At 39.4% G+C, this 72089-nt stretch overlaps 1 protein-coding gene across 1 annotated transcript; it reads left to right on the top strand.

Annotated features, from left to right (window-relative positions):
- Positions 1–43446: 43446 nt before the first annotated feature.
- LOC147636066 (guanylate kinase 2, chloroplastic/mitochondrial-like) lies at positions 43447–64278 on the top strand. Its single transcript, XM_086801498.1, has 4 exons — positions 43447–43843; positions 63162–63293; positions 63411–63602; positions 63680–64278. The coding sequence occupies exons 1-4, from the start codon at positions 43532–43534 to the stop codon at positions 64016–64018; spliced, it is 975 nt and encodes a 324-aa protein (XP_086657624.1). The 5' UTR covers positions 43447–43531; the 3' UTR covers positions 64019–64278.
- Positions 64279–72089: the final 7811 nt, after the last annotated feature.

The following is a 72089-nucleotide window of genomic DNA, read 5'->3' as shown; positions in this document are numbered from 1 at the left end:
TTGAGCTCTTGTTATTACTAGAGGATGTGATAGGTGGAGGTTTTGATGACATAGCCAATAAATTCGACTCACTAGTGAGTGTTGACATCGAAAGTATTAGTGGGGAATTTGTAAAGGCATGGGACGGTGAGTGTTAATGTTTGAAGTACCAAGGGGAGCTATAAAAGCATGGGACGGTGAGTGTTGATGTTGGAAGTACTAGGGGGGAGCTATAAAAGCATGGGGCAATTCCGATGGAATAAGATGGTCCATGAGTAGCATCCTTGAGGGAAAGATCGATCGAAGAAAATGTGGTGGAGGTTGGGACGAAGAAGGAGTTGGTTATGGATTTAGGAAAGGTTGTGAGATCCCTCTGCCCCCCTCCACGCACCGGGGACTCCCGATAGTAGCTGATAGCGGAAGCAACCCCCCTCCGGCGTGGGGCAGGGTTTCTCACTCGGGGCCTCGCCCTCGAATGTCTGACACGAGACTAGGCTGGTGGTCACTCCAAAAACCGAAGCCGGGAAAATTTCCCATGCCCGGAAAGCGGGGACGATTCCACCTTTTTGAATTTTCTTAACGATTTTTTTTTCTAACAAGATTAATCTAAACTATCCTTCACCTGAATAAACCAGATAGAAGGAAACTATCACTGATATAATTTGATCATTTGAGTAATTTCAACGCTTTTTCCTAATCAAGATCAGGCACAGCCGTTGATCCACTCAATTGAGAAATTTATCAGGGAATTAACTAGCTACTCGAATCCTAGCGTAATCCTAAGATTTTTCAGTTTGATTATTAAAACTCCACTGATTCCAGCCTAACCCCATCCGGCCCATGGGTTAGCCACCACCCTGCCACCACTGGAATTGGTAGATCCAAAAACAAGTACTCACCCACCCATAATTGAAATGCCTTTCTTAACTTTAGCTTTAGAAAACAGATACACACACACTCCTCTTTAAAACTTTAATATAAAAATAATCAGTTGACAAAACAGATATGATCACAGATTTCATAATTCAAAATTTCCATTCAATCCCTTGTTTCACAAAAACAGTATCGATTTGGACTCTCCGTTGGGACCAGCTGGTCAACAACAAGATCCAGTAACAGATTACAATAATCATTTCGTCAACATACATATATATATCTTCCTCGATATACGAATGGGTGTCCTAAGCACCGCAAGCCCGTGCATCGCCTGGTCAGAACCCTCCAGGATCCTCCTTAGGTGTCCTGGTACTTCACTCAGGGACCGCTTGGTCGGGCCCTCGCCCATCGTACCAGAAGCACACCATTTTTCACCATACCCAGGCTGGTCAAGACCTGGGCAGGTTTTTGCCGCGTGAGCTGTCCCTCAAACACTCCCCGCCAGCTATTGCAACCGAACTTCCCTTAGATAAACATATATGTCAAATGCTCCCTCCAGCATTCTGGCATAAGACAATCCTCTATGCAAGTTTTCCGTTTTGATTTTGTTTGAAAACCATGAATAATATTAAATACGTATCTCAATACTCCTAGATCCAGGTCTGAATTCCAAACATTCCTCGAATTCTGTTAACTTGATCCTCAGATCAAAATCAAAAGTCTTAACTTAGTTTTAAATTTCAGTGGGTGTTTTGAGTGCATTTTCCTGAACTGAGCTCATCGTCATTGACGAAGGAATTAGGTCTTGGTCAATAGTCTGAATCAGAGTTTGGGTCTGGAAAGGTTCTTCCTAAACTATCTTTCTCGAAAGGTACTATTTCAATTTCTCTTTTTCTAAATTTCGTTCGATGAATTTTTGCTTACAGAAACATGAATTTCTTATGAGGGATAAAATAATCATTTATCTCGATCTCCGACTTCGATAGTTTAATTGAATTTTCTCATTACCATCTTAGCAAGAATATGAAATGGTAGCATTTCTTCTCACAGATTATCTACTTATTCATTTTTCCAATTTTTGTAGAAATTAAACAGAGGATTAAGGAGAACCCTTATTTAATTATAAAGAATCTATATGCATCTAATTATGCATAAAATCCGATTCTGATGAAAGTCACACTTTTATCATCATAAAAATCATTTATGATGAAAATCACTCTTTTAACATGAAAGAATTTCTTTTATGCATATGTTTATGCATACAAATCATTTATGATGAAAATCACTCTTTTAATATTAAAAAATATCTTTTATGAATGTGTTTATGCATAAAAATCATTTATGATGAAAATCACACTTTTGATATAAAAAAATATCTTTTATGCATAAAAATCATTTATGATGAAAATGTGAATGAATGATGTGGGATGTGAATGGATAAGATGTGATGTGATGTGAATCAGGATGTGAATGAATGAGATGTGATGTGAAATGGATGTGATGTAAAGTGGGATAGATGTGAATGGATGATATGTGATGTGAATGTGATGTGATGTGGTGTAAATTGGGATAGATGTGAATGGATGATATGTGATGTGAATGTGATGTGATGTGAAACGGGATAGATGTGAATGAATGAGATGTGACGTGAATGGATGAGATGTGAATGAATGTGATGTGATGAGATGTGGATATGGGTAGATGCGAGTGGACGAGATCTGATGAGGATAAATGAGGAAAGATGTGATGAGATGAAAATGATGTGATTGGATGAGAGTGGGAATACATATGAAATGGATGTGGATTAAATAATGTGGATTGTTTCTATGCATAGAATTTAAATTTTAATGGAAATAACACTTTTATAATAAAAATATTTCTACTATGCATTTTTCTATGCCTAGACTGAAAATAACACTTTTAGAATACACAAATGGTGGGGATTACTCTTTTTGAATAATAAAAGATAAAACTTATTTCACAAAATTTATGAAAATTTTGCCATAACCGCCTTTGTATGGCTGACCATTTTTCAAATTTTTCTATCCTCAAGTTACTTAAAAATTATCCCAAATGGTTTAAAGCATTCTAAACTAATCAAATTTCACTTTTAAAAGAGAAACAATATGAAAAGTTCAATTCTAATAATTTGATTACTTATCTAGGATAAAGAAAGGCTGAATTTAAGAATGAAGAGAGGGGGAAAGCCTTTCCAGCAAGGCATAATATCATTTTTTATTTTAAAGAAAACAAAAATTAGAAAACCATTAAAAGGAATAAAGAAAAAGTAGGATTTCTAGCTTACTTGAATTTTTGTGAGCTTTCCTTTGGCTTGATGGTTTGAGGGATCTACTCTTGTTTGCAAGAAGAGTGGCCACCAATTCTTTTGAAGAGAGAAAGGTCAAAAACTAATGAATTATCAATAAATTCACTATTTTTGGCTCTGGGGTGGAGTAGAGTAATAGTGCATAAAACACTATTAAGCTTCTACAAAGAGGGAGGCTTCTATTTATAGGAAAAAGTTAGCTTCTAACCAAGCAACCTGATTCTAGAATTTTCCAGATCAGTTTGGTCAAATTTTGACCATTTTTGGGTCAGTTTAGCTTACTTTTTGGAACTAGACTTGAATTAGGAGAGAGGAGAGATGAAATATCTCAATATTTGAGAATTTAAAACTCCACCACACATGTGAAATAGGTGCCTCCTTCATGAGGGGGAATCCCCAAGTGAGGTGTCAAAATTTCATTTTTTAAGTATTTCCTTTGGTCCTTAGTCCACCACTCTTCATCTTATGTGAGTATTTACTCATTTTTGGGGGGATATTCTTTATTTCTTCAATTTATCTCCTCCATACATTTGGATGAATCTGATTGGCCCCTTAGACCCTTAATTTAAAATTTTCAGAAAATCTGGACCCTTAGGATAAGGCCTTTTGAACAGATTATAATTTATTTCTAATGCACCTTCTGAAAATCTTTTTGAACTTCTGTTTCGGAGGAATTTATTTTAATAAGAAGAGATATTTTTTCATCCAAAAATATCTAAAATCTGAATAATCTCTCTCTAGAATATTTTCTCTCTCTAAGCCAAAATAGAGGTAGAAACAAGATCTTTAATTATTCTGAAGAGGGAATTGATTTTACAAGGGGAAGATACATGACATCTTGAGGGGTTGGGGAGGAATCTTACATTCTCTCCCACTTGAAAAACGCGAGATGTCCTCATCTCGCAAACTGGGGGTAATCCCAACAGTTCGGATTCTTTCTCCCAGGTGGCATCTTCAAAAGGATAAAACTTCCATTTAACCAATAATTCTCTCAGAATTCTATTCCTGAGAACCTTTTCTCGAACATCAAGGATTTCTTCAGGTTGGAGTTCCATTTGCCCTTGGGTTGAAGAAGTTAAGATTTCATCATCAAGCACATGATTCGGACTTGGTATATACTTTTTAAGAAGGCTGACATAAAATACATTATGTACTTTGAGATGAGGAGGCAGAAGAAGCTCGTAGGCTAAGTCACTACTTTCTTTGAAATCAGATATGACCCACAATATCTGGGGGATAACCTCTTGTACTTCCCAAGAGATAGAGAACTTCTTTTGGGGCGTACTCGAATGAAGACCATATCTACTTCTTCGAATTTTCTATCTGACCTCTTCTTATCTGCATACTGCTTCTGTCTATCTGACCTCTTCTTATCTGCATACTGCTTCTGTCTATCCTGGGTAGCTTTTATATCTTTGCGAATTGACTGCATTTGCTGCTCCATGTCGTCAAGCATCTGTCTGGACATCTCGACCCTAATCAATGGGTCGGACCAAGTTAAGGGAGTTCAACAATCTTTTCCATACAGAGCTTTGAAAGGGCTCATCCCAATACTTCGGTGATAAGAAGCATTGTAGGCAAACTCGACTAGGTGCAGATAACTTAGCCACTTCTTAGGTTCCCTACCACCACAGCATGACCGAAGTATATCTTCGATTACTTGGTTTACCCTTTCTGATTGACCATCGGTCTCGGGGTGGTAAGCTGTGTTGAGATCCAAGAAAGTTCCTACTGCTTCAAAAAATGCAGTCCAGAATCTTGACTTGAACTTGGGATCTCGATCACTTACTATTCTTCTGGGTAGGCCATACAATCTGAAGATTTCCTTAAGGAACACTCTAGCCACATCCACCACTGCAGTGTAGGTTTCTTTTACTGGAATCAGATGGGCAACTTTGGTTAGTCTATCAATTACCACGAAGATGGAGTTATAACCTGATTGCATTGAAGGTAGTCCAGTATTAAAATTCATACTGATACATTCCCACTTCATCTGGGGGATGTCTCTAATGGATGTAGCTTCCCAGGCATTTTTACTCTCTCGGCCTTGACTTTTTGACAGGTCAGACATTGATGTACATGATTAAGCACATCCTTTTTTAGACCATGCCAAAAAAAGCTTTTTTTCACAGACATGTAGGTTTTGATGAAACCTGGATGTCCTGCAATAAAGCTGTTTCATGGGCTTCATTCAGAATTTGACCCTTTGTTCCCTCATCATTTTGGAAATGCATAGCCTGCAATTATAATACATAATTCCATCATCCAGGCTGTACCCTTGAACTCGGTTCAACTCCTATGGAGTTTTTCTTTCCTGCATAAGTAGGGTAGCAATAGGGCCAAAGAATCTATCCTGCATGATCTTCTCTCTTGCTTCAATAATCAAAGGATTTGACACTACAGTAATTGCAAGCAAGGAGGCTTTTCTGCTAAGGGCATCTGCTACCACATTTTCTTTGCCTGGGCAGTACTTGATTTCAAAATCAAATTCTTGCAGGGTCTGCATCCACCTTCTTTGCCGCATGTTGAGATCATTCTGAGTGAAGATCCACTTTAAGCTATCCACTTTAAGTTCTGATGATCTATCATCAAAGTGAATCTTTGACCCAGTAGGTAATGTCTCCACAACTTTAGGGCATAGACTACTGAAAGTAGTTCTAGGTTGTGGAGAGCATAATTTCTCTCATGCGTTCTGAGTTTTCAGGATTCATAGGCCACTACATGACCTTCTTGCATGAGTGCACCTCCTAGGGCAAAACCACTAGCTATTTTTTTAATTATAAAAGTGTTACTTTTATCATTATTATTGATTTCTATGCATAAAAGAATATTTTTTTTATTATAAAAGTGTTACTTTTATCATTATTCAATTCTATGCATAAAAGTATGCATAAAAGAATATTTTTTTATTATAAAAGTGTTACTTTTATCATTATTGATATCTATGCATAAAAGAATATTTTTTTATATTAAAAGTGTGATTTTCATCATAAATTATTTTTATGCATAAAAGATATTTTTTTATATTAAAAGTGTGATTTTCATCATAAATGATTTTTATGCATAAAAGATATGAGAAAGTGGTTGAGCCCTTGGTATGCCTGATATTTCTATAGGGCATTCTCTTGTTGATGGAGAGTCTAGTGGCTTGGAGATGAGCTGTGAGACCCCTCTGCCCCTCCAGCATTCTGGCGTAAGACAGTCCTTTAAGCAAAACATGGTTTCTATGCAAGTTTTCAGTTTGATTTTCTTTTGAATACAAGGAGTATTTCTTTAATCAGCATCCCCAAACTTCTTGATCAAAATTCTGAATTTCATACCAGAATTCCTCGAATTCTATAACCTTGATCCACAGATCAATTTGAAGGGTCTCAAACTTAGTTTCAGATTTTGCAAAGTTTTAAGTGTATTTTTCTAAACTGGTCACACCTTCTTTCCTTGAAACTGACGAAAGAGTTTGTGGTCTTGGTCATAGTCTGATTCAAGGTTCGAGTCGAATAAGATATTTCTTGAACTATCTTTCTCGAAAAGGTTTGATAATTCAGTTACTATTTTACTGAATTTCTTTCTTTGAATATTCACTTAACTAATTTCTAAATTAGTTACGAATTCCAATGAGGAATAAATTAATCATTTATCTGAATATTTCGATCTTGATAGATTTTCTGAATTTTCTTTCTACAATCCGTGTGAATATAACACGATAGAAATTTCTCTCTTAGAGTATTTAATTATTCATTTATCAAATACTCATAGAATTTAAGAGATGGCTGACCATTTCTCATTTTTATCTTTCTACAATTTACTTAATTAACCTAATTTAGAATTATAGAACTCTAATCTATACAATTTACTTATCTTTCTACAATTTACTTAATTAACCTAATTTAGAATTATAGAACTCTAATCTATACAATTTTTTAAATTCAAGAGAGTAAACAATAAGAAGAGTTTAACTAATTACTTAGTTAATCTTTCTAGGATTAAGAAGGGTTGGAATGTAAAGAAGAGAAGGGGGTGGCCTTTTCATCAAAGGCATAGCATTTGAATTTAATTCAATCATCCGCAATTCATAAAAATCAAGAAAACCATAGATTTTTCATTAAAATTTGTAAACAAAGTAAGAAAATTAGCTTACATGGAGGTTGTAAGCTCTCCTTTGGCTTGAGGGATTGAGGGTTCTACTATTGTTTGAAGCAATAGTGGCCCCACCAATTCACTTTGGGGAGGCTCACATTCATCCTCGTCGCATTATCAGCACAAAACAACCTACAAATAAACGTGCAGATGACCAACTTTCACTAGATTGAGGACTTTTTGTCTATCCAACCATCCATGAAAAAAGACTACAAACCATTGAGTATCATGTGGTAGCCCATGAGAAGAACACTCCAGAGAATGGCTGAGCAAAATGCTGCTATCCAAACTCTAGCCACTGATGCAGATGGAGCACAAGCACTCTTTGCATTGGCTCCAATGCACCCTGAAGGAAGAAAGAAAATCCAAGAATAATACTACACCAAATATGTATCCATCAGTAGTGCTCGACACCTATGTATGTCTAAACCACCCATGTCCTGTGGAACAAACTCCAAGTAAAACATTCATCAATACACCAAACTCAAAACCCTAGTTGTTGTCAGTGTACAGTCTCTAAGAAATCTGTGTATTGTGTAGATACACTGATTGGCCTATTCTTCCAAGACAAATCTAATGGCATGTCCTCCTATGGTGCCTCCATGACATGAGAATTGGAAGATAATCCAACCAACATAAATGATAGGTGAGAAGAGTCTTTCTCAAGAGAACTACCTACGAGAAATTGAAGTGCCTCCATTGAAGCCAAGGATTCTCCACCATCGAGTACAAACGGCATTGTGAAGAGTCTTCCTCAAGGACCTGGAAAAAAAACTTCCTCTATTTGTACTTGTGGCTTGATGCAATGAAGCACCAGTGTGTACTCGAGTGTGTACTCGAGTTGAGATGAAAAAATATGAGACATATATACTTGCATCTCCTTCACACATCCTTTTGTTTTGAAGAAGCCTCCTCCTTGGACTACTCCCTCGGTTTTGAAGAAACTGCCTTCTCGTACTCCAATGTGTTTGGATAAGTTATCATGACTGGAAACCTAGTGCCTATTGAGCTAATCCCTACACAAATCTTATTGCCAAATGGCAGGAAGAGGAAGTGCAAGAAGTAGAGACCATGATTCGAGCTACTAGAGTGAAAGAGGAAGAAACTCTACGTCAAGCCTAGCAAAGAGATTAGCGGTCTGAACTGCACCAACTACCCAAGCTACCCAAACCGAACATCTATTCCATGTTCCTGATATCTTTGCCTGTAGCATGGTTATCTCCTTCGCTCCATCCATCATACACCTTTAGGTAGTTAAGACTCCCCTGTACCCAGCCTGCTTCAATGCTCCTTCAATGGTTTCCAGAAAAAATACAGGGCAGGGTTTAGAGGGCTCGGCTTGTAGTTGCTCAAGGTGGATGGGTTCTGTGATCACAATCCCCTTCTGTTCTTGTCCGAAGTGTAGGTGTTATATCAAGTAAGGAAAGGGAAGGATACTTACAATGCTAGATCTATTTCCAAATCTTTTTGCAAACAAGTATTCTAAAGTATGGCGAGTTACCTTACTGGAGAACAAGATTAACTTCAAACCCCAAATCTTGCCAGACGTGGTGCATAGCCTAAGGTTGTTTAGGGTAGTACAAGCAGAGGTGCTGAGAGGAAAAGAGGTCACTAACTTGCTTAAAGCTGGGTTGTAGTAGTCACTCTAACAAAAGGAGGAAAATGGCATGTTCATGTGGATTTTTGCCGCTTGAATACATGCACGAAGAGATTACCCTTTACTCTTGAGGGATGAAAATTTGGATCAAGTTGTAGTTCATATTGGTGAAATTGGTTTGATCTTATGGAAGGCTTAGTTCCATGCACATCCCTTGTGGGAGGGACACTTATCAAAAATTGTAGAACACTTACACTTATGTGCCAAGGTTTTCCAGAGAGATAGAAGAAGAGTTCGGAGGAATCATACATACAATACACACAAGAGTCCTAAACTAGTGCTCTATATTATGTACAAGAAAGAAGTAATACAACCAAAATTCAAGTACAAGAAGTGGCTGAGATTGCAGACGTCAACATTCTAGGCATAAGTAACCCAAGAATCACCCTTTCATACAAACCACTTGAAACGAGCATTGGAGGCCCCAACTATACATCAATATACACCAAACATATTAATATTTATAAAGGCATCACCCATGATATTAACATAATTTGGCTTGACGCAAAGATCATCCAAGCATCCCCAAATTATCTAAGAGGGTAGAATAATATTTTTAAGAGGACGTAAAATATATTCCCATAACATTTCCTCTTGCTTGAGTTTGCAACAAATGCCCTCAATTGTGGGTTTATTGAAAAGAATGAAGGATGTCAGGGAAGGCACAAAAATATTTCTCATGCTCCCATCTTGCATCTTCACGAGACGAGGATGATTTTGGAAAGTTACGAAATATTTGATATATCGATTTCCAATACAAGTTGATGTAATCTAATGATCAATGATAGTATCTAGAAGTAAAACTTCTTCCTCACCCTCAATAAGAGGTGGTTCATCCCTTGAAAGGTTTTAACAAACTCACATGAAATGAGTTATGAATCTGCTAAATGAGAAGGTAATGCAACATCATTAATTTTGTAAATAACCTTAAAAGGTCCATCAAATCTTGGGGCAAGCTTAACAGCTAGAAATTTTTCAATACGTCATCGCTTTTCAATTCTCAAAAGTACATAATCTCCAATTTCAAAAGCTATTGCTTTACATTTATGATTTGCTTTCTTAACATATTATTCTTGGGCATAAGTAATAGAATGTTTTACATAATTCAAAATGCTACAGGCCAAAAATAATTGAATTATTAAAAAGTTTAATGTAGATGGCTCAGGATAGGAGTAGAGTAATTGTGTATAAACACCATTAACCTTTAACAAAGGAGGAGGGTTCTATTTATAGGAAAAAGTGAGCCTCTAACCAAGCAAACTGATTTTGGAATTTTCGAGATCAGTTTGGTCAATTTTTGACCATTTTTTGGTCAGTTCAGCTTACTTTTTGGATCTAGTTTTGAAATAGGAGAGAGGAGAGATGAAAATATCTCATTTTATTGATTAAAAATTGGGGGTAATGATGAGAAAAAGGTGCCTACTTCATGAGGGGAGATCCCCACACCGAGGTGTCAAAATTCAGTCCACTCTTCATCTTATGTAAGCATTTACTCATTTTTGGGGGGTTTTTCTTTTATTCTTCAATTTATCTCCTCCCTACACTTGGATTGATCCAATTGGCCCATAGGAACCTTAATTGGACCATAATCCGAAAATTTCTAAAAATCTGGACCCTTAGGCTGAGGTCCTTTATACCTATTTTCAATTAATTCCAATTGCACATTGGAAATTTCTTTTTGAATTTCTGTTTCAGGGAAAACCATTTTAGACACTAGGAGGATTTTTATATCCAAAAATATCTCAATTTTGAATTACTTCCCTCTAGACATTTTCTCTCTCCAGGCCAAAACAGGGTAAAACAGGATCTTTCTTTTATTTCAGAGAGGGAAATAATTTTAAGATCAGAAGGGAAGGTTCTTAAACCTGTACACCTCAAAAGCTGGAGGGAGGAATCTTACATCCTACCCCACTTAGAAAACACGAGATGTCCTCTTCTCGCAAACTAGAGGACAACTCTTTCCCTTAAGATCCAATTGATTTTGGGGTTCCTTATAGTTTGGTGAACCCAACAGAATCCTGGGATAAAGATCCCTTATATAGAACTCATCATCAGATAACAATTCTTTCAGATCATATCATTCATATCCTTAACAAAATAATGGTCCATTAGACCAAAATTTCCATCTAAACAGTCCTCCATGGGAATTTCAATTATACATATTTTTAATTTGTCATCCCTTAACTTGATCCACTGGGTCAAGTGTTAATAGTAGCAATGAGCACAATCCACTAATCTCATAGTGATTTGCTGAAGTCGTTATCGTCATTTCAGCTACAAATATCATCACAGGGACTCGTCCCATTCATCCCTCAATGTGGTTTTGCTCAGCTTATCGCTTTTCAACCAAAATTCATGAATCATCATTTTTCAATCAGAATCCAAATCAACTCATCAGTTCTCAACCAGAGTTTTAAAATCATATCAACCACATTTGAATTCATCATCTGGATAGCATTTTGCCTTATAATTTCAAGGTCTTAAATTTACTCATACTACATAGTGCCAGTAAAGAGCTGCAATTATACCCTCGGTATATACTACTAATCATGGTCCTTGGAATTATAAGGTAAATACCATCATGTCTAGACCTCAAGCAAGTCAAGGATTCCATACAATTACGGTACTTCCATCTGAAGACCCAATTACTAATTTATGAATTTCAGTCTGATCATCAATTTGTATGAATTTCATCACACATTTCTAACTTTTTACTGTTACTTCGTAAATTTTTGACATTTTTGGCTTCTCGGTTGATCCACTTTAGCCGATTCGCTCTGATACCCAGTTGAAAGATCCCTGTCCCCTTAGCGCAAAAAATTCAGGGGTGCTAGCAGCGGAAGTAGCACGTCTTACGTGCGAGGCAGGGTCCCTCACTCAGGGCCTCACCCATGTATATCCGGACAAGAGACTAATCCCTCGGTTCTTCTAAAACCGAACCCGGAAAAACTTCCTTCGCCCGGAAAGCACGGGCGATTCCTCTGATATTTTTACTCTAACGTAGTCAAGAGCCTTAACTAACTGAACTGATCGGACCAAACCCGTAAGTCCCATAGTCAGATCAAGGAAAATACTTGCACTTGGATCGTAGAGACCAATGTTTCTTTCCTCATTGAGAGGCACAGCCGTTGATTCTTTTCCATAGAACAATTTTTATCTGGGATTTATTTCATCTGTCGTACCCTAACAAAATTGAGTCTCATTTTAGGGATCCATCAGTCCAGCCTAACCCCATCTAGTCGCGTGGGTTAGCCAACCACCCAACCACTGTAGTGATGGGATCAATTTAAGAATTTGGTTAGGTTTTGTCCCGGGTACTAGGGAAAAGAGTTCCCATTCCCTCTAGCCGGATATTCATGCCCCCTAGCCGGATATTCATGCAAACTTAGAACTAGTCACACCACTTACACACCCAATATGAAATTGCCTTTTTCACAGATTCAGCTATCTTTAAACAATGTTTTAATGAAACTATAGTATCACTGATCATAAACCTCCAAAATATCCGGTTGAATCCTAATTTCTAATTTTTCCTTCATCGGTGTACCTATGGCAACCAGAACGCTCACCACCTATCCACTTAGGGGCCTTTTCAATAGTTCTTAGCTCATAGTACCTGGCAATATATTCACTTAAAAAAATCAAAATGGAATCGCCGTTGAAGATCAGCAAGATCAACCAACAGATCCATATAAAAGAGCCATGGACTCATCCGTTGAGGACCAACAAGGTCAATCAACCAAATCCATGCCCGAATTCAGAAAACAACTCTTACTCCTTGTTCCAATATCTTCCCCGACGCACGTGTGGGTATCTTCGGTGACCCAGAGCCCGAGCACCATATGGTAAGCACGCTCTAGGATCCTTTGCAGGTCACCTAGCGCTTCACTCATAGGCCGCTTCCTTGGTCCCTCATCCACAGTACCGAAAGCTCACCATTTAAATCGAATCGAGGCTAGTCAAGACCTCGATCGACCTTGCTACGCGAGACGTCCTCCATTGACTCTCCGTTAGCTGTTATTATAACTTTATCAGCTAGGTCTCCACGACCTCATTCACAAGACGGTCAAAATGCTTCCCTAGCATTCTTGACATAAAACAGTCATTTAAAAAAAGGTCAGCTAGGTCTCCACGACCTCATTCACAAGATGGTCAAAATGCTTCCCCAGCATTCTTGACATAAAACAGTCATTTAAATACAATTTCTATAACGAACTCTCGTCTTTCCACATTGTTCCACATCAATCCACATTATTTAATCCACATCCATTTCATATGTATTCCCACTCTCATCCAATCACATCATTTTCATCTCATCACATCTTTCCTCATTTATCCTCATCAGATCTCATCCACTCGCATCTACCCATATCCACATCTCATCACATCACATTCATTCACATCTCATCCATTCACGTCACATCTCATTCATTCACATCTATCCCGTTTCACATTCACATCACATATCATCCATTCACATCTATCCCAATTTACATCACATCCATTTCACATCACATCACATATCATCCATTCACATCTATCCCAATTTACATCACATCCATTTCACATCACATCTCATTCATTCACATCACATCACATCTCATCCATTCACATCCCATATCAGTCATTCACACCCCGATTCACATGACATCACATCTCATCCATTCACATCACCATCCCATCACATACATTCTATCCACATAACACCACATCACATCTATCCACATCATATCTCATTCATACACATCTCATCTCATTCATCCACATCCATCCAATCGTTCACATGTACGACTACCCGCATCTATCCATACAATCATATCTATCACTTCACATCCACATATATCCATGTCACATCATATCACATTTTTTCACATACACATCCACATTCATTCTTTCACATACATCCACATCCATTCTTTCACATACATCCACATCCACATCCATTCTTTCACATACATCCACATCCATTCTTTCACATACGCATCCACATCCATTCTTCACATACACATTCACATCCATTTTCATCACATGTCATCCCCATTCATATCCCATATCATTCATTTACATCCTGATTCACATGACATCACATAAAGGTAAAGAGAAAGTGGTTGAGCCCTTTTGGTATGCCTGATATTTCTATAGGGCATTCTCTTGTTGATGGAGAGTCTAGTGGCTTGGAGATGAGCTGTGAGACCCCTCTGCCCCTCCAGCATTCTGGCGTAAGACAGTCCTTTAAGCAAAACAGGGTTTCTATGCAAGTTTTCAGTTTGATTTTCTTTTGAATACAAGGAGTATTTCTTTAATCAGCATCCCCAAACTTCTTGATCAAAATTCTGAATTTCATACCATAATTCCTCGAATTCTATAACCTTGATCCACAGATCAATTTGAAGGGTCTCAAACTTAGTTTCAGATTTTGCAAAGTTTTAAGTGTATTTTTCTAAACTGGTCACACCTTCTTTCCTCGAAACTGACGAAAGAGTTTGGTCTTGGTCATAGTCTGATTCAAGGTTCGAGTCGGATAAGATTTTTCTTGAACTATCTTTCTCGAAAAGGTTTGATAATTTAGTTACTATTTTACTGAATTTCTTTCTTTGAATATTCACTTAACTAATTTCTAAATTAGTTACGAATTCCAATGAGGAATAAATTAATCATTTATCTAAATATTTCGCGATAGAATTCTTGAATTTTCTTTCTACAATCCGTGTGAATATAAAACGATAAAATTCAATCTTTTATGCATCTTCCTATGCATAAATTCAATTTCGATGAGAATTGACATTTTTGAATTAAAAATCCATCTTTTATGCATCTTCCTATGCATAAATTCTATTTGGATGAGAATAACGCTTTTGAATTGAAATCTTATTCTTTTATGCATCTTCCTATGCATAAATTCAATTTAGATGAGAATGACACTTTGAATTAAAAATCAAACTTTTATACATCTTCTTATGCATAAATTCAATTTGATAGGAATTACACTTTTAGAATAAAAGAATTTCTCTTATGCATCTAAGTTATGCATAAAATCCATTTATGATGAAAATCACGCTTTTAGTATAAAAAGAATATCTTTTATGCATACCGCTATATGCATGAAATCCAATATGATAAAAGTAACACTCTTACAATAAAATAATCAACTTTTATGCATACCTCTATGCATGAATTTCAATTATGATAAAAGTCACACTTTTATAATAAAATAATCAACTTTTATGCATACCTTTATGCATGAAATTCAATTATGATAAAAGTCACACTTTTATAATAAAATAATCAACTTTTATGCATACCTTTATGCATGAAATTCAAATATGATAAAAGTAACACTTTTGATATAAAAATTTATCCATTATGCATACTTCTATGCATGAAATAAAAATGATAAAAGTAACACTTTTGATATAAAAATTTATCCTTTATGCATACTTCTATGCATGAAAATAAAAATGATAAAAATAACACTTTTGATATAAAAATTTATCCATTATGCATACTTCTATACATGAAAGTAAAAATGATAAAAGTAACACTTTTGATATAAAAATTTATCCATTATGCATACTTCTATGCATGAAATAAAAATGATAAAAGTAACACTTTTGATATAAAAATTTATCGATTATGCATACTTCTATGCATGAAAATAAAAATGGTAAAAATAACACTTTTGATATAAAAATTTATCCATTATGCATACTTCTATGCATGAAAGTAAAAATGATAAAAGTAACACTTTTGATATAAAAATTTATCAATTATGCATACTTCTATGCATGAAATAAAAATGATAAAAGTAACACTTTTGATATAAAAATTTATCCATTATGCATACTTCTATGCATGAAAATAAAAATGGTAAAAACAACACTTTTGATATAAAAATTTATCCATTATGCATACTTCTATGCATGAAATAAAAATGGTAAAAATAACACTTTTGATATAAAAACTTATCGTTTATGCATAATATTAAAATTCAATTTCTCCATGATTATAATGAAATTCTTTCAATTAATCTAGGATGATAATTCCTAGAATATGGTAGGAAGTCCTCTTTTTATGCTTTGAATGAAATTATTTTATGCATAATTTTTATAAAAATTTTGCCATAGCTCTGCTGCTATGACTGATAAATCTCAAATTTTCTAAGGGATAAAGCTTATCATTAAGAAAATAATTAAAATGATCTCTAATTGGATCATTAATCCATAATGGATTGAATCATCAATATACATAAACTAAAAGCATAGAAAAAAGCCATTAATTTGGTCTCAAGCATAGCTTAATCTTGGGTTAAGGAAAAGCTTTATGAAAAGCTTCATTTGGATTGAGAATGGATCATGAGTATGACCATTTCTTGAGTGAGAGAGAGAAATTACATAAAAACCATTAGAATTTAAACATAAATAGAAATTTATGTAATTCTTTACTATCATTAATTAATTAACTTCAATAGCATTCATCAAATTATGTAACTCTTCACTACTATTCACCAATTAAGTTCAATAGCATTTAGAAAACCATACCAATTAAGCTTCTCAAGCTTGAGAGGGGTTGAGAAGAGAGAAACATTGAGAAATTATAGAAAAGATCAATATTCACTAATTACCTTACAAATTGCTTGATTCTTTGTTCACGGTAGAGGCCCCCAACCAATTAATTAGTTAAGTATGTTGATGGAGCCACCAATGGGGATTGAAGAAAGAGGGAAGCTCCAGAAACTAGTGAATTATTAATGAATTCACAGTTCTTGGCTTAGGTGGAGTAGAGTAACGATGTATAAACACTATATATTTGTTTTCAACAAGGGAGGCTTCTATTTATAGGAAAAATTGAGCTCCTAACCAAACAAACTGATTCTAGAATTTTTCAACTCAGTTTGGTCAATTTTTGACCATTTTTAGGTCAGTTGAGCTATGTTTTTGTAACTAGACTTGAATTAGGAGAGAGGAGAGATGAAATATGTCAATTTTTATGAGTTTAAAACTCATTCAAGCATGTGAAATATGCACCTTCTTTAAAGAACTCCCCTTCCTTACATATGTGTCAAAATAGAATCATTATACCCAAAATATCTCATATTTTTTATATTGCTCATAGTTTTTTACTAATAACCTTGTACATTTTCAACTCTTCATCTTATGTGAAATATGCACCTCCTTTAAAGAACTCCCCTTCCTTACATAGTGTCAATATGAAATCATTATACCCAAAATATCCCATATTTTTAATATTGCTCATAGTTTTTTACTAATAAACCTTGTACATTTTCAACTCTTCATCTTATGTGAGCATTTACTCATTTTTGGGTATCTTCTTTTACAAAATTGGATTTATCTCCTCCCTACACATGGATTGATGCTATTGGTCCCATAGGAACCTTAATTGGACCATAATCCAAAAATTTCTGAAAATCTAGACCCTTAGGCTAAGGTCCTTTATTAATTCCAATTGCACATTGGAAAGTTCTTTTTGAATTTCTGTTTCAGGGAAACTTATTTTAATAAGATGAGATAATTTTCTATCCAAAAATATTAAAAATCTGAATATTCTCTCTCTAGAATATTTTCTCTCTCTAGGTTAAAACAGCAGTTAGAAACAAGTCTTTTATATTTCTGAAGAGGGATTGATTACAGGGGAAGATGCTGGACATTTTGAGAGGCTGGGGAGGAATCTTACATTCTCTCCCACTTGAAAAATGCGAGATGCCCTCATCTCGCAAACTGGGGGTAATTTCGCAAGATGCACAAGTAAGAGACTGAGAGAAAATTTTTAATTAAGATTAACCACCAATTAAAAAAGTCTCAAAGAGAGTAAGGGTCAAGACAAGAACAAGATTTAAACTTTATTCATTCTTGGAACATATACAGTAAAGATAGAAGAACTCTTTACACTTCCATAAGCCCGTCCATCATATGATCACAAAAGCAGCACTCACAAGCTGCGCACGTATAAGGTAACTCATCTATGGGAATAATTCTGTTGGTTATTGCCGCACCTATCTCAGTGGTATGAGGTGATCTAACAAAAGGACCTCTGAGAGGCAAGCCAAAAACGGGGTAAAGGCATATCTTCTGATGAGGAAGAAAACACGCCAGTAAGAAGTCAGAAAACCCAAGATGTCTTGATCTCATGACGCAGTAGTATCGGGGACCCAAACCCAAGGCTTCAATAACCATGGCCAAGCGGACATTGTTACGAAAGTGCTGCTGACCCCAAGGTGTTACCCTAGTTATGTCTTGATAGGTCCGCCATTTGGTCTGAGCTACAGATGTTCCCAAGTGAGGAAACAGTGAGCGCTCATACTGTTCTATAAAATCCTTCTTCACAGACTCACTTGCATCTTGAAGGTGAGAAATCATCATGGATAAAACTAATTCCTGTTGCCAAGCCATGAAGGAGATTAAGAAGAAGGGAGATCGATGGAAGTAAGATTACTGTGAGCGATAAGTAAAAGTTATGACTTATATAAAGGAAGGAGTTAGCGTAACCTAGAAGTCAACGGTATCTTGCCACTCAAGTTTTACCATCTTTCCATGATTTGGGTTTGGCACAAATTTCTATAGAAGGCATTAAGAACTTTGAGACGAGGAGATAAAAGAAGTTCGTAGGCTAAGTCACCTACTTTCTTTGATCCACAATAGCTGGGGGATAACTACTTATACTCCCCTAGAGATAAAGAAATTCTTTTGGTCCGTAATCAAATGAAGACTATAACTGTTTCTTTGAATTCTCTGACTGTCCTCTTCTTATCTGTATATTGTCTCTGTCGATCCTGGGCAGCGTTTATATCTTTATGAATTGCCTGCATCTGTTGCTCTAAGTCGCCAAGCATTTGACTGGTCATCTCGACCCTAATCAATGGGTTGGACCTAGTTTAAGCAATCTTGTCCGAGACGACGAACCCTAATTAGATTGGTATGAAGGAATTGGTCTCTGAATTTGGGTTTGGACCGAGTTTAAGCAATCTTGTCCGAGACGGCGAACCCTAATTAGATTGGTATGAAGGAATTGGTCTCTGAATTTGGGTTCTAGACTTCCCTGTGCCCTTTCCATGGTAGGAGTCAGGCAGTCTTTTAACTAATGACCAAAACCTTGGCATCCAAACACCGGTTCTCACTTCTGAACTCATTGTTCTGAATTCTTAAAACAGGTGGGCTCCTGATAAGGTATTCTGGGGAAAGTGTCTTCCCTTTTTAAACAGAATCTTTCTTTTATTTTAGAGAGGGAATATTTTTAAGATCAGAAAGGGAGATTCTTACTCCTGTATACCTCGAAGGTTGGGGGGAGGAATCTTACAAACTTAAACCTGCTCTGATACCAACTGTGAGATCCCTGCCATGCGATGGATTCGTGGTACTAGCAGCAAAAGTAGCACTTCATGCGCAAGGCAGGGACCCACTCTCGGGGCCTCGCCCACCACGGATATCCGGACAAGAGACTAATCCGTCGGTTTATCCAAAACCGAAACCGAAAAAACTTCCTTTACCCGGAAAGCACGGGCGATTCCACCAGGATAACTCTTTACTCTAACGTAGTCAAGATCATTACTGATCAAAATGATCCGACTGCACCTCTAACGGTACTTGGTCAGATCAAGGAAGAAACTTGCACTTGGATCATTGGGATCAACGCTTTTTTTCCCATCAAGAGGCACAGCCGTTGATTCCTATCCATAGAACAATTACTATCCGGGATTTACTTCATCTATCGTAATAATAGAATTTAAATCTCAATTTATGGATCCATCAGTCCAGCCTAACCCCATCCAGTCCCATGGGTTAGCCAACCACCCAACCACTGTAGTGATGGGATCCAATTAAGAATTTGGTTAGGTTGTGTTCCGGGTACCAAGGAAAAGAGTTCCAAGGCCCCCTAGCCGGAAGTTCATGCAAACATAAAACTAGTAACACCACTTACACACCCAATATGAAATTGCCTTTTTCTTAGCATCAGCTAACTTTAAAACAATCCTTTAATGAAACCATTATGTCACTGATGACAATCCTCAGTCTCTGGTTGAATCCTTATTTCCAGCCATTTATTCATCGGTATACTTATGGCCTCATTGGCAACCAGAACGCTCACCACCTGTTCGCTCAGGGGCCTTTTCCATAGTTCCTAGCTCATAGTAACCGGCAATATATTCATATAATAGAATGGAATCTCCGTGGAAGATCAGCAAGATCAACCCACAGATCCATATAAAGAGCCATGGACTCATCCGTTGAGGACCAGCAAGGTCAATCAACCAGATCCATACCCGGTTTCAGAAAACAACTCTTACTCCTTGTTCCAATATCTTCCACGATGCACGTGTGGGTATCTTCGGTGACCCAGAGCCCGAGCACCGTATGGTCAGCACCCTCTAGGATCCTTCACAGGTGACCTAGCGCTTCACTCATAGGCCGCTTCCTTGGTCCCTAATCCACCGTACCGGAAGCTCACCATTTAAATCGAACCGAGGCTGGTCAAGACCTCGATCGACCTTGCTACTCGAGACGTCCTCCATTGACTCTCCGTCAGCAGTTGCAACTTTATTAGTTAGGTCTCCTTGACCTTAATCCACAAGACGGTCAAAATGCTTCCCCAGCATTCTTGACATAAAACATTCATTTACAAACAGTTCACAAAATACAGTTTCTATATCGAACTCTCGTCTTTTCCATTTTATCCTCCTTAGTCCACATTACATATTCCACATCCGTATCTACATCCATACATCCACATCCACATCTACATTCATATCCATACATCCACATCCACATCCACATTCACATTCATACATACACATCCACATCCACATTCACATTCATACATACATATCCGTATCTACATCCATACATCCATATTTCATCCATTCTCGCCCTACACATTCCATATACATCTTATCATATCCTATCACATCTCATACACATCTTATCACATCATCTCATACACCTCTTATCACATCTTATCACTTCCCATACGCATCTTATCACATATTATCACATCTCATACACCTCTTATCCTCACGTCTTATCACATTTCATATCTTTTTATAGAATACAAGAAAATTCTTATATTTGATATAAGATTTCTCTACATTTTTATTTATGCATAAATTCCATTTAAGGAGACTAAACTTTCGAATTAAAAATCAATCTTTTATGCATCTTCCTATACATAGTTTCATTTTAAATGAAAATGACACTTTTGAATTAAAATTCAATCTTTTATGCATCTTCCTATGCATAAATTCAATTTCGATGAGAATTGACATTTTTGAATTAAAAATGCATCTTTTATGCATCTTCCTATGCATAAATTCTATTTGGATGAGAATAACGCTTTTGAATTGAAATCTTATTCTTTTATGCATCTTCCTATGCATAAATTCAATTTAGATGAGAATGACACTTTGAATTAAAAATCAAACTTTTATGCATCTTCTTATGCATAAATTCAATTTGATAGGAATTACACTTTTAGAATAAAAGAATTTCTCTTATGCATCAAAGTTATGCATAAAATCCATTTATGATGAAAATCACGCTTTTAGTATAAAAAGAATATCTTTTATGCATACCGCTATATGCATGAAATCCAATATGATAAAAGTAACACTCTTACAATAAAATAATCATCTTTTATGCATACCTCTATGCATGAATTTTAATTATGATAAAAGTCACACTTTTATAATAAAATAATCAACTTTTATGCATACCTTTATGCAATTCAATTATGATAAAAGTCACACTTTTATAATAAAATAATCAACTTTTATGCATACCTTTATGCATGAAATTCAAATATGATAAAAGTAACAATTTTGATATAAAAATTTATCCTTTATGCATACTTCTATGCATGAAATAAAAATGATAAAAGTAACACTTTTGATATAAAAATTTATCCTTTATGCATACTTCTATGCATGAAAATAAAAATGATAAAAATAACACTTTTGATATAAAAATTTATCCATTATGCATACTTCTATGCATGAAAGTAAAAATGATAAAAGTAACACTTTTGATATAAAAATTTATCCATTATGCATACTTCTATGCATGAAATAAAAATGATAAAAGTAACACTTTTGATATAAAAATTTATCCATTATGCATACTTCTATGCATGAAAATAAAAATGGTAAAAATAACACTTTTGATATAAAAATTTATCCATTATGCATACTTCTATGCATGAAAGTAAAAATGATAAAAGTAACACTTTTGATATAAAAATTTATCCATTATGCATACTTCTATGCATGAAATAAAAATGATAAAAGTAACACTTTTGATATAAAAATTTATCCATTATGCATACTTCTATGCATGAATATAAAAATGGTAAAAATAACACTTTTGATATAAAAATTTATCCATTATGCATACTTCTATGCATGAAATAAAAATGGTAAAAATAACACTTTTGATATAAAAACTTATCGTTTATGCATAATATTAAAATTTAATTTCTCCATGATTATAATGAAATTCTTTCAATTAATCTAGGATGATAATTCCTAGAATATGGTAGGAAGTCCTCTTTTTATGCTTTGAATGAAATTATTTTATGCATAATTTTTATAAAAATTTTGCCATAGCTCCGCTGCTATGACTGATAAATCTCAATTTTTCTAAGGGATAAAGCTTATCATTAAGGAAATAATTAAAATGATCTCTAATTGGATCATTAATCCATAATGGATTGAATCATCAATATACATAAACTAAAAGCATAGAAAAAAGCCATTAATTTGGTCTCAAGCATAGCTTAATCTTGGGTTAAGGAGGAAAAGCTTTATGAAAAGCTTCATTTGGATTGAGAATGGGTCATGAGTATGACCATTTCTTGAGTGAGAGAGAGAAATTACATAAAAACCATTAGAATTTAAACATAAATAGAAATTTATGTAATTCTTTACTAAACTTCAATAGCATTCATCAAATTATGTAACTCTTCACTACTATTCACCAATTAACTTCAATAGCATTTAAAAAACCATACCAATTAAGCTTCTCAAGCTTGAGAGGGGTTGAAAAGAGAGAAACATTGAGAAATTATAGAAAAGATCAATATTCACTAATTACCTTAAAAATTGCTTGATTCTTTGTTCACGGTAGAGGCCCCCAACCAATCAATTAGTTAAGTATGTTGATGGAGCCACCAATGGGGATTGAAGAAAGAGGGAAGCTCCAAAAACTAGTAAGTTATTAATGAATTCACAGTTCTTGGCTTAGGTGGAGTAGAGTAACGATGCATAAACACTATATATTTGTTTTCAACAAGGGAGGCTTCTATTTATAGGAAAAATTGAGCTCCTAACCAAACAAACTGATTCTAGAATTTTTCAACTCAGTTTGGTCAATTTTTGACCATTTTTAGGTCAGTTGAGCTAACTTTTTGTAACTAGACTTGAATTAGGAGAGAGGAGAGATGAAATATGTCAATTTTTATGAGTTTAAAACTCGTTCAAGCATGTGAAAAATGCACCTCCTTTAAAGAACTCCCCTTCCTTACATATGTATCAAAATAGAATCATTATACCCAAAATATCTCATATTTTTAATATTGCTCATAGTTTTTTACTAATAAACCTTGTACATTTTCAACTCTTCATCTTATGTGAAATATGCACCTCCTTTAAAGAACTCCCCTTCCTTACATAGTGTCAATATGAAATCATTATACCCAAAATATCTCATATTTTTAATATTGCTCATAGTTTTTTACTAATAAACCTTGTACATTTTCAACTCTTCATCTTATGTGAGCATTTACTCATTTTTGGGTATCTTCTTTTACAAAATTGGATTTATCTCCTTCCTACACATGGATTGATGCTATTGGCCCATAGGAACCTTAATTGGACCATAATCCAAAAATTTCTGAAAATCTAGACCCTTAGGCTAAGGTCCTTTATACCCATTTCCAATTAATTCCAATTGCACATTGGAAAGTTCTTTTTGAATTTCTATTTCAAGGAAACTTATTTTAATAAGATGAGATAATTTTCTATCCAAAAATATTAAAAATCTGAATATTCTCTCTCTAGAATATTTTCTCTCTCTAGGTTAAAACAGTTAGAAACAAGTCTTTTATATTTCTGAAGAGGGATTGATTACAGGGGAAGATGCTGGACATTTTGAGAGGCTGGGGAGAAATCTTACATTCTCTCCCACTTGAAAAATGCGAGATGCCCTCATCTCGCAAACTGGGGATAATTTCGCAAGATGCACAAGTAAGAGACTGAGAGAAAATTTTTAATTAAGATTAACCACCAATTAAAAAAGTCTCAAAGAGAGTAAGGGTCAAGACAAGAACAAGATTTAAACTTTATTCATTCTTGGAACATATACAGTAAAGATAGAAGAACTCTTTACACTTCCATAAGCCCGTCCATCATATGATCACAAAAGCAGCACTCACAAGCTGCGCACGTATAAGGTAACTCATCTATGGGAATAATTCTGTTGGTTATTGCCGTCCTTCGCAGGTGACCTAGCGCTTCACTCATAGGCCGCTTCCTTGGTCCCTAATCCACCGTACCGGGAAGCTCACCATTTAAATCGAGGTCAAGACCTCGACCGACCTTGCTACGCGAGACGTCCTCCATTGACTCTCCGTCAGTAGTTGCAACTTTATTAGTTAGGTCTCCTTGACCTTAATCCACAAGACGGTCAAAATGCTTCCCCAGCATTCTTGACATAAAACATTCATTTACAAACAGTTCACAAAATACAGTTTCTATATCGAACTCTCGTCTTTTCCATTTTATCCTCCTTAGTCCACATTACTTATTCCATATCCGTATCTACATCCATACATCCACATCCACATCTACATTCATATCCATACATCCACATCCACATCCACATTCACATTCATACATACACATCCACATCCACATTCACATTCATACATACATATCCGTATCTACATCCATACATCCATATTTCATCCATTCTCGCCCTACACATTCCATATACATCTTATCATATCCTATCACATCTCATACACATCTTATCACATCATCTCATACACCTCTTATCACATCTTATCACTTCCCATACGCATCTTATCACATATTATCACATCTCATACACCTCTTATCCTCACGTCTTATCACATTTCATATCTTTTTATAGAATACAAGAGAATTCTTATATTTGCTATAAGATTTCTCTACATTTTTATTTATGCATAAATTCCATTTAAGGAGACTAAACTTTCGAATTAAAAATCAATCTTTTATGCATCTTCCTATGCATAGTTTCATTTTAAATGAAAATGACACTTTTGAATTAAAATTCAATCTTTTATGCATCTTCCTATGCATAAATTCATTTTGGATGAGAATTGACATTTTTGAATTAAAAATCCATCTTTTATGCATCTTCCTATGCATAAATTCTATTTGGATGAGAATAACGCTTTTGAATTGAAATCTTATTCTTTTATGCATCTTCCTATGCATAAATTCAATTTAGATGAGAATGAAACTTTGAATTAAAAATCAAACTTTTATGCATCTTCTAATGCATAAATTCAATTTGATAGGAATTACACTTTTAGAATAAAAGAATTTCTCTTATGCATCTAAGTTATGCATAAAATCCATTTATGATGAAAATCGCGCTTTTAGTATAAAAAGAATATCTTTTATGCATACCACTATGCATGAAATCCAATATGATAAAAGTAACACTCTTACAATAAAATAATCATCTTTTATGCATACCTCTATGCATAAATTTTAATTATGATAAAAGTCACACTTTTATAATAAAATAATCAACTTTTATGCATACCTTTATGCATGAAATTCAATTATGATAAAAGTCACACTTTTATAATAAAATAATCAACTTTTATGCATACCTTTATGCATGAAATTCAAATATGATAAAAGTAACACTTTTGATATAAAAATTTATCCATTATGCATACTTCTATGCATGAAATAAAAATGATAAAAGTAACACTTTTGATATAAAAATTTATCCTTTATGCATACTTCTATGCATGAAAATAAAAATGATAAAAATAACACTTTTGATATAAAAATTTATCCATTATGCATACTTCTATGCATGAAAGTAAAAATGATAACAGTAACACTTTTGATATAAAAATTTATCCATTATGCATACTTCTATGGATGAAATAAAAATGATAAAAGTAACACTTTTGATATAAAAATTTATCCATTATGCATACTTCTATGCATGAAAATAAAAATGGTAAAAATAACACTTTTGATATAAAAATTTATCCATTATGCATACTTCTATGCATGAAAGTAAAAATGATAAAAGTAACACTTTTGATATAAAAATTTATCCATTATGCATACTTCTATGCATGAAATAAAAATGATAAAAGTAACACTTTTGATATAAAAATTTATCCATTATGCATACTTCTATGCATGAAAATAAAAATGGTAAAAATAACACTTTTGATATAAAAATTTATCCATTATGCATACTTCTATGCATGAAATAAAAATGGTAAAAATAACACTTTTGATATAAAAACTTATCCTTTATGCATAATATTAAAATTCAATTTCTCCATGATTATAATGAAATTCTTTCAATTAATCTAGGATGATAATTCCTAGAATATGGTAGGAAGTCCTCTTTTTATGCTTTGAATGAAATTATTTTATGCATAATTTTTATAAAAATTTTGCCATAGCTCCGCTGCTATGACTGATAAATCTCAATTTTTCTAAGAGATAAAGCTTATCATTAAGAAAATAATTAAAATGATCTCTAATTGGATTATTAATCCAAAATGGATTGAATCATCAATATACATAAACTAAAAGCATAGAAAAAAGCCATTAATTTGGTCTCAAGCATAGCTTAATCTTGGGTTAAGGAAAAGCTTTATGAAAAGCTTCATTTGGATTGAGAATGGGTCATGAGTATGACCATTTCTTGAGTGAGAGAGAGAAATTACATAAAAACCATTAGAATTTAAACATAAATAGAAATTTATGTAATTCTTTACTATCATTAATTAATTAACTTCAATAGCATTCATCAAATTATGTAACTCTTCACTACTATTCACCAATTAACTTCAATAGAATTTAAAAAACCATACCAATTAAGCTTCTCAAGCTTGAGAGGGGTTGAGAAGAGAGAAACATTGAGAAATTATAGAAAAGATCAATATTCACTAATTACCTTACAAATTGCTTGATTCTTTGTTCACGGTAAAGGCCCCCAACTAATCAATTAGTTAAGTATGTTGATGGAGCCACCAATGGGGATTGAAGAAAGAGGGAAGCTCCAAAAACTAGTAAATTATTAATGAATTCACAGTTCTTGGCTTAGGTGGAGTAGAGTAACGATGCATAAACACTATATATTTGTTTTCAACAAGGGAGGCTTCTATTTATAGGAAAAATTGAGCTCCTAATCAAACAAACTGATTCTAGAATTTTTCAACTCAGATTGGTCAATTTTTGACCATTTTTAGGTCAGTTGAGCTAACTTTTTGTAACTAGACTTGAATTAGGAGAGAGGAGAGATGAAATATGTCAATTTTTATGAGTTTAAAACTCGTTCAAGCATGTGAAATATGCACCTCCTTTAAAGAACTCTCCTTCCTTACATATGTGTCAAAATAGAATCATTATACCCAAAATATCTCATATTTTTAATATTGCTCATAGTTTTTTACTAATAAACCTTGTACATTTTCAACTCTTCATCTTATGTGAAATATGCACCTCCTTTAAAGAACTCCCCTTCCTTACATAGTGGCAATATGAAATCATTATACCCAAAATATCTCATATTTTTAATATTGCTCATAGTTTTTTATTAATAAACCTTGTACATTTTCAACTCTTCATCTTATGTGAGCATTTACTCATTTTTGGGTATCTTCTTTTACAAAATTGGATTTATCTCCTCCCTACACATGGATTGATGCTATTGGCCCATAGGAACCTTAATTGGACCATAATCCAAAAATTTCTGAAAATCTAGACCCTTAGGCTAAGGTCCTTTATACCCATTTCCAATTAATTCCAATTGCACATTGGAAAGTTCTTTTTGAATTTCTGTTTCAGGGAAACTTATTTTAATAAGATGAGATAATTTTTTATCCAAAAATATTAGAAATTTGAATATTCTCTCTCTAGAATATTTTCTCTCTCTAGGTTAAAACAGTTAGAAACAAGTCTTTTATATTTCTGAAGAGGGATTGATTACAGGGGGAAGATGCTGGACATTTTGAGAGGCTGGGGAGGAATCTTACACTCACCCACTAACTCAACTATTTTTGATGTGCACCCACACTCGAGTGTAGGAAGCTGGAACTTGAGAACTAGAAGATAAGGCAAGCCTTGGATAAGATAGGATTGCTACCTATCTAGAGTTGCCACCATGGGGGATATGGACCTCCAAAGGTGCTTCCACCTACAACCAAAAGATAGAGTGTGTGTCCATAAGCTCTTTTGAGAATGAGACAGAGAAACACCTTATCAAGATTAAATCTGATCTAATCTAATAGGCATTGAATTTTCCAACAGTGCACAAGGACTAGGACAAGAAGATCAGCACCCTGACCAAGAAGAATAGGTGCTTCAAGACCAAGACCACTCATCAGTAAAAGACCTATTAGAGTGAGATTATCTTGCCACAATTGATAATGCCTTGCGAGATTGTAATATGCATATCTGTCATTCTACAAACCATACAAGACAACTCAAGAAGATGTAAGCATTTTGACTAGGTTCAACAAAGCTTTAAAGTTCTAGAACCCCGAACAGGCAAAGGAGAACTTTTCAAGGCTCATTCACTACTATGAGGTAGTGAGGATATGCAAATTGAGAAGAATCTCAATGAGCCATACCTTTGAATTGCATCTCTACTAACTTGGATTCTCTATCACGGTATGCATACCAGAAAGAGGTTGCCCCCCCATTGTAAATGCTGATGGGCTTAACCCAAAGGAGGAATAGATAAACAAGAGCCAAGCTAGAAGAGAGAACATGAGGCACACAAGAATCAGAGAGGCCAAAGAAAAGGAGGAGAAAGTTATTTGTCACCTAGCCAAATGACAGAGCAATCACGCTCAGTAGAGATAGATATACTGACATAGGAGAGGCAAAGATGGATAGGAAAGGGGTGGAGACCAAGGAAGAGGTAGTTACAGCCCATGGATAATGTCTAAGAGGCTAAGGGATAGAAGTAAGAAGACACCCAAAAAGGGGACAAGGCTATGACCCCCTCTCAATGGGCTAAGAAATTTAAGAGGATTTTGAAGGAGGCAAAGAAGTTCTTAATGGAGGAGGCAGCCCCCTCCACTTTGGAGCTAAAAGTAGTAGAGGCTTATGCCAAATCTATCATCTTTAGCACTCTCATCTATTTTTGCAAGCCCACACTTCCAAAACAAAGCAATATGAAGCATGTTTTAGGAAGCCCAAACAACAATAAGCAAGCTAGAAAGGTTAAATTAGCACATTCAAGGCTCAAAGGACTTGTTAGAGGGAAAGTATAAATAGCTTCTGCACTCTTATACCCAACAACAGGCCGAATGATTTGCAGAATCACAAATAGTCATCGATACCTTATAGGGCCACTTAGACAGGGCAAATGTTTTACCTCAAATAAAAGGAGGAGACCAATAGAAAGACAAACATGGAGCTAAACAAGGCCTAAGGCACCATGGCAAAGCTCACCATTCAGTTAGAAACTATGCAAAGGACTCTTGATAGCACCAATGTAATCATGAAGTTTTATCTGGATGCTGAAAATGAAAGAATTAGAAGATTAGAGGTTGAGGTGGCAGCACTAAAGCAAAAAGAAGTTGGAAGCCCCTTGTCCTCCTCTCCTTCCTCAAAGTGAGATGCTGATAAATAAAATATCTCAAGCCAAATAACCAATGATCCCTTGGAGCTTGTGCACCAAAATCACTGCCTAATAAAGTACCTAAAATTGGCCAAACATGCACTCGACAACCCTATGGACTTATACCAAAATATATCACTGGGAGTTCCTCTACCCCACTACTCAGATTGGAAACCATAAACAAGCAAGTGCCTATGTTGATGGATAGCTACATCACAATGCTAGTCTTTCAAGGATCAATATCATTGGAGGATCCCATGGACATCTACATTTCTCACCAACACCCAATCATAACTAACTACATATCTTGGTTTTTCTTGTTTGACAATGCAGCCCCAAAAAAGCTAGTTTAAGAGCAAAAGATAGAGGTAGAAGCAAAAGTGTACAAACAAAGAGCACCCTTCTAAGTTGAACAATGTGCTAAAGAAATTGAATGGCCTCGCAGATATGGGCAAAAGGCTGGAAAAATCATAGGGTACCAAAAGTTTAATATCCTTAAGTACCCAGCCTATCCTCTAGAACTCGTATTTTGTTTATAAAAAAAATGGAGAAGCAAAGAGAAGAAAATGCCTACTTCTTTGAAACAAAGCATGTTGCATACTCCGACCATCTAGCAATTGGTGAGCATAATGAGCTTGATGACAGAGATTGAAAATCGACTAGCAACAAGGAAGGACAAAGGTTTGGAGGGCAGTGTGATAAGAAGAAGAGCCCAAAGGAGCCAAGCAAAGACAAAGATGTTCTAAGAAGGATGAGGGCAGTGAGCAAAAACTAGAGCATGAGGATGACACCAAGGAAGCTCAAGGCAAGCAAAGAAAGAAAAGCACAAGGCAAATGAACTAAGATACATACAAGATTTTATTCAATTCAAATGAGGAAAAGATAATTTAGTTTTCAGATTCATAAAAAATAAGATATTTCTTGATTTTTAGGTGAGCCTAAAATGTAGGAATAAGTTAGCATATGTTGTACACATAGCATATGAGCTGTCCGAGCAAGAATCCACATTGGATGCCATATAGATAGGTTGCTAGAATCATGGGTGTAATTTTAACAAAAGGTAGAAATACTAGGAGGTGCCCCTTTCTTGCCCTTTTTAGAGTCTTTTGAAGAGAAAAAACTAAAGACAAGTTCTAAAAGAGGGGAAACATTAGTTCAAACCATTTTGGCAACATGGGCATCACACCTGACATGTTTATAACACCCATGTGTGGATAGAAAGTTTCAAAAAGTAAGAAAGCATGTGCTTGCAGGTCGAGGAGAGCAATTCATAATGACATATTGGAAGCACATTGACATGTACTGGTGGAAGAGGTCTTCTATATGATTTTTTGATTCTCTTTTGTTTTTTGGAATTTTGATCTCTGATCTAAAGTTGATCCATGAAGTGGCTAATGTGTAATCCCTCCCAATACTTCCGTGGTCGTGGAGGAAGCTACTGAGCTTTTGGTATGCTGAGAATAGATGATACATGTAACAGTGTAATAATTCAAGAATTTTCAAGTTTTAAAATCAGAATTTACACTGAGTTTTCTTGGGGATAGAGCTTCCTTTTGAGTTGTTTTCATGAGTCTACAATCTCAAACTTGTAAATCGGATCATATATGAATATCATCTTTTCTGAATTTTTGAATTTCTCTTTGGCAAGTGTCTAAATTAATTTTTTATTTGACTAATCATTTTCATGTGATATTATATGGGCTTTGTTGGTTAAGAGAGAGGAGCTGCCTTGGATCGGACTTAGTTTTTGTTTTGAAAACGGTTTTCAACTTGTTTTTATCGAAGCCACCTTGTGATGTGTGATCACCTACTAGAGTCTCTTGTTGGCACTTTAGGAGAGCTATCACCACCATGAGTTGAAGATGATGTCTTGCCTTGCTTATGGTTTAAGAGGCTTTGGTGACTAGGAGATTGATGCCTATGGAGGTGTTGGGTTTGAGAGGCTTGGGTGACTACAAGATTGATGCCTAGGGAGGTGTTGATGAGTTTGGGGGTAGGGATACTTGTAGCTTAGTTAGCTGATGGTTACTATTTCCTAGGGGTGTAGAGGCCAACTCTAGAAAAAACTCAGCCATTAGTTAGCCGATGGTTGCTATTTCCTAGGGGTGTAGAGGCCATCTCTAGAAAAAAACTCAGCCATGGCTTTCGTGTCCCCACTAAGGATAAAATTTATATCTTGCTTCAAGGGTATTTTTAAATCTTGGCTAGGCTTACTTCCTTGGCCGGGTTTATTTAGTTCAGCCTTCCACTTCAACATTCTATATTTGGCATTTGACTATGGCTTCCGCTTTAGCAATCAGCTTGTAGTGTTTGTCCAAGTTTACTCATCAGTATAGTCACCTTTCACCTTCGACTCTCTATATTTGGTATTCACACTTTAAACTTTTTCCTTCGGCATTCGATGTTTGACTTTCAACTTTCGTCACGCTAATTCAGATAGCCGATTTATCGTCTGTCCGTCAGCCGATTCAAATTCCGTTCAACATAGCTGGTTCCGCATCTGTCCCTTAGCTGATTCTGACTCGATGATTTCGTAGCTTCTGACTTGGTGTTGATTCCACATCAGCCTCTGTCCTACTGCTTGTTGAGTGTTTGATAGGAGCTGATTGGTGGGATGTGAAGAACTTGTCCTAGGAAACATGCCAAGAGTAAAAGGCCAGTACACTAACAGCCATGCATAGGTGGCAGCGCACATGTGCAACTATTGTAATCATATGTACTTTATTGTAATATTTTGATAGCAAAATGAGTCTTGTAATAGTAGGACAATGGCTGGATGGGACAAGAATAAGGTCCTTCCAAGATAGCAAAGAAGGAAGTAGTTAGTAGTTAGGAGATAGATATATAGAGGGATACAAGAGAACAGTAGACAGAGTTAGTCTGGAGTAGAATAGCATTGTACAAGCTTAACAATAATACAAAGCCCTTGAGCATTATTTCATTGTATACTATCTGAGTGAGTGAGTGAGGGAGAGAGAGAGAGCTTTGTAGTTCAGTGTGCATTCTCTGTTTTGGCTGATGGCTCGTGAGTTCTGAACCCATTGGGCTTAGGCATTGATAGAATTACTTCTGAGAGCACTAGTGGTACTGTCTTGCCCGTTTGACCACCGACACTTTGGTGATTCTGTTGCTTTCAATCTCACGATTTCTCTCCACAAAGGCAACATTCTGGCACAACACTCCAAAAGGGGAGAGGAACTTCTTACATAAGCAATAGCAAGACAACTTATCACCCAATCCATGTGGAACCAATTGCACCAGGAGTACGCCCCGCTTGGCTTGGCAAAATCACTTTTCACATCTCCCCACAATTCATCAGCATCATCAAATTGCTCGCCAAGGTGAAAACAACAAATACCCAAACTACAAGGGTAAGAAGTCTGAAGACCCTGACACCCATGTCACAAAATTTGAGGCTACGTGGAAGGTAAATCTCACTCGTGCCAATGTTCTTGATGAAAGAAAGCAGGACTAGTTCTAGGATACATTTACTCTCTCTCTCTCTCTCTCTCTCTCTCTCTCTCTCTCTCTCTCTCTATGAGGATCTCTCTGCTTTAGCTTCTTCCTCTACTTAGCTATGGAGCCTTTGCAAGCTGTGTGAAGACACCAACCTCCTTGCAATACATGCAAAGAATACATGCAAAGAGGATTACCATATCTACGAAGGACATGCAACTAGCTCGGCGCATTCGTCGAGGCGAGGGAGACACGATCTAGAGATCTTAGATGTTAACCTTTTTTTTGAAGCAACTCTTTTGTTTCAAACCCCCCTTTGTAACAAGCCTATTTGGCTTTTCATTTTGTAACCTTCTTATTGGATATCACTACTCCACCCTCAGGTAACTACGCAGGCACCAGCTAACTCTACTTTGTGAGCCCCCTATATGAGGAGAAGGCATTTATGAGTAGCACGGGTCGCCTGGTAGGTCCCGGTTTAAACATCTGCTGATGGTGGCCGATTGTGGCCAGATAGCATGAGACGATTCTGGAGAAGGTTGACACACTGCCAACCAGGCTACATGCATATGCGGTGAGTTATTATACACCTACTGCATATGGGCTGTAAATTTTGGGTTTGTTGCGGCGCACAGTTTCACACCAGCCTACTTGGGGGAAGGTGCGGAGGGGGGCGTGAGCCCCTCTCTGCAGGGGGTCCGGGGGGGAGGGGAGATGACTCCCCCCCGGCGGCCCGAAGGACTGTTTACGCTAAACTCCATGCGGACTTTGCGGGCCAAGAGGAATATAGATTCGGTGGTCATTTATGATTGCATAATGAAAAATCATGCACACAAGCTCTATTTAGCGAGACGGTCTTTTCACTAAAAATCACTCTTCACCCATGCTTTTTGCATACAGCCTTCGCTCTCACTTCTTCCAGTCAGCTATCAAAGCTTTTTCACCCACGCTTTTTGCATACAGCCTTCGCTCTCACTTCTTCCAGAGTCAGCTATCAAAGCTTCTTCACCGAAGCACATGGCTGGGAAGCGATAGCTATCTATTGTAATTGCATACAGTAATCAGAAATTTTTGATTCTCCATATCTCTGTGTTTTCTCTTGTCTACTACAAAGATCTTGGCTTCTGTTGTTTCGTAATTTCTTACACTTCTGATAATTAAAATTTTAAGTTTCTCTTACAATGTCTTGGTGTCATCATGTTTGTTTAACATGGAGTGTCTATCATGTGCTAGTTTGTGCATGAAAAATGCTCCTCGAGGACTGAGGAAGCTGTGCCAAAACAATGCAAATTTGGCCTCTACAGCAACGGCGATGTAGGCTCAAAATTCGCACTGTTCTGGCACTTCTCCCCTAGCCACTCAGGATCATTTATGATGAAGTTGAGCAGACTAATTGTGAGAAACAGTAGTTTATAAGATAAAAACACCTTTAATGATGTGTAAAAATATAGTGTTAATCATCCAATACATCAGAATTGCTCTTGGAGGACTGGGGAAGCTATGACAGAACAGTGCGAATTTAGGCTCTGCAGCGGCGGTGCAAGCTCAAAATTTACACTGTTCTGGCACTGCTCCCCCAGCCACTCAGGATCATTTCTGATGCATTTATAATGAAGTTGAGCACACTAATTGTGAGAAATAGTAGTTTATAAGATAAAAACACCTTTAATCATGTGTAAAAATATAGTGTTTATCATCCAATGCATCAGAATTGCTCCTGGAGGATTAGGGAAGCTATGCCAGAACAATGCGAATTTAGCCTCTGCACAGCGGGCAGTGCAGGCTCAAAATTCGCACTGTTCTGGCACTACTCTCCCAGCAACTCAGGATCATTTCTGATGCATTTATAATAAAGTTGAGCACACTAAATAGTAGTTTATAAGATAAAAAAACCTTTAATCATGTGTAAAAATATAGTGTTTATCATCCAATGTATCAGAATTGCTCTTGGAGGACTAGGAAAGCTATGCCAGAACAGTGCGAATTTAGCCTCTGTAGCGGCGGCGGTGCAGGCTCAAAATTCGCATTGTTCTGGCACTACTCCCCCAGCCACTCAGGATCATTTCTGATGCATTTATAATGAAGTTGAGCACACTAATTGTGAGAAATAGTAGTTTATAAGATAAAAATACCTTTAATGATGTGTAAAAATATAGTGTTTATCATCCAATGCATCAGATTTGTTCCTGGAGGACAGGGGAAGCTATGCCAGAATAGTGCGAATTTAGGCTCTACAGTGGCGGTGCAAGCACAAAATTCTCACTGTTTTAGCACTGCTTCCCCAGCCACTCAGGATCATTTCTGATGCATTTATAATGAAGTTGAGTATACTAATTGTGAGAAACAATAGTTTATAAGATAAAAATAGCTTTAATCATGTGTAAAATTACATTGTTTGTCATCCAATGCATCAGAATTACTCCTGGAGGACTGGGGAAGCTATGCCAGAACAGTGCGAACTTAGGCTCTGCAGCGGCGGTGCAGGCTCAAAATTCGCACTGTTCTGGCACTGCTCCCCCAACCACTCAGGAAAAGGCCCCTGAGTGGACAGGTGGTGAGCGTTCTGGTTTTCACCGATGCCATAGGTACACCGGTGCTCAGGCTCTGGGCTCAGGCTCTGGGTCGCCGAAGATACCCATGTGCGTCGAGGAAGAAAATGGAACAAGGTGTTAGAGTTATTTTTTGAACTCGGGCATGGATCTGGTTGATTGACCTTGCTGGTCCTCAACGGATGAGTCCATGGCTCTTTTATATGGATCTCTTGGTTGATCTTGCTAATCTTCAATGGAGAGTCCATCTTGATTTTTATAAGTGAATATATTTTCGGGTACTATGAGCTAGGAACTATTGAAAAGGCCCCTGAGTGGACAGGTGGTGAGCGTTCTGGTTACCAACGATGCCATAGGTACACCGATGAAATATGGGTAGAAATGATTTTTGTAAATCCCATGAATCTTTTACTCAAAAGAAGAATATTGAATTTATTTCACTTGAGGAATTTGAGAAAGAATATGAAAATATCTGTCGAGAAAAAGTACCTTTAACCAGGCCAAACAATTGGTAAAAATTTAGAAAAGTCCCATCAGTATCAAAAATAGAAAATGTTACTAAATGTGAATAAATGTGAATAGATGTGAATAAGATGTGAATGAAGAGATGAGAATGAGATGTGAGGATATGTGAGATGGATGTGGATGTGGATGTGGATGTGAATGAAGAGATGAGAATGAGATGTGAGGATAGGTGATAGGATGTGATGTGATGTAAATGAATGTGGATATGGATGTGATAAGATGTGGTGTGATGCAAATGAATGTGGATATAGATGTGGATAGAATGTGGTGTGATGCAAATGAATGTGGATGTGGATGTAATAAGATGTGATGTGATGTAGATGGATGTGGATGTGAATGTGATGAGATGTGGATGAAATGTGATGTGATGTGAATATATGTGGATGTGATGAGATGTGGATGAAATGTGATGTGATGTGAATATATGTGGATGTAAATGTGAATGTATGGATGTGATGTGAATATATGTGGATGTGAATGTGAATGTATGGATGGATGTGGATAGACGTGCATGTGAATGACTAGATGGATGTGGATGAATGAGATGGAATGTGTATAGATGTCCAAAAAAAGCTCCCTCTATTGACAACCCCCTAACAATGATGATGCCAATGAAGCTGTTGATAATGAGCTTAATATTAGAATTATCGAGTCTGCTCCATTCCATTGTCATGCTTCCCCCTTCGGTGTTTTTAGGGTTTGCATTTTTCAGGATTTCTATGTTTTTTTTAGGGTGTGTTTTTCCCATCAAGATGCACCTCTAGGTGAACCACCTCTTAGTAAGGGTCAGAAGATAAGGCTTATTAGTGCCTATCAATACATTATACATGGTGTATCATTCATTCATAATACAATCATTATGTTCATGTGCAGTCTCTCTTTCACTTGAGTCATGTTCTCTCTCTCTCTCTCTCTCTCTCTCTCTCTCTCTCTCTCTCTCTCTCATATCCCTATCTACGCTTCCACACACCACAACTTGATCTCTCCACCTCTCCTTCCACTCTCACTCACTCCCTCTTAGACCTGGCCATGTTTCCAATATGGTATCAAAGCTAGGCTCCATTCCATTGTCATGCTTCACCTTCTCCCCTTAGGTGTTTTTAGGGTTTGCATTTTTTAGAATTTCTATGTTTTTTTTAGGGTTTTGGTCCATATCAGCTGCACACATGTGTCGTAGTTGGAGCCCTATTATCAGCTCCATGAAATGTCCCATGCTATAACCAGCACATACAATCATCATGAGGGACCACTATCACACCAGGAGATCTCAAGCCTTAGAAGAGCGGGATACCCATATGAAGAGGAGGTGAAAAATCAGCAAATAGCTTCATCTACTTCTTCATCAACAAGTCTAGTACCTTTCGGATGGGAGATTCAACGGATCAATCTTTCTTTCAATGTTTTGATTCCTTCAAGGATACACCAACACGTGCTTCCTTCTATGATGTTGAGACTAGCACAAGGTCCATATCTAGCACAAGGTCTATATCTGATGCTTCTTCCAAGGAGTTATGAAATCTTTCAACATTGATGCTAGTCTCAAGGCACATATGTTTTGCATCAACATTCACATCTTCATTGAACACATCTACATTCGGATGATCTGCCCTAGCCCATGATCCTAAAAGGATGACCCAAGAATCCATTGCTTGGAAACGTCATGGAAAAAGGATGCCTACTCTTTATCGACATATGTTCGAGGGGGGATCTTAATCTCTCCATAATTATCTGTTTCCTATTTTATGTTGAGTTAAGGGTTCTCTCTGCCCAGGTTGTCCCTAAAATCTGAACATTTTGGATGTCTTTTTGGAATTGTTGTAAGGCCTTGATGCTATAAAAAAGGTAAATATGTATTCTTATGCCAATTAGGAGTTGAGGGGGTAACTAAGCAACACTCTCAGTTTTGATCATAAGATGATTGAGGGAATAGCATGGCACGAGAGGTGCACATGGCTATATTGCCTTTCTGCATAGCAGCGATGTGATGCAGTTGGAGGTTGTTTGCTTCTTTTACGTTCAAATCTCACCACATTCGTTGCTAAGGGGGGAGGGTGTGTTGGAATTATCAGAGTCTTAGTAGTTTGAATGGTTTAGTCTTTTGGCGTGAACATTCTAGGTGTGAACCACCTCTTAGTAAGAGTCAGAAGATAAGGCCTTAGTGCCTATAAATACATTGTACATGGCGTGAGTATTATCATTCATAGTACAATCATTGTGTTCATGTGTAATCTCTCTCTCATTTGAGTTCTATTGCACCTCTCTCTCTCTCTCTCTCTCTCTCTCTCTCTCTCTCTTCCATATCCATCTCTATGCTTCCACAAATCATGGCTTGATCTCTCCACCTCCCCTTCCACTCGCTCCCTCCTAGACCTGGCCATGTTTCCAACACTCAAAGATGTGATGTCAATGGCAACCCTGTAACATGTATGGCATATGCACACAATGTCATTACACTAAATTTATGTTGATGCACTGCATAAAACCTAAAATCGAACAAAGATTGTTTGAATTGTCACTCCCTAGGGATGTCTACGGAAACCTTACATGTGAATGAGCCTCAAAATATTCCTAAAATAGTTTGATAATTGTTAAAAAAAATTTAACAAAGTTACTATAAAATGATAGGGTATACCTTTCCACCTAAGAGGATTGCTCAATCTGAGATAATCAAAAGAGCAACTCGAGAAGGTGATGATGAGAGCACACGACAAAAGCGAGAGCTAACCTGCTCTCATGCCATTTGTTGGAGTGGAGACGGAGGTAGCAGCACACACAGAGATGCAGTAGGTAAGCAAAGATAGAGAGAAGCACAACACTCAAAGTAGATTAATGAGATTGAAGGAAGTACAAGTGAAGTGGCATGATAAGGTCACTTACACACACTCATATGAGTGTGTGTACACTCATAAGAGTATGCACACACTCGCAAGGAAAAACCTCTTGAGGAGGGAAAAGTGATCCGGCCCATTATTAGCCTATGTCCACACATCTCTACCATATAAATGGCTACAAACGTAATAAAAGTTGTTCATACCCAAAGAGGGTGTTCACAACAATTAACTCCAAAATACCCAATAGTCATGACTCCCACCTTGATCTGGTCACCAACAATGTTTTGTTTTTGGAAGGGGTCCCTCCTACAATATGTAGCCAAAGATTTCTATCCTATGTCCTTTTTAGACCCCTTCTTTTATACCTCACTCCTCTTCTTTAAGGCCAAATTTTCATTTTATATATCTAAAACATACATATATTATATTTGAAAAGCCATATTCTTGTCAACCATCCATGCCCTAGGCCCCCCTATTTGAGCAATCACACCATATGTAATAGAAGGGTAGCCCAATTTTTCTCTCCAAAATTTCTGATTCCTTTTTTTTCTAAGTTAGCCAAATAAAAAAACAATGATTCAGACTAAAGAGGCTTAGCTACTTCCCACATTCGCTTCTACATGCAACACTTCTTCACAATTTTTAATGGTTTGACTATCAAGAAGCCCAAGTATCTCACGCAACACACGTCACATGTGGATAGTGACGGCTACTTGAGAGTGGCCTCACACTAGCGTTGGATAAAGACAAGGAGGACAGAGAGCTTCCCTAGAAAAGAATGTACCAAGCACCTTCCATCCATATGCATATAAATCTTGGGTGCATCATTAGGACGCCATATTAGGGACGTCCTCTAGCGGCATAACAGTACTCTACCATATGATGTAGACATAGATAGCATTATGTATATGATGATGACTCATGTAACTCCCCCATCAAGATGGCTTTGAGGCCTTTTATTCATGCATGACATAGTATATTTTGTTCTAATCTGGTCATCCCTAGGAAAGAGAAGGAATACGTAGAGTATGTGCCACAAAAGAGACAAAGATAGAAGAGAACTATTGATTCTGATGTGCAAAATGTAAGACTGATTCCATTTTCTCTTTCAAGAGGGTATTAATCCCCACTTTCAAGAGGGTATTAATCCCCACTTACTTAAGTCATGGATTATTAAGACCAGAGTCTCTATTTCCTTGGAGCTACATGCCCATAGGGATACTCTTACAAGGATCTTCGGTCCGATCACTTAGTAGATCAAGAGCAATTATGGGATTTGACTCAAGATTCCATTACAATTCGTCAATCCATGTCTAACGGTATTTCCCTCAACATTGAACCCAAGGGGTCCCAATATACAAATAATAATAACTTTAGAGAGCCAAGCAACCCCATCCCAACAATTTTAGAGAGCTAGGTGAACCCATCCATAGAGAACAATGGTGCCATCATCACAGTTCATTTGCAAATCCATACTTTGATTTCAAACAACGTTTTGCAACAATGTTTAGGTTTGAAGATTTTTAGAGGTACACTTAGAAACTGAATGTTCATTTTCAAATCCATACTTTGATTTCAAACAACGTTTTGCAACAATGTTTAGGTTTAAAGATTTTTAGAGGTACACTTAGAAACCGAATGTTCATTTGCAAATCCATACTTTGATGTTTTTACCATTATTCATGTGTTCAAAAAGCTTTTGACATGCCTAGCACATGCACATGATCATCATAGGTGTCAAATAAACAAAAATCAATTGCACCATTAGTGTAGAATCCAATGTGGCACTCTAAATGAAACCCTCCTTATTTTGCCATCAATCTTAGAATCACGCCTCCTCGTACGTCCATGAAATACGGGCATGTACTTAGATTGGTGAGCTTTTCTAAAAAGGGATCTTGCTAATTACTTTTAGCCTAGAAACCGGCCTCTCCCATAGCAATTCTCTACCTCTTGAAGGGACCAACTCAAGTTGTCCTTCGTCCAAGTTCAAACAAATGGCCAAGGATATATAATCACACATAGGGGCGTATAATCACCATGCACACACGTTTGTATATCTTACATAGTGTATAACGTGCAGCACTCCTCGAAAAAACGACAACTTTGTGTATTTTTGCTGGCTAGAATTATGAAAAATCACATAACTTTGTATAACGTGTAGCACTTCTCAAAGAAACGGTAACTTTGTGTATTTTTATCAGCTAGAATTATGAAAAAACGCATAAGATGTTTCATTATACTTATTTTAAGGATTCATTTATTATATATTTTAGTTTTAAAACTGATATGTAGTATACATTTTGGAAACTAAAATCGGGTAGATTGAAGAGGTGTCCTTATTTTGATTGGTTGGAAACATTGTTTATTTTGTTTGGTTGGAAAAAATGTTTTTATAGAGCACTAACGTGTAGTGCCTCCCCTCCCTCTGAGGAAAACCCAACCCCCAAAATACACACATGAACATAGGGTAAGGGCGGGAGGGTGGACATGTGTTTGTGTGTGTGGCTTGGCTGTAGGATTATATGTTAACCTTTGTAAAATCTAAACTGCTTCCACTGAATTGGCACGAGGTATTATGGCTAGGACAAAGCTTATTGCTAGATCAGATTTATTAGACATCCCATAGGCTGGTTGGTTTCCCTTAAGGATGAGACATGCTAGGTTTTACATAAATTGAATCACAAATTGGATTATTGGAGCTTTCCACATGGCCTCTGCATGTTCGACTCCGAATTTTTAAATCCATTCTTATGGCCTATTTTCAGGTCTACTTCCTTCTTTTAGATTGAACCAAAAAAGATATAGACAGTTTCATGTCTAGAGCTTTGGAATGTTTATAGAGAACCACAATTGATAAAAAGGCGCTCAGGCTATTGAAATATGAACTTGTTTGCACGCGAAAGATGCATGGTGGTGTGAATATTCTCAACATACATTATCATGTGTTGGCGAGAAAAGCCGCTATGTTTGTTGATTTTCTGCGAGACAAAAATAACCATGGGCAATTACGCTAGCCACCTTATGTGCAAATATGCAAACCTTGGCATTTGGCAATTGGATCCCTACACATTGGGACATTGTTCTTGGACTTTTTGATGGTAAAATAACTGGCTATCCATATTCCACCAGGCTGATTCAAGATTGGAAAACAGATCCTCTCACACTTGCATTGGTCTGGCAGGAATGCCGATACAGTGGATCCTCTCACACTTGCATTGGTCTGGCAGGAATGCCGATACAGTGGAAACTCTCTCGCTTTGGAAAGTGTACACTGGAGCAGAGTCTTTGAGGAACCACTAGCATTATTGGAACCTCAAAAGGCTTATTTTCTATCCAGTATTCGATATGTACAAGATGTTATAGATACGAGTGGATAGGTTCTCAACTTTCCTCAAAGCAAATCGTCAATATGATTTGGGCATGCATCACAGACCAATATGACAAGTGATTATGTAGATAATGCACTCTATACAACCTATTCCACCGCTTAATGCACAAAACATGATGATGGATTGGAAATTAGATAAACAGATGCCTAGTTTTATAAGCATATCTCCCCATTTGATTAGTTGACTGCGGCCGGATTGATTATGCCTCCCCCATGGATTGCTGAGCATGCTAACCAGCTTTGGTGGATATCTAAGCCGTTACGTTGGTGGAAAACATGCCATAATAGAATTTGGAAAAATAAACTCCCTTTGAAACAGAGAGTTTTCCTGTGGAGATGCGTGGTTGGGGTACTTCCTATGGGTATACTACTGGCCAAGAGACACATTGCCTCACCACATTGTTACAGGTGCTATCATGTTTGAGAAACGGTAGCTCATTTGCTTTGGCACCGTGCGTCTTCTCGTGCTCTTCTTGATAGGCTTTCTGGATATTTAAAGACTCGTTTTCCTTCCAAGCAATTTTGGCTTTTTGGTAGACATTCCAATGAATTAGCAGACTACTCATAGTTTCTTGGGTGGACAAGTTTCTGGGCATTATGGACTCTCTGGCATGATAGAAATCAACGAGTCTTAACCAACTGATTAGTTTGATACCTAGTTATTTTAGACGCTCTTGAATCTCTCTAGGACTCTTATACCTTGGGTGAGATCACTACTAGGCAATTAGATGTGTTTTTCCACTGTTTCAAGCTTGTCAACCATGCTTGTGCCATACCTTGAGTGATTAATTAGTGTTTCTAGCTTGTCAACCATGCTTGTGCCATACCTTGAGTAATTATTTAGACCGGTAAGAAAAAAGTGAGAGAGAGAGAGAGTTTGAAAAAAAAGGGAGAGCTATGATCTGGAAGGGGCAGCTGTAAGATGCCAGGTCTAAGATTCTGCAGTCTGTGGAAGAATTCTCTCCACTGTTGCAATGGCACAAAATTCCTGGGAACCCAAGCTCCTCTAGTTTCTTCTTTAGCACGGGGGCATTCTGGGTTTTTCCACAACACCTTGGCAGCCAGGAATTTTCACGCTTTGAACAAGAAAACTGCTAGAAAAGGCGCGTGGGAACAGGCCTTTGCATTCTATTCAAATAGCTCTTCAGGCAGAAGAGAGGAGTGGCAAGCCCCAGCAGGAGGTCTCAAAACCATGGAGAATCTAGCAGATGGCAACAAGGTTGATAGCTCCCAGGTATTTGAACTGTTTCCGAACTCTCTCGCTCTCTCCCCCTCCGCTCCCCCGCCCGGGCCGCCCCCTCCTTCCCTTCCCCGTCTTCTCTTTTTTTAATTGGTTATGAAATGTAGCTTTGCCATTGTCACCTGCAATCTTGGTCTGCCGCAAGTACATTTAGACGTTGAGTTGTGTCTGTGCTGTAGATCATTATCTTGATTTCTGCTAGGTTGACCTGCAAAAACTCTATAGGCTGCCCAAGCATTGTGGCCGCATGTGGACTACTGTTTTTGCTAGTATGGAGCGTGCTTAGCCTTGTGTTGATGATGTATACAGCGAAAACAAGATGTTTGGTGGTGGTTGGGGTCTGTGTGTGTGTGTGTGTGTGTGTGTGTGTTTTTGGAGGGAGGGAGGGAGGGAGGGGTAGTGCTCAAATGGAACCCTCATATTTAATGCTACTTTACACATGCTTCAACATGCTCTGAATGCTAATATACTATGGCAGCAGCGACCAGCCCATAACAGCCAATGGCCTTTGACTTCAACCTGCTACAATTGATGAGATTGTACAAAATGCCTAGAAAATTACATATTTTGGTGCCTATGTTGACCTCCCCAATAATAGCCATGAGAGCAAAAGCATAGTCAGTAATAGAGTGATTGAAAAAGGAGGCTAAACACAGTTGAGGTTTACTGAGTTATTAGTGTCTTTGTTCAGACTCAAGAGGAGTCTGTATGGGCTTTCCAAGGGATCAACAAGATGACAAGGTGATGACTCCAGAAGTTTCAGCCAAAAGTTTCAGAGTGGTTGATGACAAGTATATTTTGAGGGCTTCCTACTTTGTATGTCTAAGAAGCTTCACGGTGTCTGTGTTTGGCTGCAAATTCTGAGACTTTATCCTCAATGTAGTTTAATAGACTTGGCTTTTAAAGGAAAGACCTTTTGGGTTGTAGTTTGATGTGCTAGGTTTCTTTTCCTTTGAATAGGGAGGTTGTGGATATAGTCTGGAGGCTCTTTTAAGATATTGTTTGAATGTCCAGCTTGCAGTTGAAGTGCTACTAGAAAAAAAATGGTAATATGAAGCAGTTAAACCTGAATGCCATGGAGTTGAAGAGTATCAGAGAGTTTGCAGGAAGCAATCCAATCTTAGAAAATAAATGTAACAGAGCTTGCCTTGAGAGATCTAAATAACTACACAATGTAAGGTATCATGGATGCAAAGATAACCATATGTGTATGTGTGCACTGAGTATGTGTGTAGGAAATCACATTGGGAACTGAAGATGGGCCAGCCCTACCTCTTTTCCCCTAAAGAAAAGTTTTACAAAGCTCTTTGGGCACTGAAGTATGAAATTTCCAAGAAAACAAAGTCAAAACAAATCAATCAACTGGATAAATATCCTGATCGCCCTCATCCCAGTACAACCTTGTGACCTCACATTGGAAGAGTTGTCCGGATGTAACTCCCTGCTAATCCAACTTAGGGCCTCGGAGAGCACTGTCCTCTTTCCATGCACGTCCACCAAATGCTCAAATCCTTCAGACTCATGAAGATTCCTTTCTGTGAAAACCTTACCAATGGCACAAGCTTTGCCTGGAGATGAACAATTGGCACAAGCCTTGCCCAGACAGCAACGATGGTCCAAATACACACCTTCCTGGGCACCCAACAAAGTAAATGAAGTGAATGTTACATACCTGATGCTAACCACAGGGTTAGCCGGCCTAATCTTGGGTTAGGGCTGAAGATTAGTGCAATAGACTCATTACATGGGGGAGGTTGTTAGTTAGTGTTATCCCATAAGTTATAGCTATTTGTAGGTCTATAGTGGGTATATAAGGGGATGAGCCTATTTAGTGGACTCGTATTCTATTGTGCTGTCAGATGATAGGGGCTTGTGCCTAGGCTTGGGACACGGTGTGATAGGTTTTTTGCACCCTATGCAGTCAGGACATGGACAAACTTAAAGGAGGAAAGGGCAGATTGAACAATGGCAGGGACAAGTAGATGCAAAAGTAATTGTGGTTGTGATGCAGTGTCTAGGACCTAGCACAATCTTGTTAGATAGGAAGTTGTGGTGTACGTATGCCAGTCTAAAACGTGGATATACACCTTTGTATCAGCCAAGGTTGTAAACGTAGTATGAAATCAATCCAATTAGCTGGGATAAGTGGGTGGATAATGTGTAAAGGCCATGTGCCTGCTAAAAAGGTAAGCAGATGGTGTTGATGTGGGGGGAGATCTACAAGAGCAAAGGTGTCGAAAAAAGGAAAGAGAAGGGGGCAGATCAAAGATATCGGGCAGTAATCCTTTTTTGAAGGAAGGTAGGAAAAAGTCGTCTCTTTGGATTTTTCTATAAAAAGGCTTTGGCTGAGGGTCGCGGGGATACAACAAGGATACACCCATTAGAGTGGATACACGGCCAGTCGAAGAAGACAGAGAGAGTGAGTGAAAGAGAGAAATCTGCAGAAGATGGCTATAGAATCCAGCAAAAAGATTTGAAGGTGTGGAGATGAAGATGAAGACTTGGAGAGATGTTGCAGGGAGCTACCTGAAAGAGACTTCTATTAAGTATGAAAAAAGCATATAACAATCATGGCCATAACAATCACCCCAATATGTAAGGTGATCTCCCCTTGTTGATATTGGTTTTGATTTTGCAAATATAAAGAAAATAGAGTGCTTGGGTTTGAACCTGTTGTGAGTGGATGGTTGAGTTTTGTGATATGGTGTTTTGGTTGAAGTGGTTATGATGTTTTGATTGAGATTGCTAAGAAGATCAATTGTAAGTGATGTCTAAGTTAGTGTTGGGAGTTGGCTGATTTGGGGCTGAGGGTCAACAGTGGTCAGTTAGTGTCAGTTGAGCGTCAGGATAAGTCAGCTGAAGGTGTAGAAGGGTAGAAATAATCTTTTTGGACTGAGAGGAAGCCAGATAGGGTTGAATCTGATAGCCATAAGTCTGTCAGTGTTAGACAGAATTTTGTGAGCTGGAGGATGTCAAACAGGGTCAGCTGAGATTAGCTGATGTCAGATAAGGGGCTGTAATGCTGAATCATTGTGGGATCTAAGATGTTTGAGGGTTTTGTAAGTGTTAGAGGACACAGAAGTTGGAAGGTCTGAAGTCAGTTGAGTCAGGGCTGAATCAGACAGGAGTTAGCGGGCAGTTAGTAGAGGGATGTTGATAGGATCAGTAGGGTTTTGGAGAAAGGGATTTGAGGGCTATTTGTTTTGGAGGAAAATCTGGGAGTCTAGATGACAAGAAGCTGTTGGAAAGTTTGATAAGGTCAGCTGAGGTCAGCAGTAGATCAGAGGAGGTCAATTGAGGTGTTAGGACTGAAGATTAGGGTTGTTTAGAGTCAAGTCTGGCCCAGGCAGACATTTTGGTGAGTGAGCTGATTCAAACTGAGGGCGTTTAGGTAACGGACTGCATCAGCAGATGGTCAGAGGATAGCTGCAGGGTGTCTTGAGCTGGGTGTTTTGAGTGATTTGGATGCTATAGGGGTCGGCTTCTTTTTGCTCTTCCCATGTTTTGGTGTCCTCACTGAGAATCAGAGAGTTCTTTTACAGGGCTTTGTGTTGGAGTATGCACAGGCAGAAGCGTAGACAAAACAAGAGAGGAGAGAGAAAAGGAGAGAGAGATTGTGGACAAGATCACCTTTTATAAAAGCAAGAAGCTTTACAATGGCAATAGCCAGCAAGTAGTGTTGAACTTGTGCTTGGATTGGATTACTATAAGTGAAAATGAGGGGCTGCCTTATATAGTGAAAATGTGAAGTGGTCGATTGCCTCTATGAATAAGCCGACAGCCTCACGACTTACAACACAAGGAGAAAATGGATTAAATACCCAATAAATAGGGTAAGCCTCATAACACTGAGATGCACTATTTCTTCTCTCAACATAGGCAACAGCTCTCTATTTATTCTCCTCAGCTTCTGAAATACTGGCTTCACACCCTCTTTCAATACTATAGGCATTGGTTCACATTCGAATCCTCGGATCTCTTCATATGAGGTAATGAATAAATCTGGAAATTTATGTATTACCTTCATATACTCTTTTTTTTCCACTGGCTGTAATCTGGGATTCAGCATACCCTGTAACAGCTTCTCTTTCTTTGCACTGGGTGATGGAGGTTGCATCAGACTGTCCATATCTTCAAGTCTACTCTCTTCTTCCTCCTTTAACATCTCTTCAGCTTGCATTACATGCTCATCTTCTTCCTTCACTAGAAATGATACCTGACCTTCATCATCAGAAGTAGAACTTTCTTCCTCAGTTTCACTATCTGTATATTCATCAGTACTTGTTTCTTCAGACTCACTCTTCATTTCTAGCTTGCTACTCATATTGAACTTCCTGGCTCTTCCTCTCTTATTATGTACAGTCATAGTCTTCCTCCTCCAATTTTGGATGGCACCCACCTGTCTGAGCCAAGGCTTGCCTAAAATCAGTGGATAAGCTCCCAAACCAGCCGGCATAATATGGCAATTTATGCTGCAAATCACACCAAAAGCAGTCACTGGTACTCCTGTACATATACCCAGACACTTCACTTTTGCGTGATTTGCTAATCGGAGTCTAAAATCTGAATTAGCATTCAGCTTTAACCCCAATCTCTCCATGCAGGACTGAGTCATTACGCTGATTTGTGCACCGCCATCCACATATGCTTCTCCAACACTCACACCTCCACACCAAGCATCAACCGATGGACAGATATCAGGAAGGTCTTCCACAGACATCAACACCATTTCACCTTGTGTGGGCTCTTGCTCATTTGCCTTCCTCGGATTTGCCAACCTCTTCCACTCTCTCTTGAGCTTCGGACACAATCCAAGTGATTGGGCAAAAGTTATATTGGCTATCCTTCCCTTTAAATCTCCCATCAGGGTATATTCTTCCTGACCTTGACCAATACGCAAATCTGAAGTTTTATAGCGTCTTCTTGGCTTTCTTTTCTTCTTCTCTGGTTGAGGGCTGATGTCAAATTGTACATGTTTTCCTTTCTTAGAAGACGGTTCAGCTTCCGTCATTGTACTTCTTGTCCTCTTGGCCACAGGCATGATCTCTGGAATAGTCTCCACTTCTATCAAGCTAAGAGCCTGTCCCTTTCCTTTAACTTCCCATTTAACTCCACTGGTGGAGGGCTGACTTGGATCTTTTACCTCAATACTGTGATCTCCTGATCTATCATTGGTTCTCTGCATCACGGGATACATTCCACCACCTGCCCTGGGCGGTTTATCACATTGAGGGCTGATACGTCCCCACTCCCCGCAATTCCAGCATTTGACATTGCTTAAATAATAGCCCCGTTCTCTCCCTGATCCTCCCATATTTCCTTCACCTGTTGGCATAATGTCTCTTCTATTATTTGGAGCACCTCGGCTTTTTCCCCTTCCACCTGCTTCCATCCAATTCAAACTTAAAGACTTCATGAGTTCCACTGCATCATGAATGTCTCTCTTCAAAGTATCCTCCTGTTCAGGAACATCAGCAACTTCTCTTTCAAGATGCATACTCTCAATCTCTGGCATCTTCACAAACTTCTTTGGCTCTCCCTGTATTCCCAACTGCCTCAGACGCTTTACCTTCCACTCCTTCTCACGAGCAACTCTGATAGCCTCCTCAAAGCTATCCAGATTCTTCAGCTCCACTTTCAGACGGAGGGTTGGCTCCAGACCAGCCACAAACCGGTCTCTCTTTATCATCTGCGGGGGTACTTCAGGAATCAAAGCCTCACACCATAGACTCCATAGTCTACCAAACTCAATTAAATGCTGATCCACATCCTGTTCATCCTTGTGCTGAATTTTACACAACTCTTTCCACACATCATTCGGACTTCTTACACGGGCAAACTGTGTCAAAAATGCAGCTCTAGCTACACGGTACTCAGGATCCTGTTGATGAGCATTCCTGTGTGTAGTCACGAACATCTGTAGCCATGCTTTTGCATCACCCTGTAAGCAATAAGTCAAGATCTGAGAGAGGATCTCCGGGGTTGCCCTGTCTTTCATCAAAGCTGTAAATTCCATCTTTTCCAGAAACATAAATGCACTTTCATGCGGTAATCCCCAATACTCTGGAAAATCTTGAGCCATCTCTTCAATCTTTCTTCACACAAACCCTTGTCTTCTTTCACAAACCGAAGGAAATTTCTTTCAAGATGCATACTCTCAATCTTTGGCATCTTCACAAACTTCTTTGGCTCTCCCTGTATTCCCAACTGCCTCAGACGCTTTACCTTCCACTCCTTCTCACGAGCAACTCTGACATCCTCCTCAAAGCTATCCAGATTCTTTAGCTCCACTATCAGACAGAGGGTTGGCTCCAGACCAGCCACAAACCGGTCTCTCTTTATCATCTGCGGGGGTACTTCAGGAATCAAAGCCTCACACCATAGACTCCACAGTCTACCAAACTCAATCAAATACTGATCCACATCCTGTTCATCCTTGTGCTGAATTTTACACAACTCTTTCCACACATCATTCGGACTTCTTACACGGGCAAACTGTGTCAAAAATGCAGCTCTAGCTACACGGTACTCAGGATCCTGTTGATGAGCATTCCTGTGTGTAGTCACGAACATCTGTAGCCATGCTTTTGCATCACCCTGTAAGCAATAAGTCAAGATCTGAGAGAGGATCTCCGGGGTTGCCCTGTCTTTCATCAAAGCTGTAAATTCCATCTTTTCCAGAAACATAAATGCACTTTCATGCGGTAATCCCCAATACTCTGGAAAATCTTGAGCCATCTCTTCAATCTTTCTTCACACAAACCCTTGTCTTCTTTCACAAACCGAAGGAAATTTCTTTCAAGATGCATACTCTCAATCTCTGGCATCTTCACAAACTTCTTTGGCTCTCCCTGTATTCCCAACTGCCTCAGACGCTTTACCTTCCACTCCTTCTCACGAGCAACTCTGAGAGCCTCCTCAAAGCTATCCAGATTCCTCAGCTCCACTATCAGACGGAGGGTTGGCTCCAGACCAGCCACAAACCGGTCTCTCCCTGTGCTGAATTTTACACAACTCTTTCCACACATCATTCGGACTTCTTACACGGGCAAACTGTGTCAAAAATGCAGCTCTAGCTACACGGTACTCAGGATCCTGTTGATGAGCATTCCTGTGTGTAGTCACGAACATCTGTAGCCATGCTTTTGCATCACCTTGTAAGCAATAAGTCAAGATCTGAGAGAGGATCTCCGGGGTTGCCCTGTCTTTCATCAAAGCTGTAAATTCCATCTTTTCCAGAAACATAAATGCACTTTCATGCGGTAAACCCCAATACTCTGGAAAATCTTGAGCCATCTCTTCAATCTTTCTTCACACAAACCCTTGTCTTCTTTCACAAACCGAAGGAAATTTCTTCCTCTGTGGAGGAACCAAAAAGTGATGACACGGAAGCGGTATAGCTATATATGCCTTTATAGAGTGTCACACTTCCACACACTAATACAAACACACCCAGAACACTAGACCCAAGAGTATGAACAAAACTTTATTTCAATACAAGTCTTCGTCTTTACAGAGTTGAACATCCATTACATCCTCAGAACCATCTTCATCTAACACCCATTCACAATCAGCCCACTCTCCTTCATTGATGTGAACTATGACAGACCAATACCGTGCATCACTCTCGGAATAAACAACCTCAAACATAGAACCATCTTCAAAGTACAGCTCTTCAATATCTGGACCAAACTCCTGAACAAGATACATATCTGAGGTGGGCTACCCTCAAAGCTTTACTTCAAGTTTACAAGATTGTATTTTCAGGACAGCAACTATTACAAGCATGCATACAAGAGCTCAGTTTCCAACTTAGACCCTTTATACAAATCTTCCCAGAACACCCATTCAGTATGCTTTCACACAGGAGATTATATTCATGTATACAATTCAGCTCCGAAACAGCCCAACAGTGGGCTACAAATCAGCCCTCAATCCTCTTCAAACCTTAGTCTTCAAACTTTCAAAATGGGCCACAACCAATGGCCCTAAATCCCCCACTAATGCCAGGTTTTCTTCCCAAGAGAGGCCTGTACAGGGTCGGCCTCCTTCAAGCTTTGAAAACAATACCCTGTTCACCTGAAAGTTGCTTGCACACTACCACGCGATTGCCACCAGCTCTCGGCTTTGCAAGGCAATGAATCTCAACAGCCCAATTACCACCCAAACAACACCACAGTACACCAAGAACAAATTGAAAACTCAACAACAGAGTACTGTCACCTTACACTCATCAATGGCCAAGAGGCCTTTGCTTTCTCTCTCGGTGGTCTGCAGCTTGATTTCTGAAGCACCCAGGTTGCAGCTCCCCGAAACAGTCCCTACATGCTTCACCTTAAAGTCGTTGGCTCTGCCAACTAAACCCACGCCACAAACTTCTATCGACGAGCCAAGCTCACCTTCCGTAGCCTTCCTGTTCACCGAGCACCCGCATCCGCCATGGCCTCTTCTTGTTTACGTATATTCCCCGCTTCCCTCCAGAACCATGTAGTCGCGATCCTCACAGTCTTCATCAACTGCTCTCAGAAACTCCCACACCCGTCACTTCCAATCCACCTCAGCTCCTGGTCGCTTCTCCTACAGATCTCCCATCTTGCAGTAGCGACCGAGAGCTCGCCAAAAGCAACAGTCAACCTTCTCTCTCTCTCTTGGCCTGCTGTCGGGACATCATACTACTTACAGAGACGCACCAGAGCCCAGAGAGTGGGCTACCCAAAGTAGAGGGCTATCAGTGGGAGTTTACATACAGGGGGACCACATGGCGGAGCACATCGAGAGGATATGGAGGTATAGCGGTACTCTTCAAGCGAGAGCTACTGGAGCGCCTACAGGTGGTAGCACGTGACCAGGAGGCTAGATACATGTGGATTAGACTGCAGCTCTTAGCAGACAGGGTGTTATACATTGCTCTATGCTACTTCTCTCCTAGAGGATCGAGATATGCCATGACAGCAGAGGAGGAGAGTAGAGGGGTGGAGGAGGACACAGGGCCATTGGGAGAGTCACCATATGCAGCCCTTTCAGATGAGATCATACACTACTCCAACCTGGGGGAAGTCTTATGGCGGACTTCAATGCACAGCCACAGAGCCGACAATGCGACATTTATGATTTCGTGCACCCCGAGGTGATGCACACACTAGAGGTGGAGGACACGGGAGCTTGCAGGGTGTTAGAGGACATGGGGCCGGATAACACCAGATATGGTCATCACTTACTTGAGCTGGGAGCGTGACACCATCTCGTTATTTATAACGGGATGAGATAGTGGCAGGATTCAGGAGCACTGACATGCTTTCCACGATCAGGTGGGGGTAGCACAGTGGACTACATCATGGGGTCCATGGAGACCACACAGGCAGTGACATCTTTCACCATCCCCCCCCTATCCTATTGGTGCGGATCACACGTACCTCTTACTGTCACTGGCGAGCTCCACACCAACACCCACATAGCTCTCACAGGCATCGCATACAACTTTCTACTTCACCCATGACTTGGCAGACATATATGAGCATCATGTATATGACGGGCTATTCCAGATGGATCCCCTGTCACCTCTAGACACACTCACCACCTAGCTGTCATCTCTACTACATATGGCCGCCACCTGTAGCTTCCCCCATCATACACACATTGCACACATAGATAGATCTGGGAGCATGCCCCAGAATCGGTGGTATGATGATGAGTGCAGAGAGCTATATAGACACCTCCGTGCCCAGAGAGCACTGGGGACCATTACACAAAGACAGGCGAGCCGACAGATGAGGACCCTCACACGCCGTAAGAGAGGTGCATATGAGGAGGCACAGTACTGGGATATATACCACCTACTCATGAGCAGAGATGCAGGCACTATATGGCGCAGGATGAGAGAGCCTCGCCCTCGTACCCTGATTGAGGATCCACACACATGGCACACATATGCAAAGAGCCTCTATCATATCCCTCAGCAGCCGCCCATACCACAGCCACAGGAGTCCCGCCCTACCACCTCTACTTTCTTTACCGCCTCGATGGTAGAGAGAGCTATCCGCCGGTTACAGCATGGGAGATCGGCTGACCACACAGGTATACAGAGTGAGCATCTTATTTATGCAGCTGACACACTGGGACCCTTTGTTGCTCACCTCTTTAATATGGCACTAGTGGAGGGCCTACCAGCTGAGTGGACTAAGCACACCATCATGCCTCTCCACAAAGTGGGAGACATGCTAGACCCCAGCAACTACAGGACTACCATGATTGGTCATACATTGGCCAAACTTTATGGCGCAGTGCTCGAGGCAGAGTTGAGCTCATATGCAGAGAAGGAGGGACTGCGAGCACCAGGGTAGGCTGGATTCCAATGAGCTTTCTCCACTATTGACCATATATTCACTCTGAGATGTCTGATTGACCAGGCTAGGGCGTGGGAGGAGATTATATTGCTGCTTTGTGGATTTCTGCAAAGCATTTGACATGGTGCCATGAGAGAGACTCTTCCAATGCCTACAGTCATTGGGGATCCCATCAGAGATGGTTTGGGGCATCTATGCTTTATATGAGTAGGTCCTCGGGCGCATACGATGCCCCGGGGGGCTATCTGATGTTATTGCTAGCACCATAGGTGTGAAGCAAGGATGCCCACTCTCTCCTACACTATTTGGGCTATACATCGATGAGGTGGCTGACTTCATTGGTCACGGTGGTGGGGACGGGGTAGACATCTCAGGTACCACAGTCCACATTATGCTATATGGAGATGATATTATTCTGGTCTCTGAGTCGCGGATGGGACTACAGCACCATCTCCATGCACTCGATGACTTTTGCACATAGAGGGGGCTTACAGTGAACCTTGGGAAAACCAAGGCCATGATTTTCCACAGCTCGGGGCCGGTTCGACGACAAGTCATCTTCACACTAGCAGGAGGATAGGTAGAGGTGGTAGATGTACCTGGGGATTACATTTACGACTCCGCCAAGAAGATTTACTATGGCACAGGCAGCCAGGGATAGACTCACACGAGGGTATGCAGCTCTGGCCATGCTAGAGAGACAGTGTCACCAGGCACACTTCCAGGAGCTCCGCACGAAGGGGTGGTTGTTTGACACACTAGTCACCCCTACTTTGACGTATGGTGTAGCAGTATGGGCACCTGGGCTCTCCACCTCCACATGGTCTCAGATAGAGAGGCCTCAGATTCTCCGTCCCACATGACATTGTCCGGACGGAGTTTGCTACACCTCCTATGCTAGTAGAGGCTCTCTTCCAAACGATCTACTTCATACAGAGGATTAGAGATATGCCATCAGATCGACTCTCACATAGAGCTTTTGAGGCGTCCAGGCAGCTCGCAAAGAGTGGAGATAGGAGATCATGGTATTCAAGATGATACAGTGGCTCACTCAGCATGGTCTCGACATAGATCACCTGCCACCTTTCCACTATGATATACATGCACCACACATCCAGCTCTCTCACAATGAGAGGAATAGAGTCCTTCGGCATGATTTATGGCAGCGATACACTCAAGAGACTTGGATTACACCCAGTCAGCCTCTACCGCCGAAGATGCTATACTACAGAGATCAGTTTATGCGTATCTCAGCAGATGGATGGATTCATACAGAGACCTGGATACATGGATGTGAACATGCCTCACAGTGCCGGAGTGGCGATTGGCTAGCTCAGAGTGTCATCACACCAGCTTGAGATTGAGGCAGGTAGGGCAGCACGAATCCCCATAGCAGAGAGGATATGCAGACTATGCTAGGAGGAGGTTGAGAGTGAGGAACATTATGTATGCAGATGCAGAGCATATAGTGTCATTAGAGAGAGATAGACCACCATCTTTAGTGGACATCCCTCACTCCGCTAGATCATGGAGTCCGCAGAGCAGGGCAGATTTGGCCAGTTCTTGTTAGAGACAACGCGCCACAGAGAGACATTGATACGGACTCATACCACAGGGAGAGGTGGGCGACAACTCCAGCTCACTGATTTCTTCCAGAGATCTATCCCAGTGCCTACCCTGACACAAAAGGGGGTTACACTTCAGCGCGTTGCGGACCTCCGAGCCAGATGAAGACCGAGAGCACCAGGCTACCAAACTCCCAGACTACATCAGAGGGAGATCACAGAGATATGGGCTTGACATCAGCACCATATCCAGGAGCGGCTAGCTCACTTACACTCACACCTCCACACAAGCTTCTGCACCTGCAAGTTCAACATTCAACAGAAATAAGAGGCCTATGAAGCACTGGATAAGCTATTTGGAGCTCAGGGTAAGAACTCTAATAGATAGAGTTCTATGGACTTATCCTGCAACCACATTGTTGGTCATGACCACTCTTGGCTAGTTCAGGTGTGAACACAACTTACTCACGGGCACTTTTTCCCTGTGACTGGACACAGGTTTTTTCCCCGTGTGAACACAGTTATGTGTGTTGGGCACTTTGCCCTAGGCTACTTTATATACTCACATTGTACTTTCATCATCATTATTGAGTACATCTTTTCCAGCACTCTTGAGCTTCACTTGTTTTCTCTCTTGCAGCTGGCTTCTTTCCCCATACCCAACATTGGTATCATTAGGGTTAGGGTTTCTCCCTGCATCCCTTCAGATCTGCCGCTGCCCTTTGCATCCCTGCGCCGCCTATATTGTACGGCGCCGCCTGTCTGCACTTCGCCGCCCCAGATCTGCCGCGGCCGCCCCTGCGTCATCCCTGCACTTCAGATCTGTGCCGCCCCTGCGCCAACCTGCAACGTCCTTGTGCCTCAGATCTACGCCGCCCCTGTGCCGCTCAGTTCATACTGCGCTGCCCATACTGTGCCGCCTTGTGTACTTGCCCGTACTGCTATACCCACCGACTGTACTACTGTATCTGCTCGATTGAAGTTGCTCCACAATATTGGTATTTCTGTAATTTTTCAAATACTCAGAAATTGCTAAATACACTGCATTAATTCTGGGCTTTTCACCATTGAGCTCAAAATTGCAACATTGGCACTGATTTTGCTTGATTCGGTGTGTAATTGCACTAGAAATTTGGGGATTTTGTAAAAATTGACACCATTTGCAGGTCTTTTATAGACATTTGTAGGCATTTTGGGTGTTACGGGTAGATTCAGTTGACATTGGAGCATTTCCCCCAAATTTTTGGGTGTTGCAACACTACTACTTGTTTGTACACACTTGTGACAGCCATGTCTGGAAACACTAGTGATTTATTTGGAATGCTCTCCGTTGAGGATAAGTTGGATGGCACCAACTATCCTATGTGGGCATACATGATGAAACATGTACTTGTTGCAAAGAATTTGTGGGTTGATGTATCAGGGGCTGATGTCCGGCTTATTGCTCCTGCACAAGCAGCAAGTACTTCAGGAACCATTGATGCAGGTGATGATGTATCTTCAGGTGGTGCTACATCTTCTGCACCTTTGCCACCCACTCCAGAACAACTCAGATGGGATGCCAAGGATGCTCAGGCACATGCTTTGATTGCCCTTTCATGCAAAAGACAGGTTATACCGCACATTCGTTCATGCACTTCTTCTAAGGGTGCATAGGATGTACTTGCTTCTTTGTATCAGGTTTGCAATGAGGCTCGTGTTGCCTATCTTCGCAAGAAGATTGAGTTTGAGCATATGGATGAGGGTGATTCAATGGACAAGTTCCTTACCCACATCAAGGATTTGCGAGAGCAGCTCATCAGCATTGATGAGGTCATTCCAGATGGTTCACTTGTATCTACAGTGCTTCAGGGTTTGCAAGAATCCTATAAGGGTTTTGCTACTACTCTTCGTCTACTCATGAAGGGTAATTCAAACTTGTATACCTTTGATGAGTTGGTGACTCTCTTATTGCAGGAGGAGCAGTCTCATTCTAATAGGACCACTATGCTTTCTACTGATCAGGCATTTGGTGCCTTTGATCGAAACAAAGGTAAATCTGGGGCTGCAACTAGTGGTAAAACTAAGGGTGACAAAAAGATTCTACCTCGTCTAAAGAGGGTGACAAAAAGAAAAAGAAGAGATGCAACTATTGCAGAAACCCTGGCCATCTTATTGAGGAATGTAGGAAGCGCATTGAGAGTGAAAAGAAAAAGAAGCAGCAAGGTTTGGCTGCTACTGTGGACACTAAAGAAGAGGCTAACTTTGCTCATGAGGGATATGCATTAGTGGTTACATGTAGGTTGCGTGCTTCTTGTATGTGTTATCTAAGTTGGAGATTGGTACTTTGATAGTGGTGCTTCTAAGCACATCACTTCTTGCATAGATCTATTTGCCAATTTGCAGGATTCACCTCCAGGTGGCATAGTTATGTGTGCCAATGATGCCTCTTACTCCATTAAAGGCATTGGCAATGTGGAGCTAACAACATGTAATGGGGATAGTTTTACTCTTTGTGACACTTTATATGTACCACGCATTAAGAAGAATCTCATTTCTGTTTTAGCCCTTGCATTATCTGGGTTTAAGGTTCGGTTTTCTGACCATTGTTGCTCAGTGTATGATAACAGAGATTCAGCTTCTCTTATGCTTTCTGGGACATTATGCAGTGGCTTGTATAAGCTTGACATGTATGACAGGAGTACTTATTCTCATGATGCTATGCTTGCATCCACCTCCTGTGTGTTGAGAGTGACACTGAGTTATGGCATGCTCGGTTTGGTCACTGGAATTTCCCATCTCTTGTACATTTGCAGAAACAAGGTATGGTGCATGAGCTTCTTCCTATGCAGGTTCCCTTCAAGCATGTATGTGAGGGATGCATCCTTGGAAAGATGCACAGGAATTCCTTTCCTAAAGATGGTGCTATGAGGGTTGTCTGTCCATTACAGCTCATTCATAGTGAAGGTTTAAAAATGAAGTCAGGTGCCTTTGCAGCTTTCAGAGACCTCCGTCCCATGGCTGAAAATGCTTGTGGACACAAGCTTGTCACATTGCGTACAGATCCCAGGGGGGGGGGGGGGATGGGGAAGGGAATATTTGTCAAATGAGTTCACAGCTTACATGCAGTTACATGGTATTTCTCATCAGTGTACTACTCCTATACTCAGCAAAATGGAGTTGCAGAGAGACGTAATCATACACTTATGGAGATGGTACGTTTTATGCTCAAGAGTAAGGATTTGCCCAGTAAATTTTGGCTTGAGGCGGCTGTGTGTGCCAATTATGTGCTTAACCGTTGCCCCATTAAAGCCTTAAAATCTATGACTACCTATGAGGCATGGAATGGCAGGATTCCAGTGGTGACTCATATGAGAGTCTTTGGGTGTTTGGCATATATGCATGTGCCCACACAACAAAGACATAAGCTTGATGCAAAGGCAATCAACTGCATTTTCATTGGTTATAGTATTGAGAGTAAGGGATACAGACTCTATGTGCCTAATACAGGCAAGATCATTGTGTCAAGAGATGTCATCTTTGATGAATATGCATCTCAACCACTTGTCTCATGTACCAGACAGCCATCTATTGGGCCGGAAGACGTGTTTGATACTTTGTTGCCTTTATTCAATTCAATTGTGGACAATGTAGAGCCAGTTTTAGCTCATTTACAGCCACCTATGCCTGCTAAAAACCAGCAAAATTGCAGCTGAACTTGGCCCAAATTGATCCTGAAATGCCTCAGATTGATCAGGATACCTTGGGTGATGCATTGGCAGAGGAAGATGCAGATACTAGGAAGTCAAAAACTATTCCTAGATGGATGGTTGACACTTTGCGTGATAGCAAACAGTCTACATTTATGCTATAGGTCGTACACGTGCTGCTTCTCGCCATGCATCTTCACATTATGTGGATACAGCTCTTATTGCCACCGCTTGTAATGAGGAACCCATTTCTCATGTTGATGCATTGGAGGATGACAATTGGGTGGCAGCCATGCGTTAAGAGTTGGACTCCATTGACAAAAATGGTACTTGGGAGTTATGTGACTTGCCTCCAGGCAAGCGTGCTATTGGCACAAAATGGGTTTTCAAGCTTAAGTGTAAGCCTGATGGTTCAGTTGATCGCCATAAGGCTCGCTTGGTCGCCAAAGGGTATGCCCAACATGAGGGCATTGACTATGAGGAGACCTTTGCTCCCACTTCACGTATGACTATCATACGTGTACTGTTATTGCATTGGCTACCCACAAACAATGGCATGTACATCAGTTGGATGTCAAACTGCCTTTTTGAATGGCGATTTGCAGGAGGAAGTTTATGTGTCTCAGCCTCCTGGCTTTGTTCAAAAAGGTGCAGAAAGTATAAAGTATGCCGTTTACATAAAGTACTATATGGTCTTAAACACGTGCTTGGTACCACGAAATTCATGCATACTTGATTGCCAAAGGGTTTCAGAATAGTTCAGCTGAGAGTACACTTTATGTACGCCACATTGGGAACAATGTTCTCATCCTTATTCTTTATGTGGATGACATGCTCGTCATTGGCCCTGAAGAGGGTGATATTTCAGCTTTTAAAGCTGATTTGCAGCATGCATTTGATGTCATAGACATGATGGCTCAATAAGAAGCAGCCTACAGTGGCCACTTCTAGCTATGAAGCTGAATATAGGGCAGCCTTTACAGCTACTGTGGAATGTGTTTGGCTACGACGCCTTTTAGCCAATCTTGGGTTGGACAGCAGTCCCCTACCACCATTTACATTGACGGTCAGAGTGCTTTGGCAGTTGCACGAAACCCAGTATTTCATGCCCGCACAAAGCATAATGAGGTTCACTATCATTATGTCAGGGAAAGGCTCCATGCAGGAGAGATTGACTTGGCTTATGTGTCTACACATGCCAATATAGCAGATGGGTTTACAAAGGCTCTTTCGAGGGAAAAATTTGAAGCTTTTCGCAAATCTTTGAGCTTACAGTCTCTACCAAGGTAGTCTGCTACACCCTGTCTCCGTTCTCACACCATTCACTTGAGAGGGGTTTGTTGGTCATGACCACTCCCGGCTAGTTTAGGTGTGAACACAGCTTACTCACGGGCACTTTTTCCGTGTGAGTGGACATAGGTTTTTTCCCATGTGAACACACTTATGTGTGTTGGACACTTTGCCCTAGGCTACTTTATGTACTCACATTGTACTTTCATCATCATTATTGAGTACATCTTTTCCAGCACTCGTTTTCTCTCTCTTGCAACTGTATGTGTGTGTGTCTGTGTGCAGGCTTCTTCCCCCATACCCAACACACATGAGAGCTTCGATGCTCATGTGAACAAAATGAAGTCCATGAACCAGCTTGCTGCTCCCCAAAGCTAAAGTGGAGGAAGTGTTGGAAGGTTGGCGATTTCGAGCTTGTGATCTATGGCTAGAGCGTGCCTTGGATTATCCCATAAGTGAAAGCATGGGAAGTTGAAGCGCCATATATAGGGTGTGGTGGCACCTTGTCATAGTCATCTCCTCCGGTGGGTGTTTTGGGGGGCAGCTCACTGGGAGATGTGAGCCCGGTGGAGGGATGCTGCAGTGCCCGTTGGGGGTGTTCGTGGAGCTCGATGGTGATGCGTCTCCTACATGCGTTAGTCTTCCGTTGCACATTCTGACAGGAAGATGTGGCCATAGCCGCTCTAATCAAATCAATGTCAGATGACCCGAACGAAAACCTCATCACCACATTGAAGAACATGCTCAGTCTTACCTTAAAAGGAGTCATAACCTCCTTCAAGGAAGAGGAGAAGAAGATGAACAACAAAGCGGAAGGGGACAACTCAAAATAACTTCTTAGGTAAAAAAAGTTCTATTTGTGGTATAAATAACCATGCAAAGAAGGATTGTTATAGGAAGAATCCTTGCAAACATTGTGGGAAAAGCAACCACAATAAGAGGAATTGCTTTCACAAGAAAGCAGCAGCCAATGTCGTGCATGAAGAAGAAGAAACGTGCAAAGAAGATGCAAACTTTGCAGAGTATGAAGAATCTTGGGCCTTTTGAAGGTCTGCAGCAAAATGAATATCAGCAACCATACCCCAAGGACTGAACGAGACACAACTTCCAGAGAAACTATGTCATAGGCATAAATTTATTGAGATGAAGTGTGTACTAGGATAACGTTTGAGGGGGGTGTTGAAATACAAGCCTTATGAAAATACAATAGATTTGTGTGTGAACAGCCTCTTACAAAGAGCTCTTGTGTTTGTGTGTGTGAACACACTCTTAAGGACTCAAGCATAATATATAGATATTATATGATAGCTTGACCTAAGCAGTGATGTCACATCCTATGCTTCTAAAGCTATAAAAGAAAAGTACTTGTTTGAAGGAATACACACAACAATCACTTCATTGACTTGTGCAAGTCTCTCTCTCTCTAGAGTTTATTCTAACGCTTTCTCTCTTTAAGCTTTCACTGTCTATGCTTTGGCTTCAGCCATTGGCTTCAGCCATGTTTCCTTATCAGCCCCCACAGCCTAGCAGCTCAAGCTCCATGATTACTAACAGTATTGTTTTCTTTATTCATGAAACTTGAAGTTTGGTGTGTGGCACCTACTATCTTATATCTTGTTTCACTCTTTTGGAATATAGTTATTGCTAAAGGGGGGAGGTCGGCCTTGTTCTGGGCCTAGTGTGGAGTACCGTGTCATTTGTGTTGAGAGAGAGAGTTGATTTGCTGTCTAAAGTTATTCTCATTAATGGTTATTTAATCACGAGATTAGGGCTCATTAATCCAGCGCATTACAGCTGGTCTCGTGGAAAAGAGCGGGCCTATAAAAATAACCTCAAGGTATACATATGATGAAGCTATCTCCACCCGTATGAGAAAGATAGGGTAGATGTAACCCGATATGATGTGTTGAAGACCGTGATCATCGTTTTGCTGAGATTGACTGTGAGGTCTCTCTCGTCACAAAAACCACTGCAGTGCATCCAAATATCTTTGCAATCCCTCTGCACATGCTCAGATCAGAACAATGTCATCTGCACATAATAAAATGGGCACCACTGCCTGAGCTGGTCATGGAAAGATGACACATGTGGAAAGAGGGTGGCTTAGTATAGTTCTCTCTCATGAAAATCGTTGGAAGTGGATATTTTAAAATTAAAAAAAATAGTTCTCTGCCTCAACACTGTCAACAATTTCAGTCTCAAAGAAAAGAACCAAGTTTTGATGGACGAAAAAAGGAAATACAAAGAGATTCATAGCGAGGTGTTTGTAAGAGCTGTTTTTGTTCAGACTGTGTGGGTGTTCCAATAATAGCGGGTTTTAGATCTGGTGTTATTTTTGTTCTAGTGATACATATTGCAATGTGGTGTATTCATGCAAACTGAGATAGAGTAGATTTTACAATTTTGTTATATATTTTGTCTGTAGGAATTGCTTCTAGGAGAAGTAGAACAAGCATTAGGTTCACCTCTGGGGACAGGGCCACAAGCACCTGCTCAAAAGCCTTTGGTCATAGTCATCAGTGGTCCCAGTGGCGTTGGCAAAGATGCGGTTATCAATGTAACTACTAGCTTTCTCAAAACTAGATCCACATCTTAAATGCAGCAAATGCATGGACCTCAAAGTTTCCTGCAACATTTTTACATTACTGGTGCATGTGTTTCTTGTGACTCACAGAGACTTCAAGAAGTGAGAAGTGAGATACATTTTGTGGTAACAGCTACTACGCGAGCAAAACGACCAGGAGAAGTTGATGGGAAGGACTATTTTTTTCTTTCAAAGCAGCAATTCGAGTCGATGATACAGAATAATGAACTTCTAGAGTATGCGATTGTATATGGGGATTTCAAGGGTATTCCCAAGAGACAGGTACGTCTTCTATCAAGCTACCTTTATAAAGAGTTCAGCACTTGCCTACAATGAGTTCATTATGTGTTATTTTGCAGGTTCGAGATTGCCTTGCTAAAGGGTTTGATGTGGTTTTGCGGGTAGATGTGCAAGGTGCTGCAACAGTTCGATCGATACTTGGATCAAGTGCTGTATTTATCTTCTTAGTTGCAGAGAGTGAAGCTGCCCTTGTGAAAAGGCTGGTTGAGAGGAAAACAGAGACAAAAGATAAACTGCTGCTCCGGATTGCCACGGCTAGAGAAGAACTGAAGCGAATGGAGGAGTTTGATTATGTGGTTGTTAATGCAGATGGTCAGTTAGAGAAGACTGTCTCTTTGATAAGCCACATTATTGATGCTGAGAAAGCTCGTGTGCACCAAAGAGAAGCACATCTGTAAAGCTCTTTAGCTGTTTGTGTCAGGCACCTAATTGAGAGATCCCGAGCTAAATTCCCATCCTGTGCACGTCCAGTGCTGTCATATGGTTCATATGTGGTCTGCTGACTTGGCCATGAGGTTGAAAGATTTGACTCATCTCTCTCTCTCTCTCTCTCTCTCTCTCTCTCTCTCTCTCTATGTGGTTATGAACAGATGGAGGAGAAATTTTTTTGTCCATTTTTGCATAAGAGAAGGGAAGTCATCCTCGTTATTGTGCAGTTGTAGGGGCTTAGTAAATTATTTTCTTTTATATATCAAACTTGGCTCACAAATTCTTTTGCTTCCATGATTTTAAGCGGGTACCAAACGTCATAGTCACATGGGACGCGAAATGGGGACGGAAAAGATTGAGAATGGCCATTCCCTGTGACTATAGAGTGACATGGGACGGGAATGGGAATGGGAAGATGCTGCCATCCCCAACATTCCTGAGTCTAAAAATGCCCATTCCTTGTGACTATGCCAAACGTACTTTCAAACCCAAATTTACTTGGGTTTTTTTTATATCTAACAGTATGTTTGTGTCAACATCCTACCCACTTATCAGATTTGTCTTTTAAGCAATGCCAGGCTGATGGTGTGACTCTCTCCTAGCCTTCGCGCCCATGGCTTCATATTCTGCGTGCCCATGGCTTCATATTCTGCACTGACAGGTTGATGAGTCATGACTTTGAAAAGTGCCTTCTTGTTGGATGCAGGCACGTCTTCAAAGTTGTGAATGTAAAGGATGGGAGAGTCTTTACTTCAAGTAAGGTTAGACGAGGCAGCACAGGCAAGAGGGGTAGTTGGGCTTTTAGTTTGTCTTGAAGGTGGCTCATGGCCATAGCGATCCTTTTTGCACGTCAAGAACTCTGTCCATTTAGAAATGGACGGAGTTTACTGGTTTACTGGTCCATTTAGAAATGGTTTTCCTATGGACAGCACCAAGGTAAGTTCTATGATGATTAAGAGAATACTGGTACTCAACCCGTGCGTTGTTGCGGTATGTAAAAGACATTAAGAAGCGAAACACAAGAATGGAAGCCGGAATACAAAGGGTCAATCCAAGGGTTTTTTTCCTCTTATTTTTTAGAAATCCAAGATTTCTTTTTTCTCTCCTCTCATTGTGCCTTGGTTGTCCATGGTTAATATGTAATATATATATATATATATATATATATATATATATATATATATATATACGCGCGCACACACACACACACACACACGCACACACGCACACACACACACGCACGCACGCACGCGCGCACGCGTGCGCGCACACATATTTTGGGGAAAAGTGTTGGTAAATTCAACATGAAATTGTATTAGAAAGAGGGAAAAATACAAAATATAAAAATGCTACAATGTACAGCATTGAGGGAAAGAGAACATATGAATATATGTATATATAAAGTGAGTGTTTACATATGCATGAATGTGTTAGTGAGCATCAAAGGTTGAATAGAGGAGGAACAATAAATCAAAGACAATGTAAAAATACGTGTATACGTAAGCATGTGTGTATGTATGGCAAAGTGAGAATTTTTCTTTGGAAAAAAGAGTGTGTATGTGTATACATATATTTATAGGTAAGAAAAAATAGTGTTAAGAGCAGTATGTGTGTGTGTGTATGTGCATACGCACACACACATGAGACCAAAAGTAGTACATGTAACCCATTAAAGATTGAAAGTTTGGTTGTAAAAAAAAAATTGTAACCAAGACATCACCAAGCTAAACAAAATATAATGTGTACTATATCAGCTATATGCATGTATAAAAGGTCTTGAAGTTGTCTCGATGGGGGAGTCATGTATCGTCATCGTATTATGTCCACATCACGTGGTAGAATACTCGTGTCTCATCATCATATACACAATACATACTATGTCACTCACATGGTAGAATACTATCTATGTCATCATCATATACATAATATATACAATCTATGTGCACTGTCCGTTCGAAGATGTCATTACTCACAAAACTCGTTCGAGGATGCCATTACTCTCAAGTTTTGTGATGATGGCACCATTGTTCTCTATGGATGGGTTCACCTAGCTCTCTAAAATTGTTGGGATGGGGTTGCTTGGCTCTCTAAAGTTATTGTTATTTGTATATTGGGACCCCTTGGGTTCAATGTTGAGGGAAATACGGTTAGACATGGATTGACGAATTGTAATGGAATCTTGAGTCAAATCCCATAATTGCTCTTGATCTACTAAGTGATCGGACCGAAGATCCTTGTAAGAGTATCCCTATGGGCATGTAGCTCCAAGGAAATAGAGACTCTGGTCTTAATAATCCATGACTTAAGCAAGTGGGGATTAATACCCTCTTGAAAGAGAAAATGGAATCAGTCTTACATTTTGCACATCAGAATCAATAGTTCTCTTCTATCTTTGTCTCTTTTGTGGCACATACTCTACGTATTCCTTCTCTTTCCTAGGGATGACCAGATTAGAACAAAATATACTATGTCATGCATGAATAAAAGGCCTCAAAGCCATCTTGATGGGGGAGTTACATGAGCCATCATCATATACATAATGCTATCTATGTCTACATCATATGGTAGAGTACTGTTATGCCGCTAGAGGACGTCCCTAATATGGCGTCCTAATGATGCACCCAAGATTTATATGCATATGGATGGAAGGTGCTTGGTACATTCTTTTCTAGGGAAGCTCTCTGTCCTCCTTGTCTTTATCCAACGCTAGTGTGAGGCCACTCTCAAGTAGCCGTCACTATCCACATGTGACGTGTGTTGCGTGAGATACTTGGGCTTCTTGATAGTCAAACCATTAAAAATTGTGAAGAAGTGTTGCATGTAGAAGCGAATGTGGGAAGTAGCTAAGCCTCTTTAGTCTGAATCATTGTTTTTTTATTTGGCTAACTTAGAAAAAAAAGGATATCAAAAATTTTGGAGAGAAAAATTGGGCTACCCTTCTATTACATATGGTGTGATTGCTCAAATAGGGGGGCCTAGGGCATGGATGGTTGACAAGAATATGGCTTTTCAAATATAATATATGTATGTTTTAGATATATAAAATGAAAATTTGGCCTTAAAGAAGAGGAGTGAGGTATAAAAGAAGGGGTCTAAAAAGGACATAGGATAGAAATCTTTGGCTACATATTGTAGGAGGGACCCCTTCCAAAAACAAAACATTGTTGGTGACCAGATCAAGGTGGGAGTCATGACTATTGGGTATTTTGGAGTTAATTGTTGTGAACACCCTCTTTGGGTATGAACAACTTTTATTACGTTTGTAGCCATTTATATGGTAGAGATGTGTGGACATAGGCTAATAATGGGCCGGATCACTTTTCCCTCCTCAAGAGGTTTTTCCTTGCGAGTGTGTGCATACTCTTATGAGTGTACACACACTCATATGAGTGTGTGTAAGTGACCTTATCATGCCACTTCACTTGTACTTCCTTCAATCTCATTAATCTACTTTGAGTGTTGTGCTTCTCTCTATCTTTGCTTACCTACTGCATCTCTGTGTGTGCTGCTACCTCCGTCTCCACTCCAACAAATGGCATGAGAGCAGGTTAGCTCTCGCTTTTGTCGTGTGCTCTCATCATCACCTTCTCGAGTTGCTCTTTTGATTATCTCAGATTGAGCAATCCTCTTAGGTGGAAAGGTATACCCTATCATTTTATAGTAACTTTGTTAAATTTTTTTTAACAATTATCAAACTATTTTAGGAATATTTTGAGGCTCATTCACATGTAAGGTTTCCGTAGACATCCCTAGGGAGTGACAATTCAAACAATCTTTGTTCGATTTTAGGTTTTATGCAGTGCATCAACATAAATTTAGTGTAATGACATTGTGTGCATATGCCATACATGTTACAGGGTTGCCATTGACATCACATCTTTGAGTGTTGGAAACATGGCCAGGTCTAGGAGGGAGCGAGTGGAAGGGGAGGTGGAGAGATCAAGCCATGATTTGTGGAAGCATAGACATGGATATGGAAGAGAGAGAGAGAGAGAGAGAGAGAGAGAGAGAGAGAGAGAGAGAGAGAGGTGCAATAGAACTCAAATGAGAGAGAGATTACACATGAACACAATGATTGTACTATGAATGATAATACTCACGCCATGTACAATGTATTTATAGGCACTAAGGCCTTATCTTCTGACTCTTACTAAGAGGTGGTTCACACCTAGAATGTTCACGCCAAAAGACTAAACCATTCAAACTACTAAGACTCTGATAATTCCAACACACCCTCCCCCCTTAGCAACGAATGTGGTGAGATTTGAACGTAAAAGAAGCAAACAACCTCCAACTGCATCACATCACTGCTATGCAGAAAGGCAATATAGCCATGTGCACCTCTCGTGCCATGCTATTCCCTCAATCATCTTATGATCAAAACTGAGAGTGTTGCTTAGTTACCCCCTCAACTCCTAATTGGCATAAGAATACATATTTACCTTTTTTATAGCATCAAGGCCTTACAACAATTCCAAAAAGACATCCAAAATGTTCAGATTTTAGGGACAACCTGGGCAGAGAGAACCCTTGACTCAACATAAAATAGGAAACAGATAATTATGGAGAGATTAAGATCCCCCCTCGAACATATGTCGATAAAGAGTAGGCATCCTTTTTCCACGACGTTTCCAAGCAATGGATTCTTGGGTCATCCTTTTAGGATCATGGGCTAGGGAAGATCATCCGAATGTAGATGTGTTCAATGAAGATGTGAATGTTGATGCAAAACATATGTGCCTTGAGACTAGCATCAATGTTGAAAGATTTCATAACTCCTTGGAAGAAGCATCAGATATAGACCTTGTGCTAGATATGGACCTTGTGCTAGTCTCAACATCATAGAAGGAAGCACGTGTTGGTGTATCCTTGAAGGAATCAAAACATTGAAAGAAAGATTGATCCGTTGAATCTCCCATCCGAAAGGTACTAGACTTGTTGATGAAGAAGTAGATGAAGCTATTTGCTGATTTTTCACCTCCTCTTCATATGGGTATCCCGCTCTTCTAAGGCTTGAGATCTCCTGGTGTGATAGTGGTCCCTCATGATGATTGTATGTGCTGGTTATAGCATGGGACATTTCATGGAGCTGATAATAGGGCTCCAACTACGACACATGTGTGCAGCTGATATGGACCAAAACCCTAAAAAAAACATAGAAATTCTAAAAAATGCAAACCCTAAAAACACCTAAGGGGAGAAGGTGAAGCATGACAATGGAATGGAGCCTAGCTTTGATACCATATTGGAAACATGGCCAGGTCTAAGAGGGAGTGAGTGAGAGTGGAAGGAGAGGTGGAGAGATCAAGTTGTGGTGTGTGGAAGCGTAGATAGGGATATGAGAGAGAGAGAGAGAGAGAGAGAGAGAGAGAGAGAGAACATGACTCAAGTGAAAGAGAGACTGCACATGAACATAATGATTGTATTATGAATGAATGATACACCATGTATAATGTATTGATAGGCACTAATAAGCCTTATCTTCTGACCCTTACTAAGAGGTGGTTCACCTAGAGGTGCATCTTGATGGGAAAAACACACCCTAAAAAAAACATAGAAATCCTAAAAAATGCAAACCCTAAAAACACCGAAGGGGGAAGCATGACAATGGAATGGAGCAGACTCGATAATTCTAACATTAAGCTCATTATCAACAGCTTCATTGGCATCATCATTGTTAGGGGGTTGTCAATAGAGGGAGCTTTTTTTGGCAATAGTTCCTAGCTCAAAGTACCTGGAAATATATTCACTTAAAAGAATCCAGATGATAGACTCTCCGTTGAAGATTAGCAAGATCAACCAATAGATCCATATAAAAGAGCCATGGACCCATCCGTTGAGGAGACCAGCAAGGTCAATCAACCAAATCCATGCCGGAGTTCAGAAAACAACTCTAACACCTTGTTCCGTTTTCTTCCTCGACGCACGCATGGGTATCTTCGGCGACCCAGAGCCCGAGCACCGTATGGTCCACATCCATCCATATCTCTTCACATCCATACACATTCCATCTCATTCATCCACATCCATCTAGTCATTCACATGCACGTCTATCCACATCCATCCATACATTCACATTCACATCCACATATATTCACATCACATCCATACATTCACATTTACATCCACATATATTCACATCACATCACATTTCATCCACATCTCATCACATTCACATCCACATCCATCTACATCACATCACATCTTATTACATCCACATCCACATTCATTTGCATCACACCACATTCTATCCACATCTATATCCACATTCATTTGCATCACACCACATCTTATCACATCCATATCCACATTCATTTACATCACATCACATCCTATCACCTATCCTCACATCTCATTCTCATCTCTTCATTCACATCCACATCCACATCCATCTCACATATCCTCACATCTCATTCTCATCTCTTCATTCACATCTTATTCACATCTATTCACATCTATTCACATTTATTCACATTTAGTAACATTTTCTATTTTTGATACTGATGGGACTTTTCTAAATTTTTACCAATTGTTTGGCCTGGTTAAAGGTACTTTTTCTCGACAGATATTTTCATATTCTTTCTCAAATTCCTCAAGTGAAATAAATTCAATATTCTTCTTTTGAGTAAAAGATTCATGGGATTTACAAAAATCATTTCTACCCATATTTCATCGGTGTACCTATGGCATCGTTGGTAACCAGAACGCTCACCACCTGTCCACTCAGGGGCCTTTTCAATAGTTCCTAGCTCATAGTACCCGAAAATATATTCACTTATAAAAATCAAGATGGACTCTCCATTGAAGATTAGCAAGATCAACCAAGAGATAAAAGAGCCATGGACTCATCCGTTGAGGACCAGCAAGGTCAATCAACCAGATCCATGCCCGAGTTCAAAAAATAACTCTAACACCTTGTTCCATTTTCTTCCTCGACGCACATGGGTATCTTCGGCGACCTAGAGCCTGAGCCCAGAGCCTGAGCACCGGTGTACCTATGGCATCGGTGAAAACCAGAACGCTCACCACCTGTCCACTCAGGGGCCTTTTCCTGAGTGGTTGGGGGAGCAGTGCCAGAACAGTGCGAATTTTGAGCCTGCACCGCCGCTGCAGAGCCTAAGTTCGCACTGTTCTGGCATAGCTTCCCCAGTCCTCCAGGAGTAATTCTGATGCATTGGATGGCAAACAATGTAATTTTACACATGATTAAAGCTATTTTTATCTTATAAACTATTGTTTCTCACAATTAGTATACTCAACTTCATTATAAATGCATCAGAAATGATCCTGAGTGGCTGGGGAAGCAGTGCTAAAACAGTGAGAATTTTGTGCTTGCACCGCCGCTGTAGAGCCTAAATTCGCACTGTTCTGGCAAAGCTTCCCCTGTCCTCCAGGAACAAATCTGATGCATTGGATGATAAGCACTATATTTTTACACATCATTAAAGGTGTTTTTATCTTATAAACTACTATTTCTCACAATTAGTGTGCTTAACTTCATTATAAATGCATCATAAATGATCCTGAGTGGCTGGGGGAGTAGTGCCAGAACAATGCGAATTTTGAGCCTGCACCGCCGCCGCTACAGAGGCTAAATTCGCACTGTTCTGGCATAGCTTTCCTAGTCCTCCAAGAGCAATTCTGATACATTGGATGATAAACACTATATTTTTACACATGATTAAAGGTTTTTTTATCTTATAAACTACTATTTAGTGTGCTCAACTTTATTATAAATGCATCAGAAATGATCCTGAGTTGCTGGGGGAGTAGTGCCAGAACAGTGCGAATTTTGAGCCTGCACCGCCCGCTGTGCAGAGGCTAAATTCGCATTGTTTTGGCATAGCTTCCCTAATCCTCCAGGAGCAATTCTGATGCATTGGATGATAAACACTATATTTTTACACATGATTAAAGGTGTTTTTATCTTATAAACTACTATTTCTCACAATTAGTGTGCTCAACTTCATTATAAATGCATTAGAAATGATCGTGAGTGGCTGGGGGAGCAGTGCCAGAACAGTGTAAATTTTGAGCTTG

Source organism: Cibotium barometz, chromosome 8 (assembly GCF_041138505.1).
Source record: "Cibotium barometz isolate CiBa-2024 chromosome 8, ASM4113850v1, whole genome shotgun sequence".
Taxonomy (NCBI): Eukaryota; Viridiplantae; Streptophyta; class Polypodiopsida; order Cyatheales; family Cibotiaceae; genus Cibotium; species Cibotium barometz.
Note: the sequence above shows the minus strand (reverse complement) of the source record. Positions and strands in the feature narration are given on the sequence as shown.

What these genes read in the sequence shown, in the direction of transcription:
- LOC147636066 (XM_086801498.1), top strand. Translation starts at nt 43,532, where the DNA reads ATGCCAGGTCTAAGATTCTGCAGTCTGTGGAAGAATTCTCTCCACTGT. An exon ending in ACAAGGTTGATAGCTCCCAG is followed by an intron (nt 43,844 to 63,161) that starts GTATTTGAACTG and finishes TTTTGTCTGTAG; the next exon opens with GAATTGCTTCTAGGAGAAGT. An exon ending in GCAAAGATGCGGTTATCAAT is followed by an intron (nt 63,294 to 63,410) that starts GTAACTACTAGC and finishes TGTGACTCACAG; the next exon opens with AGACTTCAAGAAGTGAGAAG.